Raw genomic sequence first — 72089 nt, 5'->3', positions numbered from 1 at the left:
TGCCCTTGCTAAAGGTGATCTCAGCATGAGCATGGCAATACAGTCAGGGTCCAAGAGCTGAGGGCATCAGTCAACGATTTCCCACAGTAGGAGAGGTTCATGGCCACCAAGCCTCCCTCCCCCATTACAGCCACGCTCCATCACATCCTTTTGTTTCTTCATAGCTCTTATCAATATTTGATACATCCTATTAATGTGTTTATTGTCTCCTCCCTTCCTACAACACCACTGACAAGAGTACAGTTTCAGCTGTCTCATTCATCCTAGTACCCAGAACCTAGTACCCAGAACATTTTCTGGCATGTAGTAGGTACTCAAAAAAGGTATGAAATGAATCTCTAGGTCTTTGGCAAGGGAAAAAGGAAAGAAGGTCTATTCCATATTTCTATTCTTTACTGGTACATTCTAACAGATGAAACTCTTATAAAACCAATCACCTTCATATGCATTAAAAAAGAAACCACCTGAACTATAAGTTTTTTCCTTTCCTGACTGGTACTTAACTAGGTCATCCATTATAACCATACTTTTCCCTGATCTTGTCTATATTTTCCTAGGAGGACATATTCTGTTTAATCCACATTCAAACGAGAAAAGTTATAATAATAAAGCATAGCTGTATGTTAGATTCTTAGTTTATGAAGCACACCCGTATTCCTCATCTCTTTAAATTCTCTTGACAGTCCTACATGGTACTTGTTAATATCCTCATATTCTAGAGGGAAAAACTGAACATAACACAAAGGAAACCAAAAGGAGCAAAGTGGACAGATTAGGATGTCTACATAAATTCTCTCACTAGAAGGAAGCGGTACTACTTCTGGGCCAGGTGGAACTGTTTGATTATTCCTCCAGAGGTCCAGTCTGAGTCAATGTAGCAATTCTTGGTAAGATCAGAAAATGCGTGTGAAAACAAAATCTGTTGATTGAGCCATTTCCTTTGAAGGATTTTTGCTTTCCTGACTCTAGTTGTTTTGTTTTGTTTTTAACTGATGCACAATTCTAACTTTCTGGGCATCCACACTTCTGTGCTAAGAGATTCCTGCCCTGATCTCTAAATAGTATATTCACTAACACTCAGAATCTTGATATCAGCATTTCCTGATGAGACTCCACAAAGTACTCATTTCTGTCTCTCTGTAAGAGAGGAATGTGGATTTTTCTCTTTTATAGACTATAGTATATGTTTTATATGTGTATATATGTGTATGTTTATATAAATACACACACAGATAATTTATTTCCTATGGTATAGCTAGTGATTCATCTACCAGTTGGTCCAATTATTATTTATTGATGAACTACCATGTGTGTATTTCCATACAAGATGCCATGGGCCCTATTAAGGAAAGCTAACTCTGGTCTTGAAGAGATTCATGGAAAGGCTGAGATATGAACTAGATCATGAAATACAGAGATAAAGAAAAATATTTCAAATATAAGAAAGAGGAGACAAGAAAGAATAAGAAAAGGATGAAGATTTGAGCCAGGTGTTAAATTCTATCATGTTTCTCAAAGATACCAAGTTCAGCTAGGCTCTTCTTCAGTTTTGGCCTGAGGACTTTCCAAGTGCTCCAAAGACACACACAACAAACAAAATATTGTAAGCTCTGTATCCAGCCCCACGGGTGTACATGTACCCTCTCAAACAGATGGGTGTCATGTTCAGGTCAGGCTGTGTATGGGCCACATGTGCTATGGCCTAGCTGCATGCCAGGCATAGCTAAGAGATCCCAGCCCTTACAGTTAGACCCTTAGCTTTCTTCACATTGGACAGCCTCTACAATGGACTGGAATCAGTCCTACAGATGAAACCAGCCTTCCAGTCCAAGCCTGGCCCTGCTCAGGACAAAAAGATTCTTAAGTAAATGTTGTCATTTTCCTCTTGTTACATTGATTCAACCCCAAATGACCATTCCAATAATATTTCAGAGTAAAAGTTAAAGTGACTTAAAGTCACATTTATTTGCAATCTCCCTGTACATAACTACCAAAATAATGTCACTAAGATAGCTCACAAGTATACAAACCTCATTTGACTTTTATGAGAGCCACAAGACGTTCCCAGAGTAGATGGCATATGAAAAAATTGAGACCAGAAATGAGTCAAAATGACTCTTAAAAGGTTACACAGTGATTTTCTGGAAACCTAGGTCTCCTTGTTCCTACCATTTCTTACTTTGGTCCCTTGATTAGCTACCAAATAACAAGCTTTTGAATATGTGTGTTCTATGATTTGGGAGATTACAGATTTTCTAAATATTAATCCTGGAATGATTCATGCATGCAATTAGTTTTAGGCATTTTATTTGTGTTCTGGGAAACACTGCTTTGGAAACACTAATCTCATTCAACCTCCTCCCATTTTATTTTATTTTATTTATTTATTTTTTTTTTAAATCTGGCTACTCCGTGTTCAGAAATCGGGCTTCTAGTTATTTATCAGCAAAGACATCTGTATTTGTTTAATCTTATGAATTTTTTTTTAAGATTTTATTTATTTGACAGAGAGAAATCACAAGTAGATGGAGAGGCAGGCAGAGAGAGAGAGGGAAGCAGGCTCTCTGCTGAGCAGAGAGCCCGATGCGGGACTCGATCCCAGGACTCTGAGATCATGACCTGAGCCGAAGGCAGCGGCTTAACCCACTGAGCCACCCAGGCGCCCCGTCCTCTCATTTTATTGATGAGAAAGCTGAGACCCAAGAGGTTATGACTTCTTTCTGATGAAATATACAGAAAGGCAGAATCCTAACTAAAAGTCAGGTCTCTTCATAACTATTCTTCTTTTACGCTTCACTTTTAGGCCTGCTAATAGTGTCTTAAAAAGCTGCATGGGGGTCTAGTAAGACATCTGATGTGGGACTGAACAAAGGGTTAATAATGTAGCCCCTGGGTAAAGCGATTAGAAAATTGGATTCTCAATCTAAAAAAGGCTTTATCACAAATATGTATGAATTTGTTTATAAGCATGGCAGACTCTAGGTTTCCAAAGCCTTCTTCAGAAACTGCAGTATCATTCTGCATCCCATTTTTACAGGTGTGCAGTATAAATTGAAAATAAATTTCAAAGAAGCTCTAAGGGAAAGACTGCAGTAATTTCATCCTAGATGAGTTGAAAAAAAAAAAAAAAACAACAAAAAAAAACAACCACCCACCTCTGAGCCATAAATCCCGACTATTTTATAGCTCCCCCTGTTCTATTCTTACGCTTGCTCAAAAAAAAAAAAAAAATTCAATTTCCTTCATGAAACTGTATTAAAAAAAAAAAGTACAGACTGCAAAGTAGATCTTCAAGTCAGAACTTCTATCAAGACAATGCTCTCTATATGAATAAAAACCCATATGGAGGTTTCTTGAGCTTTTAGATAACCTGCCTGGGAGTATCCCAGGTTGTCATGCAGCATAAAACTCAAGCGAACCTTGAGGTCAGAATTTGCCTAAAGAAAGGCAGTGCTGGATCAGGGAATGGTGGCCTCGGCCCAGGTATTTTGCTCACCGCCATCACATAACGCATACCTCACATCAACCAAGCCTCTTAGAGTGGGTAAGGGAATGATTCAACTAGGGTTCTGATCCACCACTCTGAGGTACAAAGAGATACAAAAGGTCATCCCACTAACAGTAACTGGGGGATTATAGAAATCTAGTCAAGAGATGATAAAAGCATAGATTTAATATTCACTTTCTGTGTATGAGCAAACTCGATGTTTTAAATCTTATAGTACAGGTCTTGCATTTATATGAAACACTGGGCTCGACTTCATTTTGCTTTTTTCCAGTTGCAGAGACTTTTTCCTTTGTTCAGCCATGCATCTAAATCTTCCTGCCTGAATCCCCATCCGGTTATTACCCACACTCAACATCACAGAATTTTCATAAAAGGCCGATGAGTCAAGCCTAAAGCAGGCTGCAAAACTTTCAGTCAGGTGGCCATTGGCCTTCATCCATGTGTCCTTAGACCATTTAGATGCTGCCAAGGACCCTTGTGGAGGTGGTTTTCTGGAGACTTTTGAGCAAATAGAGGCAAAAACCACGACAGTTTGGGTGCAAAATATGTTTTCTTAAAATTGTTTTTATATAATGTCTCATGATATATAAAGCATATTATTTAGCGATTCTCTAGCCAAATTATTTACCAAATTATTTAGCGATTCTCAAGCCTAGATGCACCTTAGAAGCACTTGAAAACACGCCAACTCTGATATCCCACTGCCAGAAGATCTGAATAGAAAGATCTAGATAGAGCAGGGTCCAGGAAGCTGCATTTCTATCAGACACCTGCAGGGGAGCCTGATGGGGTCGATAGACCAGGCTTAGAGAACTCTGATTTACAAAAGCTTGACTATGGCTGGGTCAGCTAATTATTACATTTTGATCATTTTAGAGATTCTAAAGATAAAGAGACTAATCATCAGAGAGATGTAGATATTAGCCTAAGACCTTACATATTATGTGAGAGCTAGATTTCAAAGATCACACGTTTGATCCCAAATCCAAAGTTCATTGTGCATGAATTAAAACATGACTATAAAAGAAAACACTGCTGTATCAGAGATAGCAACTGGTATGGGTGAAATCAAAAGAATAAAGAAATCATTTGTGAGAATGAAGGATGAAAAGGAAGGTTTCTATCCTTATCATCACAATTTCTAGCAGTCCCTCCACAGACTTTTCCCAAGGGGTCACAGTCTCTGTCCCTGCCCTCCTGGCTGTGACCTGGCCAGTCTAGAAATACGGGTCCTCAGTGCCATCAGAATATAGACTGATTCTGGGGCACCTGGGTGGCTCAGTGGGTTAAGCCTCTGCTTTCAGCTCAGGTCATGATCTCAGGGTCCTGGGATCGAGTCCCATATCGGGCTCTCTGCTCAGCAGGGAGCCTGCTTCCCCCTTCTCTCTCTCTGCCTGCCTCTCTGCCTACTTGTGATCTCTGTGTGTCAAATAAATAAATAAAATCTTTAAAAAAATAAGAATATAGACTGATCCTGGGTGAAGAGCAAATGTGGATATTTACTCCATTTTTAACTCTATACCTTCTCTTTCCATTGCTTTCTTCCCAAACTCCTGGCTCCTCTCTTTATTTCACTATAGGATTCCAATTACAAGCAAAAGAGAAAAAAAAATCTTTATTCACTAATCTTTTGAATCATTCATAAACTGGAGTCAGACAGAATGATAATATTAAATCTAAACTCTACTACTAATTTAGTGCGTAATCTTGGGCCAGGTGTTTAACATATCTGGGCCTTGAAGAATAAAGTGGTCCACCAAGATTTCCTCTAAGGGATTTTAGACTTTGAAATGCTGAGATACAAACTCTGTATAGTGAGCACTGACTATGTGTAAGGCTTTGTGTTGGACTCGGGGTAATAATCAGTTATGGGCCCTCAGCATAGAACTCACCACTTAACCAGGCATGAGGAAACAGGTAGGGAATTTAACGAATTATAGGAATAAATATTAAGATGACAAGGGATTCATGAGAGAAAGAGTAAATATGAAGCTGAGGGACAGAGTATTTCTATCATCTCTTGCCTGTTAGCATAAAATCACCTACTCTTGTCCCTTCCAATTTTCCTGTACGCCGCAGTCTGAGTGATCTCAAAGTGCAAATCTGATCACCATCCCAACATCAAACCCTTGAAAGTCCTTCCCTTCAACCTACAATCCAAAGTCCTCCATGCAACCTCAAAGGCAGGGCTCATGCTTGTTTTCTTTGGTCTTGTATCTGCTCCCAGGGCCTACCATAGAGTAGGTAATACTTATTGAAGAAATAAATGAGAGTGAATGAAATGAGTGAAAAATATGACTTGGAACTTGACTGGCTTTTAAGAGAAAACACCTTAGGCTAGAACAGACTGGTAAGGGAGAGGGACAATGTTACCAGATGAAGCAGAGAAGCAGGGTGAGGATTCATCCTTCCTGCAAGACAGGGAAACAGCAGACCAGGTCTGAATGCAGAGAAAATCTTCCCTATTCAACTCTGAAAAGACAACTGAGATGCAGAATTAGAACCTGGAAACATGGGGGTATATCTGTCCTCTTTTTGAGGGGATTAAAATTCTTGGAGCTCTGAGTATGGTTGGCACCAAGAAGGCACCGACTAGTTTAGTCACTGACCCTGATGGACAATGCTGCATTTTCAGAGTCAAGGGACTTGCGTGGAAGACCTAGGAATCAATTCTGTTATTGTGTAGACAGTTTTCACATCAGATGCACACTTCCCCCATTAGATTCCATGCCTTGCTCCTTCTTTTATGTATTTATTCCCTTTACTTTGTCCGTCTGACCACTTAGAGCTGGTATAAGTCTGGGCTTAGGGCTCATTTGAGCAAGAAAATGGAGAAGCAGTACTTCATGTTCACAATGCTTCTCTTATGTGCTGAGATCTCCTAGGAAAAGTGGGGCACGTCAATTCAGGGTTGTCACGAGCCAGTATTAGCCAACTAGACCCACTGTGTACAGCACACCATGCTGGGTGCTCTGCATGCATTATCCACAGGCAATCACAGGCAGGTTGCTGAGAGTGTAGGCGACACATTCAGATGCTGAGGTTTCTCTCCTGGGTCCACCTACCAGCTCAGTGACACTGGGCATGTACATTAACCTCTATGTGCCTCTTTTACTCTGTTTGCAAAATAGAAATAATACCAGTATCTACCTCATAGGCTGGATTACATGAGTTTATATATGCAAAGTCCTTAGAACAGCTCTTGGTTATGATAATAAATAATCACATCATTGTTAGATGTTGCTGCTGCTCTATTTCTCATTTGGTCCTCTTTTTATAAAAAAAAGTGAAACATTTTATTTGTTATGGTCCACAATTAAGTGAAATCATATAATACTTGACTCCCTCTGCTTGACTTATTTCACTCAGCATCATCTCTTCCAGTCCCATCCATGTTGCTACAAAAGTTGGGTATTCATCCTTTCTGATGCAGGCATAATACTCCATAGTGTATATGGACCACATCTTCCTTATCCATTCATCCGTTGAAGGGCATCTTGGTTCTTTCCACAGTTTGGTGACCATGGCCATTGCTGCTATAAACGTTGGGGTACAGATGGCCCTTCTTTTTTTTTAATTTTTAATTTTTATATACATATAATATATTTTTATCCCCAGGGGTACAGGTCTGTGAATCGCCAGGTTTACACACTTCATAGCACTCACCATAGCACATACCCTCCCCAATGTCCATAACCCCACCCCCCTTCTCCCACTCCCCTCCCCCCAGCAACCCTCAGTTTGTTTTGTGAGATTAAGAGTCACTTATGGTTTGTCTCCCTCCCAATCCCATCTTGTTTCATTTATTCTTCTACCCCCTTAACCACCCATGTTGCATCACCACTTCCTCATATCAGGGAGATCATATGATAGTTGTCTTTCTCCACTTGACTTATTTTGCTAAGCATGATACGCTCTAGTTCCATCCACGTTGTCACAAATGGCAAGATTTCATTTCTTTTGATGGCTGCATAGTATTCCATTGTGTATATATACCACATCTTCTTTATCCATTCATCTGTTGATGGACATCTAGGTTCTTTCCATAGTTTGGCTATTGTGGACATTGCTGCTGTAAACATTCGGGTGCACGTGCCCCTTCGGATCACTACGTTTGTATCTTTAGGGTAAATACCCAATAGTGCAATTGCTGGGTCAAAGGGTAGCTCTATTTTCAACATTTTGAGGAACCTCCATGCTGTTTTCCAGAGTGGTTGCACCAGCTTACATTCCCACCAACAGTGTAGGAGGGTTCCCCTTTCTCCGCATCCTTGCCAGCATCTGTCATTTCCTGACTTGTTGATTTTAGCCATTCTGACTGGTGTGAGGTGATATCTCACTGTGGTTTTGATTTATATTTCCCTGATGCCGAGTGATATGGAGCACTTTTTCATGTGTCTGTTGCAGATGGCCCTTCTTCTTACTACATCTGTATCTTTGGGGTAAATACCCAGTGGTGCAGTTGCAGTGTCATAGGGAAGCTCTATTTTAAATTTCTTGAGGAATCTCCACACTGTTCTCCAAAGTGGCTGCACAACTTGCATTCCCACCAATAGTGTAAGAGGGTTCCCCTTTCTCCACGTCCTCTCCAACACACGTTGTTTCCTGTCATGCTAATTGTGGCATTCTAACTGGTATAAGGTGGTGGAGGACATAGGGAGATGGAGAGAAGAAGGGAGTTGAGGGAAATTGGAAGGGGAGGTGAACCATGAGAGACTATGGACTCTGAAAAACAATCCGAGGCTTTTGAAGGGGCAGGGGTGGGAGGTTGGGGGAGCCAGGTATTAAGGGGGTATTAAGGAGGGCACATATTGCGTGGAGCACTCGGTGTGGTGCTAAAACAATGAATGCTGTTACACTGAAAAGAACTTAAAAAAAAAAAAACCCACAAATATCATGGAGGACAAGGGGTGTTAGAGAGGAGAAGGGAATTGGGGGAAATTGGAAGGGGAGGTGAACCATGAGAGACTATGGACTCTGAAAAACAATCTGAGGGGTTTGAAGTGGCGAGGGTGGGAGGTTGGGGTACCAGGTGGTGGGTATTATAGAGGGCATGGATTGCATGGAGCACTGGGTGTGGTGAAAAAATAATGAATACTGTTTTTTCTGAAAATAAATAAATTAATTTTAAAAAAACACAATAAAGTAAAATCTCTCTGAAAAACAAAAAACAAAAATCAAAAACAAAAAGTTAGCCAAGGTAGCACAAATTGTTATAAAGTTTTTAAAAAGTGCATTGCAATAAAAAGATACAAATTTGTTTTTCCTAGAATTCTCAGATTTCAGATAGATAATAAACTGTGTACATCAGGGGGAAAAAAAAGTGAAACATGAATTGGTATTTCTCAGAAAATTAGAGAGTTTAACTGACAAGCCGCAGGCTGCACAGCTTGTAAGTGGCAGAGTGCTTCAGAGCCCAAGGCAGGCCTAGAACCCCAGGCCTACGCTATGGCCAATTTTCTCATGAACCCAAATGTTGAGATGAGTGGAATCAAAATTGTAAAGGAAAACAGGTGCTAAAAGGACGGGTGAGTGAATGAATGAATGAATGACGTCACTGAGGTTGTCCAACTATGTGCAGGTATCAGTTGTACTGCCTCGCCACAGTTTTTAATCTGCAAAACAAGGGCAAGCGCAGTTCATAAACCAAATCAAGACAGTGAACAAACATCTGAACCACCACTCTGAACCAATTGATACTTAGAGAAAATATTGTATAGAGGAACCACACAGCAAAATTATTTTATTGCCAAATGCTAGAAGGGGTAAAAGGTGAGGAAAAAAAAAAAAAAGAATGAGAAATTCTACTAGACTAAGTTCCATGAAGTGAAGGGTTAAATCCTTTGTTCACAAGTACAATGGTTGGTACCCAGAAGGTAATCCATAAAAGCTTTGAATGGAATGAATTAGCACAGTGCCTGGGATACAGATACAAACATTACCAACGAGTTCTAGATTTTATATCTTGTGGGAAATTGGAACATTCAATATATTAGATAATTGAAGGTATATGCTGTGCTACACAGGAGAATTTAGGGTGCTTGTGGATGCATAAAACAGAGGGGACCTGGCCTTGTCTGGGCATGAGGGAAGGTCTTTTCAGGAAAGAGATGTGTGACCTAAAACCTAAAAAATAGGTGGGAGTAACCAGGTTAATGGATGGCAGCAAGACTGAGAAGCAGAGTCTGTGATTTGTAATGGTTGCTTCCAAAAGGTTACACAGTAATAGCATGGGAAAATGAGAACATTTTTTCTTGGCTGATTAAAGAAAAGAACAAAACAAGGAAAAGTTGAGTTGGGGTAAGGAAAAGGCGTTGAAACTCAGAGCTGACCTGAAGGATGTCTGTTGTGATGTCATGTTCAACAAGGTGTTAGAACAAAGGGGGAGAAAGCCCAGTGGCTCTTGTTACAGAGAGGGTGCCTTCATCAGCCTTCATCAAACAAGGATTAAAGGCTACACTCCAGATTCTTTCCAGCCCCGAGCCCCTGTAATTCTAATTAGAATTAGGGTTGCCTTGTTTCCCAGCAGCAATCCCAGCATGAGCTCAAAACCAAACCAGAAAAGGCAAATTAATCTCCATAACCAGCCCTCCTCAGGCTAGGAAAATTGGTATTTCAAGGCATTTCTCTCCTTTTTAATTGGCCACACCTCCCACGTGGCTGTGTCCCTCACACTGTTCTGATTGCTCCTCTGGTGGGGAGAATGAGGAGAGAAACAAATGAACTCAAATTTATCTAATAATGACTCTATTCTTATTCTTCCAGACTTATCTGATGGGGACAGAAGGGCAGAATGGTTAAGAGCGTAATTCTAGAATCAGAGAGATGTGGATTGAATCCCAGTCCCATCAGGAATAAGTCGTGTGATCTTGACCATCGCTTTGAGACTCACTTTCCTATTTGTAATGTGGGAATAATTGTACATATGCTCTGTGGACATACCCCATATGCTTGTCATGAGGGGTAAGTGAGATGATGAGCAGAAAGTGCCGCGTATTTTGCCCTGAAGAGCACAATCCCTCAATCCTAATGCTTAGTACTGCGATGATTTCTAGTCCAAAATTTGTTATTAATGCACAGATAGTCTGAAATCAAGGCACAGAGGCAGTAAGTAATTTGCCCAAAGGCATTCACTTAGAATGTAATGGAGCTTTAATTTGAACACAGGCAATTCTGACATCAGAGTTCAGGCACTTAGGCAATTTCTATTAGTTCCAGCCACACCAGCTGTAAAACAAACCCACTAGCCTCAAAAAAGGCAATATCGTACCGCAGCTGTGTGCGGGGTCAGACCTCCTGGTTCAGATTCCATGTCTTGCACCTACTAGCTCTCTGAGCCATCCTCTACAGTGTATTTAGCCTTATTTAGCCCTGGTTTCCTCATCTGTAAAATGGGAGACATAACAACTGTTCTTGCCTGTTTCATTTTCATGAGAATGAAATCACGTTCTTAGTGGAAGACCTAGCCCATAATAACTGATAATTTTTAAAGTCTAATAAACTTTGAGAGCTAGGAGTGCCCCCCCCCCCAAAAAAATCTCTAATTTCTGATTTTTTTTAAATAAGATAAATCTAGAGATGAAGAAGTAAAGAGACTTGCTCAAAGTCACTAAATCATTAGGAGTTGAGTTAACTCCCACAGAGCTCCTGAGGGGCAGGAAATGACTAACTCATCTTGCCAACTCTCAGGTGCCTAGTGCTTTAGGGGTGCAGGAGGGAATGAAGGAAAGGATGAAGAGAGGGTGTAAAGGAGGGAGAGAAGCTACCCCAGAGGATTCCACGGTCTACTTTGAGCAACTGAGATCACACTGAAGGTCAAGATCTTGCTCTAACCTCAGCATTAATGATTTTCTCTGATAGCTCATGCTGCGTTCCCACTCTTTTCTACTGTCTGCTGCTATCCAGCCTCCAGCCTCCCAGCAGGAGTTTGGAGATGGGGAGAATCTGATGTAGGCAGCTTTAGTTGGGATCTGGCAAACAAGAAAAGTCTACAATTGCAGTCAAAACTACTGCATAGAATACTCTACCTACTTCACTTCACTGCCCCATTCAGCCTTTTCTCACCGCAAGAGCTCTGCACACAGATGCCCTGGGTGCCATCAAGTGTGCAGGGATAACACTGCTAATCAGTCCACGTGCCAAGAGGATAATTTGCATGGTGACACGAAGTCTGCTCTGGCTCTGTGCTCATTCAGAGGAACAGTGATTTTCCATTATCCTTCAATTTCTTAAGCACGGACTGTTGTACGTGATGGCTTTAAAAACATCACCATTGCACTATGGGTAATGTCTCTGACTCTAAGCCTTTTACAGATTTCATTTTCTTTAAATGATCAACCAAGTTAATGCTTCCAGAGAATGAATAATTCTGTTCCACTCACTTTTTCTGTATCCAAATTTCTATCAGATCCTAAATTTTAAGATAAGAATGAGCTAACAGAGAATGAAAAAGATGAATATACACAGTTGCCCTTCTGTGTGTTTCAATCTGTCATACATCACAGCTCTCAAGGCCTTCTCTGCCATGGCAGTCATGTCCCACTACCCACCAGAGACTCACAATATTCACTTCTACCTGGTCAAGAGCTAACTATGGCAGGGGCCAACACGTCTCAATTCAATTGACATTTTAGCATTCAGATTGATGTTACTCATGGTCCAGCTTTTCTGTCTGCATGATTATGACTCAAATGAGCATGGTTAATTGTGCTGAAGCAGAATCTCTTTAAGCCTGCTTTACTCACCTGTGGTCTGGGTGAGTTTTGACTATCTAAATTACTGATTTTCTCCCTATTTTGGGGTTCCAAACTTATCTGCTTCGTCCCCTGAACTTCCGTCTCTTTTGGTGTGTGAAAGAGAGTCTCTTTTGACTCTCTCTGCTTGACTTATGTGGTAATTTCATCTATGCAAGAACGTTCTTCTTTGGTGATCTAAGGATCCTCCAATGCTCTGGATCAGTGCTGCTTTTCGGTGAAGATGAGTTGATTATGTTTGGCTAGAGTGGTTTTATATCTCTATCAAACCAACTTAGTAAGCCAGAATCAGGGCAATGGCTAACATTTACCGAGCATCTTTATAGGCTAAGCACTGTGCAGAGCATTTCACTTGGATTATCCCATAGAAACTTAGAACAAACACAGAAACAACAACCATATGGGGCAGACACTATTATTTTGCCCAGAAAGCTAAAACTGAGAGAGGACGAGTAGATCAGCAAGCGATAGAGCTGGATGTTTAAGACATGAGGATAAAAGCCTCATGATTGAGACTAGTGCCCTTAGAAAAGAGACCCCACAGAGCTCCCTAGCCAGCAGTATGAACTTGGAAGACAGCCTTCACCAGAAACAAACCATACCATGATTTTGGACTTCTAGTCTTCAGAACTGTGAGAAATAAATTTCTGTTGTTTGCAAGTCACCCAGTCTGTGGTACTTTATTATAACAGCCTGAACAGACTTAGTAGCTATCTAGAGAAAACCTAGAGAACAAAGATCTAAAAATGGACAAGAGCCAAAATGCCACCCCCCCCCACCACACACACACACACACACACACACACACACAACAGGCATGGTCTCTTTGGGAGACTGACACCGTCAAAAGCCCCACTGTGTACTTGCCAAATTGTACTTGTGCTTCTGCTTTACTGTTTCAAAATTTCTGAGTAGCAATGAAGGGCATTAACCTAGCAATCCTAAATCATATGCCTGTACTTAGGGAATAGGGAGCAATCCCAACACCTTTAGAAAGGAATGGGTCCTGCTTCTCACCAACAGCCCCCAGTGGGGAATTCTCCCATAACATGAAGAGTATTCAAAGGCTGAGTAGCATAAATGCATGCATAACTACATCAGTTGAGTGTTTGTGTCTTTGAGTGGATTGTGAGACTCATGAGATCATGAAGTCAGGCTATCTTGGTCCCTGAAGGGACCTAACTTCTAGCCTGAAGTTTGTTGCACAACAGGTACCCTATAAATGCATGTTTAATGAACAAATGAAAGAAATGTACACCTAGAAAGAGGTATAATTATCAGGACAGGATAGGGGAAGGCCTTCTGCATAGGGAGAATACTATGAACAGAGAAACAGGGAGGCAGGAACCATCTGACCTCACGAGAGAGAGGATGAAGAAAATGGTCTCAGTGGAGAAGGTTCAGTAATAGATGAGACTAGACAATAAGATGGGGAAAAATTATGAAATGCCTTTTAGGCTTAAAAGCATAGGGAAGGCAATGAAGGTGGGAGCCACCATGTTTTTTTTTTTTTTTTTAACAGCTTATTTGTGGTACAACTGACCTATAGTAAACTCCACAGTTTAAAGTTTGATAAGATTGACACCTATGTATACCTGTAAGTATACACCTATAAAACCATTACTATGATCAACACAATCAAGATAATGAACTTATACATTCCCCTGGAAATTTCCCATTGCCCCTTTGTAATTCCTCTTTTCTGTCTTTCCCCACTGTCTTCCCACCCATCCCCAGGCAACCACTGATCTGTCTCTGGTCATTATAGTTCATATTGTATCAATTTTTATATAAATGGAATATACAGTAAGTGCTTCTTTGGTCTGGTTTGTTCATTCAGCATGATTATGTTGGGATACATTGTTGTTTTGTATAACTATAATTACATTGTTTCTGTTGCCAGTAATATTTCGTGGTGTGAATATACCATAATTTGTCCACTTAACTATTGATAGAAATTTGTTTTTTTTCCAGTGTTTGGTTGTTATAAAGGAACATATTAACATCTTTATAGAGAGCACTATATGGACATATGCTTTGTTCCTCTTGGGTAAACACCTAGGAAAAGCATGGTTTGGTTATGGGGTGGTATGGTATGTTTAGATTTCTAAAAAACTCACGTGGTAATGGTATATTTAGCTTTTTAAGAAACTGTCAAATTCTTTTCTAAAGTGGTTTTACAACTTTCCAATGCCACCCCCAGTGTACTGGGAACTCTACTTGCTCCACATTCTCACCAACACATGCTAAGGTCATTAGTATTGGTGTGGGTTTTATAATTTCAGACATTCTGATAGATGTAGAGTGAGATCTCATTGTGGTTTTGATATGCATTTTCCTAGTAATAATAATGCTGAACATCTTTCACATGCTTGTTTTTCATCAGCATATCTTACTTTATAAAGTGTGTGTTCTAATCCTTTGCCCATTTAATTGGGTTGTTTGATTTTATTACAGTTAAATTTAGAGTTCCAGATTCTGGATTCAAGCCCTTTATCCAGATGTTTATAACATAGTAATAACAACAGCAACAAGGTCTAGCACTTATTTGAGGCTAATAGTGTGCTGCTTACTTCACACACCCTGTCTCAATACTTAAAGCAATCCTATGAACAAAATTCTATAATTATCCCAGTCCTGCAGATAAGAAACCTTACAGGTAAGGCCTACAGAGATTAAGTAGTAGTTTGATTAAGATCTCACTGCTGATAAGAGGTGGAGCTAGAACTTGAACTGCAAAATCCATTCTTTTTTTATGCCTCTATAGCGACGTAGGAAATCAGTCCTCACTAAATAAAGCAAACTGTCCAAAATTTTTTTTTAAATAGAACTATTTTTAGTGTCAGAGAATAAACTATCTTTGTAAAAATATCTTACCATATAGGCACTCACGTAAGAAGTCTTTGAAGAAGTTTTGACTTGAGCTGCATTACACATTTTGGAACAGTGAGTTCTGTCCCAGAACAAAATAAATGGGTAAGGTTAATCATAGCCTAGCCCTGTGTAAGGCTCTCCTCTTGGCTGAGTGGACCAGCTTGAATCCGTCATCAATCAACTGCAATGTGAAAGATATAATCTCAAAAGGAAGTCAGGGTAAGGAATCGTGCTGAGGGCACTTTAACGTTTGTTAAGGGAACAAGAATGGATACCTTAACGTTTCCTAGTAAAAGTGACAGAACCTCATCAGAAGGAATTCATTCCACAGACTTTGGAAATAACTTTTACTTTTCACTCACTGTGCTGGGCAGATGTTCAGATATTCTACCCACCTCATTATATCAAACCTTTAACTCAACACCTATTTCATGTCCCGTTTTCAACTAGCTTGGTATAAAGGCATAGAATAAATACTAATAAAACATAATATTCAGTGTTTATATTAAAAATATTTAACCAGCAGCATGGCATGGGCACCAATCAATCAGAATGCCAGAATGTCATACTGGTATATACCAGAGAAATGTCAGCCCTGTAATAGGTATTAACATACCATTGTATTGTTTTATAGTTTATCAGACATTTTTATAACAAGCATCTCATTTGAATTTCATAGCATTGGCGGCTAGGCATGATTATCCCCACTTCACATATAAAAATGATCAGAAACGTAAATTATTTTTTCCATTGCTTTCAATACCCAGTTAATCGTAGAAATGGGAATTAAAATTAGGTGTTATGACTCATGATCCAATAATGTTCCACCATTCCCCACAGTCTCTGGCTCCAGCGAGCAAATGATCTGGCTGGAATAATGCATGCACATCTATGAAACAAAGATGAGACGCTTAGTGGAAATAGATATTAAACACAGTCGCTTCACATTCAGAAAAGGAACAAGGTCTAATAAAAACAGATCTTCCAAAAATGGTGGCAACGATTAAATATTCCTGGAACAAGGGGGGCTCCAGAGTTCCAAATGTTCTGCATCAAATGCGTATTCGGCACCCTGTCTCCAGCCTCCACTATGATGCTAGTCCAAGCCTACAGAGCCTTACCCCTCAAAGTGTCATCTTTAAATCTGCCCTATCGGCATCACCTTGGAACATCTAGAAATGCAGAACCTTGGGGTGCCCAGGTTGTTCAGTTGGTTAAGGATCCAACTCTTGATGTCTGCTCAGGTCAGGATCTCAGGGCCCTGAGATCAAGCTCCACATTGGGCTCCACCTCAGCGGGAAGTCTGCTTGAGGACAGTCTCCCCACCGCCCCATCCCCCAACTTGCTTGCTCACTCTCTATCTCTCTCTTTAAAATAAATACATCTTTAAAAAATTTTTTAATTAAAAAAAAAATGCAGGGGCACTTGCGTGGCTCAGTGGGGTAAGCCTCTGCCTTCGGCTCAGGTCATGATCAGGGTCCTGGAATTGAGCCCCGCATTGGGCTCTCTGCTCAGCGGGGAGCCTGCTTCCCCCTCCCTCTCTCTGCCTGCCTCTCCGCCTACTTGTAATTTCTGTCAAATAAAATTTTTTAAAAAAGAAATAAAAAGAAATGCAGAACCTCAGCCCTATACCCCCTCCTTCCCACAAGGCCTACTGAACCTGAATATTGACAAGATCCCATGGAGACTTATATATATATATTAAAGTCTGAGAAGCTACTCCAGATCACCTATCATGGCGCAGATGAGCTTTGTGCATCCTCTAATATGATTTCATAGCTATTATTAACCACCACCAAACATCTCAGCTCTTCTGCTGGATACTCTAGAACCCATGGTCTATACCAGAAAAGTCCTCTATATCTTCAAACTTGGTTTTAGCTCCTCTACCACGTGATGAGTTGTGTGTCGATTATGAAACTTGCTTCCTTTGCAGGCCTTTCAAGTGAAGATTGTTTTTACCTTCCACACCCCACATGGCAAAGAACATGTGGATGTAAAGCCAAATGCTCTCCTTGATCCTTGTGATCACATGTAGTCAACCATTTCCTTCTTCTTCCTTCCAAAATCCTGCTGTTTTTGAAGCACGGACCATCAAGCTCTACCACCCTGTTGCTGTTCCCTGCTATTCTCCTTAGTTTCCTTAGTCACTGATGACTTAATTTCAAAATCACTGTCATACTCTTCACCCCTTCTACACTACCATCTCTTGTCCTCCTCTATTCCACAACTATGTGGGCATTCCTGACCACTTCCACACCAATGCCATGGTCACCATCCAACCCTGTGCTTCTCAGCCCTTTACTACCTCAATTTTCTATGCCACCTCACTTCAGCCATCCACCTCCATGGCCATACACTAGACCTTATCATTGCTAATAACTGCATTGCTTGTGAAATATGTTGTGAAACATCTATCTTATTTTTGCCGCTAAGTTAACTTTATAATCTCCCATATATTCCTGTACAATTTCTCTAACTACCATTAGGACGTCCAACACACCAGGCCCATCACTTTTCATTGCCTATTACCTGTCCTGTGCCTTCTGTTCCTCCCTTATGCTTCTTAGATGCCATGGTCAACCTCTATAACCACTCCTTTCACTTATCCCCCTCCCCGCAAACCCTGGATCTTCTTTCCTCCTTCAGTCCAGTTTGGCAAAACCCCAACTATACTTTAACTCAGTCCTCTGCACCTACTGTGCAATGACACTCAAGCACCTGGAAGGGGATGGAGGAAAACTCACTCTAGGGCTACCCTGTGTCTCTTTAACTGTATGAGCACCCTACTCAAGAGGGCCTCTAGTACTACCCAGTAATCTCACTCCATTCCCCCCAAAATTCACTCTTCCATTTCCTGAGGTGAATGTTCACACACCTTCATCTCCTCTAAAACCCTCAACACTCTCTCCTTTCTCTTCACTCTCAGCTCTTAACTTACTTTTTATTTCACTGAGAAAATGACTTGGCTCTTATGACCAGAATCTCTTTCTCCTCTTTTATCACTTTCTCCCTAAATATTGGACCAACCCCAACAGCATACAAATACAGTACAACTTCATCTATATTTTTAAAAGATCTCTCCAGTGGCCTCATGTCTCTTTCCAGCTGTTTCGTTTATCTACTCACTTTCAGAAAAAAAGATTATTGGAAATATGAAGATTTTTTTAGTCTCTCATATTGTGTTCTCTTTTTAACCCACTTTGGGCAGGTTTTTCTCCCACCACCATGTGGAAGCCACTGTTAAGCAGAGTCACTAGCAAACCCCATCCTGCCCAATCAGGGTTAGCTCTCTACTACAATCTGTACTCTGTGCTTCTTCCTTCCTTTTCTGGCCCCTCTTGTGCCCCAGACATGTTGCTGGGTGCTGTTCTGACTAAGAACCTCTTCTCAATTAATCCAGGAAGTATTAACTACTTCCCATTTAACATGCTGCTTATCCTAGAGAGATGTAAACTTAGTAACAGGCTCTTATTAAAAAACAAAAAGAAATAATCAAAAAGCAGCAAGACTCCGAGGAATACAATCCTATAATGGGATTTTAGGTATTATGACAGAAAGCTTCCCCATTTATGAGCTGTGGAGTCATAAAGCAAGTCATGTCATCCCTCAGGGCCTCCATCTCTCATCTGTAAAATGGAGAGCTTAGAGTCAGAAAAAGTCCAAGATAGTTTAATTAGAAATGAGAGAGAAACTGTAAGCATCCCTAGAATGCGATGTATTATTGGTCAGTGGCTGAAGGCAGAACCAGGACTGCGTGAAGACTGAAGAATTAATTCTATCATCGCTGCGAGAGGAGGCACCGTAATTCTCTGATCTGTCAAATATGAGAAAATAGCAACCACCAATGTGGCACTGAATCAGGGCCCAGGGAAAGCATGGTCCAATCTCAGAACTCGGTTGAAATGTGCCTCCTCCCTGCTTCTCAGAGCATGAAATTATTTAATAGGAGGAAACAAGAGCTTTCATTTCACAGTCGGAGATAAGACATATAACTCAGGGATTCAGGAGAGTAGGGGGATGGGAAAGGAGAGCAGAAGAAAAGAGTTAGGATGTCAGGAGAGACATTTCAGGAAAGATGAAGACTGGGGAGATTTGGATCTCCTAAAAATGTCCCTAATGCCCAGTTTGACCGTGCACCCACTCTCTGGCTTGTAGGTTCTGACACACTCATAGTTATTTGTATATAATATGTGGTGATTAATACACAAGAGTTCTTAGATGATTTAGATAAACTAAAATATTACTGTTTATCCTCCCATAATACCAAATTTGCATTCTTCCTATACACTTTAGTATTTCAGAGCAGGAAGGGATTTTAACAACCATAGTCCAAATATCAACTTTTCAGAGGATAACACAAAAGATCGACATACTGGACATAAGGAAAACAAAGAGCGCCTCCCAATCTAGGTTGGAATTCTCCAGTTTTGTACTCAAGTAATAAAAGAAAGTAAAACAGCAGGGAAAGCATACTGACTGCTTTCCAAGAGCCAGGGATATGCTAAGTATTTTACATGATTATTTCATTTAACCGTGTCAGCAACTTATGACTTTGCTTCTGTTATCATGCTTCTCGAATAGACAAGGAGACTCATCTTAGAATGATTCAGTGATTATTGCAAGTCATCTCAAACTCAAGTCTAGGCTTCTGGTTCCATAGCTTGATCTCTTAATCAGAAGACTATATTCCTGTTTTGTTGCTGGACATAGGGCAATGAATACTAAATATTGAATATATGTCAAACATTTCCAAAATTGGCTCTAAGTATGTATATTCCTCACCAGGGCTGAGATGTGTGTAATCTGGAATAAAATGGGAAATTTGAAGGAGTCGTGCTGGGGAAATTCTGGCAGACCTGTGAAATAAGGCAGATGGAGAACAACATGAGGACATAACACTGTTCCCTCCTGTTTTGCCAGCACTCTTGGCTCCCAGTACACTGCAGCCCGCATGCATTGAGGGCATAGAATATTTTGTTCACTGGCAAGATGTTTTGAGACTTGGTTTCTCCTCAGGGATTGTAAATTTTATAGCATAAATATAAATTAATTAATGGACTTCTATTTTTAACCAATATACCCAAACATGAATCCAGATGACCACTGTTGTTTTAAAAGCAATTGCCTTATGAGGCTGCCCAGCTTAACCGATAGAAGGGAAAGAGACAATCTAAGTTAGATAATAGTCCAGATGGAAAAGATCTCTTTGGCTCATCTGTTGCAACCTCCTCATTGTAAACATAGAAGAAATTGAAGTCCAAACACAGGCATCTAAACAGTCCAAGAACATACTGTGAGTAGAATCATTTCTAAGTCTAGAACTCAGATCTGACTTCCAATCCAGTGTTCTCACCACCCTAACTTTTAGGTTAGTAAATTCTACATCTAGCTCAAGCGAGCAGGGAAAAAAAAAAAAAAATGTAAAGAAGAGGAAAAAAAAAGGAGGAAAAAAATGTCTAACACAGACCAGGAAATGATTACCCCAAAAGGAAAGAGTCACATATCCTTTCATATTTGTAGTTTAGAGAATATGTAAAATAGATACTGCTATAGCATATTTTCATTTATTATAAACCAGAAACTCAGAAAGTGACATACCTATTCATACATTTGTTCATGTAGCTAATGTTACCAAGTACCTGCCAGGTGCTGGAAACACAGCCATAAGTAAGTCAAATAGATATGGTCCTCACTTTCATGAAGCTTACATTCCAGAAACGTAGACAAACCATATGAGAGAGATGAAGTAATCACAAAAGAACAGTAATTATTCATCAAGAAAATATTACAAATTGAGATTGCTGTGAAGGTAAAAAACTAAAGACTGTAATAAAAAATAATAGAGTATACTTGCTTAAGGTAGGGTGTTCAGGAAAATTCTCCGAGCATGTGACATTTAAGCTGTGAGAAAGAAGCAGTTTTGCCAAGTCCTAGGAGAAGGAACATTACAGGCTGAAGTAGCTGTGTATGCAAAGGAGGAAAGGAGGGTAAGTCTAGGAACTCAATGAAAGCTTCGGTTGCTGAAATGCAGTGGGTAAGAGTCCGAGTGGAAAAGGGTGAAGCGGAAGTGAGGACTGGTCAAATGGTGTGGGACCTTGCAGAACAGAGTGAAGATATTGAAATTTATTTGAACAGAAGAGGGAAGCTAATGGAGGATTTCAAGTTGGGAAACAACATGATCCTCTTTGCATTTTATGAAGATCACTTCTTCAAGATCAGATGGGCTCCATTAAAACTCAACAAGGACTAAAACTCAGGAATCCCCACCCTGTGGATGGTTATCTTGAGTCTCTCATGTGTACCTCACCTCATCGGTGGGGATACCAAGGAAGTTGGTGAGTATAAAAATCCCTCTGGGGGCACCTGGGTGGCTCAGTTGTTTAAGCATCTGCCTTCACCTCAGGTCATGGTTTCAGGGTCCTGGGATGGAGCCCAGAGTCTGACTCCCTGCCCAACAGAGAGCCTGTTTCTCCCTCTCCTTCCTGAGTCATTGTATCTCTCACTATCTCTGTTGCCATCTCTGTCTCTCTCTCTGTCAAATAAATAAAATCTTAAAAATATAAAATAAATAAAACAAAACACCTCTGTAGTAGCAAGCAGAGTCAAACTAACCCCAAGACTAAGAAATGTCCTGGCACACACAGGTACTCAGTAAAGGCTGAAGTAGGTAACAGCTCTCACCAGTTCTCTGACATTTTCTCTCCTCTTGCTCACAACAATGCCAACAGGATATATAATTCTCAGCCAGATTTATATACAGAAGAACTGAAGCTAAGAGGGGTTAAAATAGTCCTTTTAACTTCTCCATCAATAAGAAGTCAGAATCTGTTTCTAAGACTCTAGGTGTCAAGCCCAAATCTCAATTAATTCTACTTCTTAATAAGTCTCTTCCTCAACAAGAAGCTCTTAAGACCTTCAGCCTTTGACAGTGGATAAAACAGCAGCATAGAAATTTAAGAAAATTTCTACTAAGAAAATTTATAGACATTTCTGCCAAGATTCACCACTATCTCCAAGGAACCCACATGACTTAGTTTAATTTAAAACAAACTCAGTGTCACAATAATCCTCTGATACCATCCTATGATATGATAAGACCCACTGTACATAGTACTTGAGCTCTAGGAAGGACAGACAGAAATATATCAAATGATGCCTCATACTAATGGGTTTGGAGACCAAGAAAGCAAAGACAGTGTAAGATAAGAGGTGGTGCTGATAGCTAGACAGGACATGCGCTAAGAAGTCAGCTCTGAGCACTGATACTGTTTATCTCCTCAAGGCTTTAGGTCCATTCATAATACCCTCCAAAAGTGAGCCAGGCTTTATTAGGAGGTTCAGGTCAGCGGCTTTAAAAGACTAAATAAAGTTTAATATTTGGGGTAGAAAATCTTCTGGATTTATTTTCATTTCCATCAATTTCCTTCTGCTGAGGAAGATAAAGTTTTTGTTTTCTGAAAGCCTTTGGGAGCAGAATATAGCGGAAGAATGTATCAAATGGTTAGGAAAAAAGATGCTTCTCATTCCAGCTCAATCTACTTACCTCTTGCTTACTGAGTCCCCAACAGGGGCTCTCCCATCTCTAGGTCCTGTTTCCTCATCTCTAAGTGGAAAAGTCAGCTTAGATAATTTCTAAGGGTTCTTTCACTCTCATAATCCATAATTTTATATACAAACACCCAAATTAACTATTCTTAATAGGTCACGAGTCTGAGCTTGTCTAGAGACAATAGAGGGTGTGTAGGAAGACAGACATATAATTCCCAGTTGTACCCACTAGCAGCGGAGCATATCTGTACATGTGTGTATACTGTACAGCCTATGACCATACAGAGAAAAAAGCAGACAAGACGGTCAGTTCTTCAACTTGGCTATGTCTTTGCCAAACCTGGGAAGCTTTGTGAATATGTTTATGAGAAACAATATAATTATAATCAAATAAAATATAGCTATGTGAGACCTGCATCCATCCCATTTACTGCTCAGGGCTCATCTCCATGAACTCCAGTATCCCTTCACTGAAGAAACACATACACAGGAAGAAAGGAAATGGGTTTATGACCTGTTACTGCTCCACTGCCTCTAACCTGGGATGAGTTCATGTTAGTCTGTGTTCAGGCCTATATTCTAGCATCACCATAGCAACATTTTCCCATCAGTTAAAAAAATGGCATAGTAATGAAGACAGCTGCTGTATAATGAGCTGGGCCCAAACAAGGGCAGAGCCTTGGAAGGCTAGAGGGGAAGAAACAAGTGTTAGCATACTGGGCCTTATCAAAAGGATTTCCCTGAAAGAAGTAAGCGTATTATACACAGTTCTTTTGTCAAAACTTGGAGTTGAATGTTACAGACATTTTTGAGATAATTTGTGAGATGCTCATCAGGCTTGGTCCCTATGAGCTGCTATAAATAGCATCTAGGCACGGACTCTTTTCATATCCATCTCATCGCCTAAATTCTAACCCTGAGCTCCCACCACCTGGTTAACTCCTGTAACTCCTATACGCCCTCCATTGTCACCACCAACTCAGACTTCTTTACCCTTCCAGACAAGATCAAGTCCCCACACACTGTCTCTAAGCACACACACTGTATTTCTCATTCACCACAATTACTCCAGTTGTGCTAGTGTTTATTTAATCAACTCAAGTGTTTATTTGATTAAATTACTGTCTTGCCATGAGAGTCCACATTCTATGGGGACAGAACTGTACCTAGCACACTATCTTATAACTTAAATATTAATTAATGATAAATAAATTAATAAAGTATTCAATAAATGGTGGTAGAGGTAATAATATTAAGAGCAGAGCCATAACTCTTTCTCTGTAGACAAGCAAATCTATGGAAAGAGAGTACTTTGAACCCAAGCCCAGCCATGTTCTTTTATGTAGCTAATCATGATTCCATTTTTCTGAGTCCTAAATAAATCTATGGCCTTCTCTGGCAAATCAAAGAGAACCACTGAGATAAGGATACAAAGATGTTACCTTCAATTCAGGTAGTGGACCTCTGTTGTTATTACCTGTCTGGTTTCCTCCTCCCTTCTTCTAGTTGGGAGTGGACCTCCTCTGTAAATCACAGCATTAGGCAAGAAATTTAAGCTAAGCCAATCACATTCTTTCTTTAAGGAATTTGACTTTTTTTTTTTCCAGTGTGGGTGGGGGAGAGAGGAAAGAGAGAGGGAGTAGGGGTAGAGGGAGAGGGAAAGTCTAAAGCAGACTCAACATCCAGCACAGAGCCTGACATGGGGCTTGGTCTCACAACCCGGAGATCATGACCTGAGTGGAAATCAAGAGTTGCACGTTGAAATGACTGAGGCAGTCAAGTGCCCCCAAGGAACCTGAGTCTTAAAGAGAGATCCAAAAGTAGGGAATGTAGTAGGAATTAAGCATTAGAGGCTGCTCGTGAGTATTCCGTTTGGCTCTCCAGAGCTAATACAGTTCCTGTCCTGCTTGAGGCCAGCTGTTTATCTCATCCTTTAATTTTTTTAATTATCCAATTTACTACAACTAAACAAGTTGTGTTTACTTATTTGTTTGATTCTACAGTTTTATTAATGTTCTTCATCAAAGAAACTTAACTGATATAGTCTGTAAGATGAAATTAACAGATATAGGTAAGACTACATCCGGCATCAAAAATGTATCTTCTTTTCCAGTTTTCATATAACATTTATAAAAATTAACCATAGATCAGAATAAAAAAATCTCAATATAATCAACACTTTAAGTCAAATGATTAAAAAACCTAAAATTTAATGATGTAAAAGATTAATCCTGAATTTACAGATCACTGTCAACCAAAATGTGATTGAAGACAAAAATCACTCTCACATTTATGGATTCTACTTTACATCATTTATTGAATGCCCACCATGTGCCACCACACCAGCCATTGATTAAAGCTTTTTATTAAATCAACCTCCTTAAATTCCTAGTGAAAGAAAAAAGCATTTATTAAATGCTTGCTGTATGCCAAACACTGTGCCAAACTCTACACCCATTTTTCCATGTAATCCTCACAACAATCCCAATGAGTTAGAACACACTAATCCCACTTTACTGATAAAACTGGTACTTAGGCAAGTCACTTGCCAACTCCATACCATTTCAACCTGCAAAATTAAAGTCAGGTCTGCGTGACCATGACCACAGAAACTTAGTTCTTCTCACTACACCATTAACTGGATTCGTGCCATCACTAAAACGCAAAATCTGTGAAAGAAACATCAGCCCTGGTGACCAGAAAGAGACTGCAGGACACCTGATTCTCACAAACAAGACTAATGTCACATAAGCAACAAACGTGCTGCCTTTCTATTTTTCTCCCCTTCTCCTTCTTTCCTGCACGTATACATACCTACTCATTTGCACAACTCAATTAAGTACTCTTTATGCTTTGTATGCAACAGCACTGTGCTAGCCACACAAGTGGAAGAGTGAATAAGGAAAATAACATCCTGCCTGCCACAATTAATCTGGACATCTTTATTGGGAAGAGTGAGGATCTCAACAAGAAACCACAAACATCTCTTGGAAAATACAAAGTATTATTTGGAACTCAAAATACCCGGTAAGTGAAAAGTGAAACAGGAATAATCCATATTTTTATGCCTAAGACTACTGAAGTATAGACGTATGAAATACCTTGCTCAAGGACCCATTAAACCAAACAGAGTCCTCTTGGATGGTAGAACTGGGCTTTACATATATGTCCTCCAACGGCTGACGTTGGGTCTTCCATCCATGGCTCCTCTATTTTCCCCCATTTTCTTCTCTGACCTAAATCTTGACACTAGTCTTTTTACTGAAATAACCGATGGCAAATCTCAGCTGGAGAGTTGGAGGAAGAACTAATGAGGAGCATACATCACTCTGAAGCATGCTGGCATTCTTGGTGTCTACTCTTTCCAACTCTAACTGCTGCTCATACTGTTCCTCACAGCCTGCTTTCCTACTCCTGGAAAATACTCCTTCTGAGATGCTACTTTTCTCCCTCTCCTTGATTTTGGTGCTTGGCCCTGAGAACAGCTACCAGACTAATTTAAAAGCCGGCTGTTCAAGTTAAGAAGTGCATACAAATGCATGTGCCTGTGTATGTGCGTGTGTGTCTGAGATGGCAAGAGGAGGAGGGGAGAGGCGGACAGAGATAGCAAACTAAGGAAAGAGAAAATCTGGTTAAAAATTAAAGTATAAAAAAGTTATCCATTTTTATTTTAACCTGAGGCAAGTCACTGCAGTCATAATTCCTGGGTTTCTTCTAGCTCAGAGAGTCGATGGCTCAAAATTCACTCTGTATGAAGCAATGCCTACTTCTGCCGGTGTTACCCCAGGTACTGCTGTGAACTTGACATAGGAATGGCTGGAGTAGTTGGAAAAACCTTAAGAGTCTTGCCAACTCATCCAGCATCTCCCCCCAGGGTCCTCACACCATACCCAGTTCCCTCTACTTGGTGATTCCCTCTAGACTTGCAGGATTATTGATTGAGAGAGAACTAGAGAGGACAGTTAGTCCAGTGATTTTCATACTTTAATGTACAAACAAATCTCCTGGGAGTCCTCCTAAAATGCAGACTTAACCCAGGAGGCCTGGGTTGGGCCCTAAATTCTGCATTTCTAATAAGCTCCCACATAACATCGATGCTACTGGTCTCTGGGGAACACTGAGTAGTGAAAAGTTCATTCATCTTTGTCTGACTTATAATGCTTTCTAGCAACTCTGAAAGGTCTCCAGTCTCCCTAAATATCTTCCCTGTGAAGGGGTTCCTACCTCTCACAGAGCTTCCTTTATTTTTCTTCAGAGAATTCAAAAAACCATTAGAAATCTCATTATTTTAGGGGTACCTGGGTGGCTCAGTGGGTTAAGCATCTGCCTTCAGCTTAGGTCATGATCTCAAGGTCCTGGGATGGAGCCCCGCATCGGGCTCTCTGCTCAGCAGGGAGACTGCTTCTCCCTCTCCCTCTGCCTGCCTCTCTGCCTACTTGTGATCTCTCCCTCTCTGTCAAATAAATAAATAAATAAATAAAATCTTTTAAAAAAAGAGAAATCTCATTATTTTAACTCAATATTCACTGTTTGTAGCATCTTTACCTGGCTCAAAGAAGCTACATGGGAAATATTTAATCCATCTTCCACATGACAGTCTCTTAGAGATGTGCAAACTGCCCTACCAAAGCACTTGCTCCCCAAAGCCAAATCTTTCCTGGGGTTTTGCGCTACCACATTTATGATTTCTAATCTCCTTACTATTTGGTTGCCTTCATCGGACTTTTCACAAAATTCCAACAATTTACTAGGGTGTCATCCTTTAGTGTCTGTTTCTGTGGTATTTGCAAAAGTCTAGTTCGCTGTTTCTTATTTAATTAAGCAAACTGTATGAAAAGGCATTTCAAAGAAAAAAATGGAAATGGCCATTAAACATTAAAAGTGTCATCTATCTTAAACCCAAATAAAACAATACTGTACCCCAAAAGGGAATCTTTGCTAATGTCTAGTGTTGGCAAGGTTTTGGGGGCACCCATATGCTCTGTCACCACAGAGGAACTCTGAGTTTAAATAGCCTTTTTCAGAAAACTAGAAAGTGAAAGATGTGTTTAATTTTTTTATGTCTCTAACACAGGTTTAAAAAGGGGAGTTACTGGAGTGCCTGGGTGGCTCAATGGGTTAAAGCATCTGCCTTTGGCTCAGATCATGATCTCAGGGTTCTGGGATCGAGCCCCACATTGGGCTCTCTGCTCAGCAGGGAGCCTGCTTCTCCCCGGCCTCTCTCTGCCTGTCTCTCTGCCTACTTGCGATCTCCATCTCTCTCTCTCAATGTGTTAAATAAATAAATTAAATCTTTTTAAAAAATCTTTAAAAAAAGGGGACTTACCAAAAAATATATTTAGGGTTAATTCTTTTTAATCATTTCTCTTTGACCCAGGATCTCTACTTATATGAATCTAGTATTGGAAATATTTTCATTTTAGTCATTTATCCTTTATCCTACATTTGATAGCACTACCATAACTACTATGAGGACTCCTTCCATTAGGAATACTAATAATAGCTATCTCTAAGTGAGCACTTCCATATGCCAGACAAACAGGTGAACTCATAGATCCTTTTGGTAAATACTGCTATTGTTTCAGTTTTTACGGAGGTAGAAATTATGACTCAGGAAAGTCCAGAATTTCTCAAGGTCACATAGTCAGGAAGTAACAGGCCTGGGCGCTCAGTAGTCCTGTTGACCATATCTCCTACCTCTATCTCCTCCCACCACCTCCACTGCCACCATCTGAACCCAGGTGACCGTCACCTCTTACTTGGATTAATGAAACAGCCTGTATCCCCTCATCTTCTCTACCTCCAACCATTTCTTCACTGTAGCCAAAAAGGATCTTCCTGAGGATTCTGTCCTGTTTAGAATGTATATTTCATTGGCTTTTTTTAATAGCAAAAGGAACAAACAAAGCCCTCAGTGTGGCCTACAGGTCCCTGCATGGTCTCCTTCTCACAATATGCCCCACACGCCTCCTACTCATGGGTACTAGACTCCCCCTCATAGTGGACTCACCCCATCACCACAGGATATTTGCACATGTTTTTCGCTTTGTCTGGAATGTTCTTCTCCCAACCTCCATCCCTAAAACCTCATAGTAGTTTCTTCTTATCTCTCAGATCTTAGAACCAGATCACATCTTGTAGCTTTATTTATAAAGTATCTCTTTTGTGTAACCATGCTATGATCTTGTATTATTTATTAGTGAATTAGTCTGTCTCTCCAAATGGACCACAAAAAAACCTCTGATTATTTTTAATCACAACACCTTCTACAGTGGCTGGCATGCTGAATGGTGCCATCTACAAGTAACCCTTTATATAAATAGCACTAAATGTGGCAAACTGCCACTTACTTTATTCTGTGAACTAATTTATAAGAGAACAATATGGATGTGCTTCTATGTAAAAGCATTTTGACAGGTTCTATTGACTTGGATGCATAAAATTTTATTTTTTAACTTAAATAAGGAGTCCCCTAAAACACGATTCCCAGAATTGAGTGCATGCCTGTCAGCTATGAACTGACCTTTGGGTGAATATATTGTGTCCACAGGAACACTCTATTTGGAAGTAGATAGCCCTGAAATACAAGGCCCAGTAATTCATATAAGAATAAAATGGAAATTGTTACATGGTAATTCTGAATCATGATTTGGGGCAAAGTCCTTGCACTGAAATAGCAAAGGGTCAAGTCTGCTTGGATCCAAATAAGTTCCAAACCATCCAAACAGGATAGTCTGTTTCCCGGAATTGATAATAATTAACTATGTGAATTTGTGAGGCATCTAACCTTTCTAAATCCTGTATTTTCTCATCAGTGAAAGAATAATAATAAAAATACCTCCCCAATGGGTTTTTTCAAGGATTGTATTAGATAATTCAAATAAAGTGCTATTGGAAGAGGTTGTCAAGAGGATGTGATCACCAGTTGACCCATGAGCTGGAACCCAGGTAATTAGAGGCTCCTTACCCCCTCTCCTGTCCTCAGAATATATGTTCTGCCCACCATCTCCACACTGACAGCTGTTCTAAGAGCACAGCACTGAGAGATGAAGGCATTTCTGAGACATCTAGACAGTATACGTGACTGAACCCAGTGAAAGCCCCTCTATAAACTTCTAAGATTCTGGCAGGCAAGGGCAGAAATCTATTTGTCTTGTAGGCACCCATGACAAGACTTGCACATACATGCCACCTACCAATCTGGAATGTTCTGCCTCATTCTTCAGTCTCTCCTTGCTCTCCATGTATGGAAACCAGTGTACAAATCAACAAGCACTTAGATGATTCCTGGCACACACTTAACACTCAATCATGGAAGTTGGCACTGCTACCACTGCTAATGATGACAAAGATGATGATATTTTGCCCTCAGAAAGGAGAGAAGCTTAAAGGAGTGACATTTTAAACATTATTGGGGCAGGACTTTTAGCCAATGGGGACTTTCATCTCCCTTGAAAACATGCTGTATTGTCAGGTGCTGACTTTCCCTGAGTCACATTCTGATCTGCAGAGAAAATTGTCTATTCTGGATGCTGCTCAGGTATCTATGTTCATAAAGATGTAATTACTAAAGGCTCCATCTGCTGGTGGTTTAAGCACCCAAGTCATTCTTTGTTTCCAGTAAATATAAGTCATTGAGACAGAAGTGTAGACTTCATTCTATTTCCATCAAAGAGCTTTGAAAGAAATCAACAGCCACCATGATTCTCTTCCTAAATACATGACCTCTCCTGCCACAGAAGACCCCACTGACTTTCTGGGAAATTGTGAATCCAGAGAAGTGTCTGTGAAAATTAGTCTGATCAAGGATCTCTTCTCCTTCCTCTTTTATAAATCAGCCAACGTGCACACCGTTGGGCATGTTGCAAAGATGCAAAGATGAAAAGAGATCCCACCTCACAAGATTATTGTAAAGATTACATATCCTAATACATGTAAGATGCTTCAAGTATAATTGGGAAGAAAAAATGATCAACAAATGTCAGCTATGGTATATCTTTTATTTTTATTTTTTATTTTATTTATTTCAGGTGTTCCAAAATTCAGTGTTTATGCACCATATCCAGTGCTCCATGCAATACGTGCCCTCCTTAATACCCACCACCAGGCCCACTCACCCCTCTCCCCTCCAAAACCCTCAGTTTGTTTCTCAGAGTCCACAGTGTCTCCTGGTTTGTCTCCCCCTCCAATTTCCTGATGCTACTGGTACCCTCACACCACATCCCCTAAGCCCACCTGATTTAAGCCGCAGCTACCAAGAGTAGCCCTATGCATGTTCAGACTTCACCTCTGCTGGTAGAGCTGCTCCATAAGTTCATGCTACATTTTTGTTTTCCTATCCCATAACCTTCTCTGACAACATGGGAGTTTGTTCAGCTCTCAGTTTAGAGATGGAGGGGGGTTACTGTCCCCAGGAGCAACCTTCAAATAATAGGACAGGAACCGGTGGATAAATCCTAAGCTTCTTTTCACTCAGGTGAAAGGTTTTCTGTTTGATTATCGGGAAATTCCAGGGGAATTCTCCCCCCTATTGTGGCTTCCTTGGGTTTTCTACACATGAGCTTCCCCCTCTCTCCTTAGATGTCATCCAAACATATTGTCAGATATTTGACAGTGACCCTCATATCCCACTTTACTCTTCTGAGTTTTCTTCAGGCAAAACATTCCCAACCTTCATCCTGTCTTCATGATACTGAACCCCTGATCCATCTCACTGGCTTCACATAGCTAAACAGTGCAGATCCAGACCCAGGTGATCTGGGGAATAGACGTGCATATACTTTCTTATCAGCTACTTTGACTTGCTCTCCTGTACTATTGGTTCATTAAAACTGAGAAGTCAGGGCACCTGGGTGGCTCAGTCATTAAGCTTCTGCCTTCAGCCCAGGTCATGATCCCAGGATCCTGAGATCCAGCCCCGCATAGGGCTCTCTGTTCAGCGGGAAGCCTGCTTCTCCCTCTCCTATTCTCCCTGCTCGGGTACCCTCTCTCACTATGTCTCTTGCTGTCGAATAAATAAAATCTTTAAAAAACAACAACAACAACAACTGAGAAGTCTTTTTCACATAAACACTCCCAATCATATCTCCAGATTTTAAATCTGTCAAGTCTTTTTGACCCTAATAAAAATATACTTCTATTATTAAATTATTATTTTACTACCTATCTTACTATTAAATCCTTATCTAAAATGCTATTCTATTTTAAATAATATGTCTTGAACATTTCATCAGAAGCTATTTCACTCTACTAACAATCCTGTAAGGCAGTATTGCTAATTTATTCATTTGCTGATGGGATAACTGAGACTCACGGAGGCTAAATAAGTTCCTCATGGTTACTCAGCGAAAAGAAGTCATGCTCAGGATGTGGACCCCAAGCCTGCACTATCCCCTCTATCCCCTCTACATCATCTCCCCGCACCAATCTCTTACGCATCCCTTACTAGACACCGTTCTATTTGATTAAACCTCCGTCACAATAGAGAGATGCCTTTGACTCTTTAATTTGTTGTCCCATATATTGTGTATTTTCCCCAGCGTGGATCCTAGAGTGAGTACAGCACGGGAAGATCCTCCAGCTGGCCAATGATAAATCTGTAGTGTGAGTGAGAAATAAATCTTTACTGTTTTAAACCACAGAGATATCATCTCTTAGAGCAGCATAAACTGCCCCATTTTGACCAAGAGATTATTTTTGGACTTGACCTCTTGACCTCTTTAGTCTTAGTTTTATCATTCAATTTAAAAATAAAAGGGGAAATAACATTTGGTGAACATCTCTTAAGTATAAGATGGTTTAATATAACTACTCTCATTTAATCTTCTCAATAACTATATATGGTACCATACCTTGTAAAAATAATCCCACACTCAGATATCTCCCAAATCTACTGTTACCATAGTAATCCAAGCCATTATTATTTCTTTGACTATTACACCAGCCTCCTGCCTGTTAAAACTTCACCTTTCTTAATTCTGCTCAGAACTTTCCAAAGATTTCTTTCTGCAGTCTGAATCAGACTGAAACTCTATATTGTCCTAGAAAAACTTACATGATCTGGTCCCCACCAGTCACTTCAAGCTAATCACTCATATCCTCCTGTCCACTCATTAAGTCCCATCTACATTTGTCTTCCTGATGTTTCTGAAATGCATCAGGCTTGTGACTGCCTCAGGACTTTTGCACTGGCTATTACTTTTGCTGTGAATGCACTTCCCTTAGCTCCATTATGACTGACTTTTCATCATTCAGACCTCAGTAAAAACATCTCCTGATGTAAGATTTCTTTGACCACCTTTGATAAAAGAACACCTCCAGCCTTACCTTTGTATCATCCCATACCTTTTCCCCTCACAACACAAATTATTATCTTTAATCATATTATGAATTTACTAGTTTGCTTGTATATTTTAAGAATTCCCTATTGTAAGAAAAATACCAAGTGACGGAGATTTTTGTCTGGCTTGTTCACTGATGCTTCTACAAAGCCTAGAACATTGCCCGATACATGGTAAATCCTCAAGAACCATTTGTTGAATGAAATAGAGTGAATGAATCTATAATTCACAGATAAGGAAATGAGGCTGGCAGAGTTTGAGTGACATTCCCAGTGTCTTACAGGATTTCTACGAATGGGACTGATTTTAAACCCCAGGGCCTGTTAGGATAGCAAGGCACTACCCAAAGACTCTGAAGTGACAGACAGCAGGCAGGGCTAGATGATGTGCATGTGTTTGTTCAGGCTTTGGATTCTATTGTGGCTAGAGTCGAACTGAAAAAGTCACATTGATCATGCTTTCCCCAGTAAGCCCTGAATTTCCAACGGAACAAGATAACTCGAGAAATCTATTGATCTCCCTTTTTTGTCATGCTGTGCAGGTGACAAGGATCAATGGAAACTTGTACTCTCCTGCCCAAGACCCTGCAACTTTAATTTGCATTTCCACCCAGATTCCCAGGACTCTGCAAAATGCACTGCTCAAAATGCCCACAGCTTATTCAAGGTAGAGTATCCCTGTTTGTGTCAGCTGTTTTCCCTGCTCCTTCCAATTCAGAGAAATGTCTCCCTCTCCTCTCCAGCTCTCTGCTTCCAAGCCAGCTCACAGACCCAGCCTTCCTCTTGCTAAGCATCTGACACACTCATTGGGCCACAGCTTGTGGAGGGGCGGGGTCTCTGGCTCTTCAAAAGGGATCCAGGTCTGAACAGCCCAACCTTACTGAAGTGCTCACGCTCTCCCATCCTCTTTCCCCAGAGTCTGTGCTTTCCTGCCTGCTTTCTCTTTCTTTTCTGGCTCAGCCTGGGACACACGCTGATTATCAGAGGAGTCTCAGGTCTTGCATTTTAGTGTCAGTGATGGAAAAACACAAGAATGATTTCTGGATCCACCAGCAGGAACTGGAAGACCCATCCGAGAAATACCTGAACAGCAGCGAGGACTATCTGGCCTTCCTCTACGGGCCTCCCCGCAGCCAATTCTTCTTCCCAGTGACTGCAGTGTATGCCCTGATTTTTATAGTGGGGGTCGTTGGCAATTTCCTTGTGTGCCTGGTGATTATTCGGCACCAGACTATGAAGACACCCACCAACTACTACCTCTTCAGCCTGGCTGTCTCCGACCTCTTGGTCCTGCTCCTTGGGATGCCCCTGGAAGTCTACGAGATGTGGCGCAACTACCCCTTCCTGCTTGGGCTCGTGGGCTGCTACTTCAGGACGGCCCTCTTTGAGACGGTGTGCTTTGCCTCCATCCTCAGCGTCACCACCGTGAGCGTGGAGCGCTATGTGGCCATCCTCCACCCATTCCGCGCCAAGATGAAGTGCACCCGGCGGCGGGCTCTCAGGATCCTCGGCATCGTCTGGGGCTTCTCTGTTCTCTTCTCTCTGCCCAACACCAGCATTCACGGCATCAAGGTCCACTACTTCCCCAATGGGTCCTTGGTCCCAGGCTCTGCCACCTGTGCAGTCATCAAGCCCATATGGATCTACAATTTCATCATCCAGGTCACTTCCTTCCTCTTCTACATCCTCCCCATGATTGTCATCAGTGTCCTCTACTACCTCATGGGGCTCAAAGTGAGTATCCAAGCTCGCTGGCTTAGGGCAGCATCCCTTCTCTCATGATTCAAAGTTCAGAGGAAAAATTGAGAACTGGAAAAATTCAGAATTGGAAGTATAGAGAAAAATAGAATGAGCTTAGAGGGGAAGCAGAAGTTAAAGAACTAGCCTCAAAATTAGGCGAATCCTACCACAACTATAAACCATTTCCTTTAAGTCACCTTGCATTACTCTTCCTTTATGCCTGCGGCTTTCAAACCTAGGAGTTCCTACCAGTCACCTAGAAATCTTACCCTGGGATTCAAAGTGCAGACCCCTCCCCCTGGGAAATTCTGATTCAGTAGGTCTGAGGTGGAGCCTCATTTTAAACAGTGCAAGGTGGCCACTCCTGGAGGGAACATTCCACAGCTTGTTGTCTCCAGCCCCCATCTACTGCCTGTATTGAATTTTCCTCTGGACCAACTTGGTCAGAGTATAACATTAGCCATCTCTGCCTGTCTTCTACTCCAAGACAGACTTACAGTTTTAAAGTCAGACTGTCCCTTATGGTTGCTTTGACACTTTGGTTGAACTATCAGGCTAAAATGCAAAAATATGGCTTAAGGGGGACCAACCTGGATTTCTCTTGACCGGGTGGAAATTGAGGGACAGGATGTGAACAGACACATTAGAGCAGAAGAAAATGGGAATAAATGACAGCTGAGATGAATGAAAAACTATCACTTAGTTTGCAATATACCTAATAATTAGAGGTTCCTGTACTCAGGATGGTAAACTGATCCCCCCCCCCCTTTTAGGATCTAAATTAGCTGAGAGAAACTACTTTTGGTGAGGTAGTAGTACATCTATATAATTCCTGTCCTGGTATAGTCTGCATCCAAATTCATAGAGATGAAATCTAACTGTGACAGCTTTATGCCCATTTAAGGAGGCAGCTTGTGTAGGAAACAGTCTTGGGACCATTTAGAGTCCCAGGTCGAAAGCTCACATAAAATACACTTTCAGGCAAGCCACACAATTCTCTCCTGGAGTTACTTTTCACATTTATAAAATGAAAAGGTCACATTAGATTATACCTAAGGCTCCTGATAGCTCTAACAGTCTGTGATAACTTAAAAAAAGGAATAAAATATCTGTGAGCAGGAGCAACGTGGATTATAAATGAAGGGAAAACAAAGCAAATATCACATTCACATCATCTGCTTCAAGATGGCTCTGCTACCATGTATTCTCTGACAATTAATGTACTCCCACCTCAGAAAAAGGCGAATGTCAGAAATGAGTGCCCCACAATGGTCCTTTTCCATATCTGCTGTGCCTAAGGTGAGCAGCAGAATCCAAGTAGGAAGAACAAGTTCCAAGAACCGCAGATGTCTGGACAAAGGAGTAAATTTAATCAGGCAGAGAGTTTTGCCAATCTCCTCTTGGAGGGCTGGTCCCTCTACATTGAGAGACACATGCCACCCCAGACTAGCTTGCAGTATCTTAGAATGTCCTGTGTATATCACTGGAGGAAAAGGACTTCTGCATGATTCCAAATATCAACAGCCCTATGAGAAATCTCTACCCAAACTGACCAATACCATTTTGTCCAACACCAAACAATCATTAATCTTGGGTTAATTTGGAAGAAGCATTTAACTTGGAGTAGGAAACATGCATCCCCTACCCCCAACCAATTACTTTGTGTTTCACTTTGTTTTATTGTCATGAACCTATAGCCACCTTTTATTAGGAGCTAAGGAACAACTCAGAAAACAGCTTAGAAACTACCTAGTTTGCTTTATGTGTATAGTGCAACATATAAAATTCCTGTTCTCAGGAAGGATAAACTGTTACCCAGAGGACATCAGGGAAGGAATTATCTGCTTAGTAAGTCACTGCTAGAAGAATCTAAAGATCTGTAGACTAAAAGTCAGGAGAAATAGGTCCTAGTCTATGGCATTGGCCTCGGGGTCTTTGCACATGTTGTAACTTTTGCTATACCATTGCCTGAATTGTTCCTACTGCTGACCATCACAATCCCTTTTGCTTTTCTAACTCTAACTTATCCTTTCAATCATACTTCATCCACACTTTCTTTGTGAAGCTCTGCCTGACTCTCTAGCTGCATCTGGTCCCTGTGTATGTGCTATGATTCCTGGTGATTTTCCTCACCACATTTCTTACAACTTAAAATTCTATATTTGTGTGTTCCTTAATTTGTTTTCTCCAAATAGACTGTAAGCTGAATGAATGAATGAGTGAATGAAGTTAAATTATTTCTTTTATTGCTAGACTCCAGCTTTTCAACCTTCGAAAGAGAATTAGAAACATTATTTTAGAGAGCTTTTTGATCTAAGAGATTTAAAAGAGGCTAAGCAAATCTGATGATTATTAAGTTATTGGCTCCCTTGGCAAATCTAAAGTTATGATTGACTTTGACTTTGGTACTCACTGCCTTCAGAAGGCAAAAAAAAAAAAAGAAAGAAAGAAAAAAGAAAAAAAAAAAGGAAAGAAAAGGAAAAACAACAACAAAAAACTAAGCCTGATGAAACCACAAGAAGAAGGGGGGGGCATATATGTGCTCAAAGCTGAGCATTCAGGACATGAGTAGCCACTGAGATGCTCTCTACGTTTAGAACATGTTAGAGATAGCAAACAGACAACCCCAGAATTTCCTTCTCTCTGAGAGGAAGTTCTTTTGGAGCTCTCATCTAGTAGTTGTAATTCTGCATGCAGCCTTAACACTTGAACTGAGGAAGATGGATTATGAATTGCTGCAAAATCCAGCCATGCCAGACAGAGATGCACTCATTTTTTTTCCCAAATAAACAGATTTCATTCAGATTGTAGACATATTTACACAACAGCTAGGATTATATTTTGGTATTCTGAAGCTTAGTCTCCACACACCACATAAACGAAAATCTGCTGGAATGATTATCATCATATGAGCAACTGATCAGCATAATATATCAACCTGAGTCAGACCCATTGACCTCGCCCCTCACCTTTTATCTTACACAACTAAGGAGCGTGGGATAGGAAGGCCTCTGAGCCTCCTATACAGTAACCACAATTTTTCACTCGTTTTGTATCTTCACTTTTTTAAAAAAGATTTTATTTACTTATTTGACAGAGAGAGAGAGATCACAAGTAGGCAGAGAGAGAGGGGGAAGCAGGCTCCCCACTAAGCAGAGAGCCCAATTCGGGGCTTGATCCCAGGACCCTGAGATCATCACCTGAGCTGAATGCAGAGGTTAACTCACTGAGCCACCCAGGTGCCCCATATCTTCACTTTTAAAATGAAAATTCAGAAGTGGGTAGAATACTTAGTGAATATCTATTTTGCTAAACATCTGAAGGGAAATAAAAGTGTCCAAACTTAAGCAGTATTAAATGTTGGTTAGACAAATTGTTTGGATTCTATTCTACTACATTGCCTCCTTCAGATTCTGTTGAAATAATGTATATGATGCATAAATACTCAGTTTTTCACTCTTTCCCTCTGGCTAGTTGTATCACTAAAACCTACAGAAGCTGAAAAGTAAGCAATGATTAACACATTTATAATTTTCTTTTCATTGCAAACTACACTGTACAGAAAGCCTGTTCGTGAAAGAACTGTATGAACTGTTCACTTTATGTTTGATTTAAGGAAATTGTTTCTTGAAGTAGAGAAATTACCAAAGAATACTGTTAAACCCACCCACAGAAGGGACTAAGAGGTCCCAGTAGTTTCTCATTGTTCTTAATTTTGGACTGAAATCAAATACTGGGATAAGTATCTTGTGACAATGACAAATTTTTAAAAATGGTATGAAACAATTGGAACCTTCAGTAGATTTAATTGATGATGAGTTAGTAAGATTTGCACTTTGATTTATTACTCTTACCTTAACAACAAGGCAGGGATTTTTGGTTTTGTTTTGTTTGTTTGTTTGTTTGTTTGTTTATCTCTGCTTCTGGCTGCTTCTTTGTCTCAAACAAGTGCTACTTATGGGTGAGCAGTGCCAAGAGGAGAATTTCTGTAAGGGACTCAGTAATCCATGACTGGACACACAGACATAAATAAATAACCCTGTTTCATCAAAATTCAGTTTTTATGATGTCTTTCAAGTAAGAGAACAAAAACCAGGATAACAATAGTAATATATAACTTACTGAGTATCACGTGCCACACACTAAAATCTACCCGTATTATTGTTTCACCATTAAGTTTATAACCTCTTATCTTCAGTTTCCTCCCATCTCTTCCTAATAACTGCACAGTATTTTCCCTTCTTTCTTTCCAAGTTCTAGGTGACCTCTGAAGGGTCAAATCTCACAGGAAATTTAATCCCTCACTTTGTGAAGACACAGGTGTATGTTGAGAGCATCAATATATTCAGAGACAGAGGGTCAGCTTTGTTAATCATCCAAGTGGATGCTTTAGGACCACACGAGTCCTGAAGCATGTAGAACCATGCACGATCTGATTTTTAGGACCCTATGTGTTTGTTAGAGACAGGATATTTTTTTGTTGAGCTTTGGAGGCAACTTTTAATGAGCCTCCAGTCCAAGTCTTATTTGATTTTAAATACTTTCTCTAAAGCATCCTGTAAAAATGCCTCCAGCCCAGGAAGCTCACTGATTAGAGAAGTTTGTTCTACTGCTGCACATAACCACACCAATCTCTCTCTCTCTCTCTTTTTTTTAATCTTGAATTGGAATATATCTTCCAATAAACTGATCCTAATCTACCCAAGATTATATAGAGTAAGTTGAACTTTCCTTCCACCTAATGCCCTTGATCAGTGTTTCAGAACTTTCTACAGTATTAAGGAAGGAACCCCAACTCAATCTGGCAACATGTGATAGGAAGTATACACCTGAAAAGCTAAGAGGTAGAGCTGGCTTTTGATGAAGATTAATTCCATAAAACACACAATGTTCTCAAAGACCTAGCTTTATTTCTGTTTCTTTGCTCTTCTTTCTATACTGTTGATTTCAACCTCAAGATCGTCACAGTAGGCTATTGGTGGCTCCAAGCACTTTCCTCATGGTGGGGGAAAAAATAGCTCTTGTATTCCAGAACTCACATGCTGAAAACAAGAAGGCTCTCAATGAAAGAGAATCAAAAGTTCCATTCCTAGAAGTACAAGCAAGCATCTGAAATATCTTTGATTCCAATTATGCAGTCACTGTGACTGAAGGTTAGTAGTTACATTATTCAAGGACTGAATCTGGAGCTGGAGATGGGATCATTTCCATCTAAATTAACGACTAACAATGCAGAAGGACTAAATTCTCTAAAGGAAAATCAGGATACCATTAATAGGAGAAGAAGAGAATAAATGTTAGAGAATCAGTCACAACTATATACTATACTACCTTCTAGATATTTGATAGTAATTTATCATGAGTCCTTAAAGCTTCCTTTCTCTGGCTGTATATCCCCCCAAACTAAAATTATGTGAATTAAAGAGAAAAAAATTCTACAGCTAAGTGAATGATGCAGATCTTCAGTGCTATGGGAGTTCAGAGGAAGGAGAGGAAAATGAGCTCCAGTGGCCACCAGAGTCTTCTAGAGTAGATGGGACTTGAACAGGGTAGGGAAAATTGCATGCACAGGTAGTGTTAATATTTGAAATTTTAGAAACTTCTCTAAGGATCACCACATCTTACAACAGGATGAGTATTCTTTAACATCTAAACTCAGAAACATAGGCACTCTTATCAGTAATATTAGTAACACAGATATTCCCAAATTGTGCTCCTCAAGATGTACTAGGTATTCCACTGAAAAGGACTGGGTCAGAGGGAATATTGTTGAGGCAAAGAAGCACTGTCTCCCTTGAAGCTGGAAGGGTGAGGAGATAAATGGGGTGTGGAAGGTGGGGATGGGGAAGGCTGATACACAAACCCCCATGAAGATGTTCATAGTGTCCATCAAGCGCATTAAAGGATCTGAGAGGACCCATAATAAAAACTATAAACTTTATGAAACAGAAAAAATATCCATTTTTGTTTTCTACTGTCTACCTACTCTATAGCAGAGGGTTCCATTCTAATAATCATTGAATGAATAAATGAAAAAGGCTACCTAACATTTTCAACTTTAGATGTCATACTTTTTATGGAATACCTATTAATATGCTACATAAGTAAGGTTTTATAGAATAGCATGTGATACATGGTAGCTTTATAATGTAGCCACAACCATCGGTCCAGTTGAGTTAGATGACTTGAATCCAACTTCACCTCCAACTTATTAAACGTTTGGCAAATTCTTATAGTTCTTTAAGTCCCAGATTTTTGTCTGCAAAATAAGTGTTAGAGTTAACACTTCCAGGATTTGGTCAGAAGGAAACAATGTTTCCTTCTCTTGGTATCTTTTTCCACTTCCCTTGCAGCTAAAGAAAGACCACCTCCTTGGGGCAGATGAAGCAGCTGCAAATATTCAAAGACCTGCCAGAAAATCCGTCACCAAAATGCTGTGTAAGTCTTCCACTTTTTTCGGGGCTTGGTTGGTTGGTTTGTGAAAGCAAAGGACATGGATTTTGTACTGAGAAAGTGCTGTTGGGATCAGAATCAAAATACTCCTGAACCACAACATCGAAACCTTGGTTTTCTCAAGCTTCTAGGACCTGTCTGTCTTGTTTCTATTTTAGTTTTTAACCCTCAAACAATACAAAAAATTGCATCACTGGAATACACTCTGTGGGGTATTCAGTAAATCTCACTCTGTAAATCTTGCTCTCTGCGGTTGCGAGCATTTCTTTTCCTCTCTAAAATGAGCAGGTGCGGGGGGCGGGGCTAGGTGGATCAGTCAGTTTAGAGTCAGACACTTGGTTTTGGCTCTGGTCCTAAGATTGAGCCCTAGTTGGCTCTGTGCTCAGAAAGGATTCTCTCTCTCTCTCTGCCCCTTTGCCCCTCCCCTGCCTCTCTCTCTAAAATAAATAAGCCTTAAAAATAAAATAAAATGAGTAGGTGATTTTTAACCTATTTTGAGTTACGAGTTTGTTTTTTTTTTTTTAAACTATGATGAAAGCTATGAACTCTACACTTAGAAAATGTGCAAATACACATACACAAAATATTTTGCATCTATTTCAGGGGATCCTGTGCCTCCTGACACCCATCCTTGGACTCCCTGGGATCCCTTAATTCCACACTTAAGAACATCTGGCCAAGAGTAGCTCTAAACCATCAGCCTGCCTATAACATTGTATCATTTTACACAAACAGTACACTCTTTTTTTGCATAGAGATGTTTTAAAACCCAGGAACTGATCAACAGTCTCCCAAAAGAATGTTATAAATATATGATCCTACACTAGGGTATGAGAGATATTGATGAAAAAGGAGATTTATAATAAATTTCCCAAGTCGAAACCTAAGGTTTGGAAGAAACAAATCCTTCAGGCTAATATTCATATAAATCACTCACTATAACTATGTGGGGTTTATGAACAACAACAAAAAAAAAAACTGCAAAGTCACTAAAATTTGTCTAATAGTCATCTTCCTGGAAATTATTTAGCCCCTGTTGGCATTTGACTTTCCCTATTGAGAAATCTCATGTCTTCATTATCTCCCCCTCCCCTTTTTCCTTGACCCAAATCTGCTCTTACAAAAAGACTTGAAGTGCACTCACAGGGGCGCCTGGGTGGCTCAGTGGGTTGAGGCCTCTGCCTTCGGCTCGGGTCATGATCTCGGGGTCCTGGGATAGAGCCCCACATCCGGCTCTCTGCTCAGCGGGGAGCTTGCTTCCCTCTCTCTCTCTGCCTGCCTGTCTACTTGTGATCTCTCTCTGTCAAATAAATAAATAAAATCTTGAAAAAAAAAAAAAAAGAAGTGCACTCACATTCAAGTCACAGTGATAAAATATACAGTAAAGAATTTATTTGTCTTTGGGGGATGGAGTGTTCAATTTTAACAGTAACTACATTTTTTAAAAAAGATTTATTTAGGGGCGCCTCAGTGGCTCAGGGGGTTAAAGCCCCTGCCTTCGGCTCGGGTCATGATCCCGGGGTCCTGGGATCGAGTCCCGCATTGGGCTCTCTCCTTGGTGGGGAGCCTGCTTCCTCCTCTCTCTCTCTGCCTGCCTCTCTGCCTACTTGTGATCTCTCTCTGTCAAATAAATAAATAAAATCTTAAAAAAAAAAAAAAGATTTATTTATTTATTCAAGAGAGAGAAAGAGAGCATGGTGGGGGGGCGGAGGGAGGAGAGAGAGAAATAATCCAGAACAGACCCTGCTGAGCAATGAGGGGTTCAATCTCCTGACCCCAAGATCACGAGTTCACAACCTGAGCTGAAATCAAGAGCTGGACACTTAACCTGCTGACCCCACTGAGGGCCAACACTAATTAAATTTTTAACTAAAGGGAATAGTAGGCAGTATACTATTATTCCCTTAGGTAAAAATTTAATTAGTGTTTTTAGTTAAAATAGATTAGGGACTTTTCCCCGGGGGGTAAATTCAGAAGATCTTTCAGATATTCTTGGAACTATACCACACAGACAGACCACTTACTCTGAATATGTTACTGCCAACAGAAAATATATGTACCATTTACTATGGAAACTTCAATTGTACTCACAAATTCAGAGAATTGTAAAATAAACACCCATGTATGTACCCATCACTCAGCTTCAATCATTATCAACTCATAGCTAATCTTGTTTCATCTATATTCCTATCTCTCCCTTAGCCCCTACAAAGTTGTTCTGAGGCAAATTTCAAGCATCATGTCTTGGGAAATAAAAGTATTTTATAACTTCAGAAGAGAAAAAAATTTATTTATATTGGTGAAGACTGAATGCCCCAAAGAGAAACTAATATCTGCCTGGGGAGCTGAAAATAAAAAAACTGGGCAGTAGTATATTTCTGTGTATCTATAATTATTTAAAAAGAAAAAAGAAGAAATTAGAAGGAAACCTGTACTCTAAAAAGTTATAATATAATAGATATATCCCCATCCCAATGAAAAGATGCTTGTAAAGCAATATTATGCTCATGATTCTTCCCTTTCTTTCTGTCCCTCCCACCCCTTACAGAATGACTGAACTCACAGAAGTTTCTAATTATTTCCAGAGGAACAATACAAAACCATACAACGTTTTACCACATCCTACATTAATAGTTTGTTGTTAATCTATGACTTTAAAAAATGCCAACTGCTTGAACCCAATCACTATATTTTTATCACCAGTTTACATGGTTCCAACAATCTTCTTGTAACATATTTTCCACAATATAATGTTTTCAGAACTTCGAATAAAGGCAATACTATTTTAAGTGTTCCAAGTTAAACTTAAATTATACAAGAAATCTTGTACATAAATCCTATATAACTCATTCCCATGTGCAAATATTCTATGTAAAGGCTCCTTAAGATCTAGATGGTCAATTATAATGATAGCTTAAGAAAGATGGCAGGGGGGCACCTGGGTGGCTTAGTGGGTTAAAGCCTCTGCCTTCAGCTCAGGTCATGATCTCAGGGTCCTGGGATGGAGCCCCGCATTGGGCTCTCTGTTTGGCAGGGACCCTGCCTCCCCCTCTCTCTCTGCCTGCCTCTCTGCCTACCTGTGATCTCTGTCAAATAAATAAAATCTTAAAAAAAAATAAAAGATTTATTAAAAAAAAAAAAAAAAGATGGGGGGGAGGAATGTTAGAAGGAATGGATGGACTCAGAGTGGGCATTGCACACCTATCCTTGCTTTGACTGTCTTTTGCTCTCTCATTCATCATCCTTTTCCAGTTGTCTTGGTCTTAGTGTTTGCTCTCTGTTGGGCCCCATTCCACATTGACCGGCTCTTCTTCAGCTTTGTGGAGGAGTGGACTGAACCCCTGGCTGCTGCGTTCAATCTCATCCACGTGGTGTCAGGTAACACTTTGGCTTGCTTGGTTACATCAGAAATGTCCTGGTAATTACATCTGCTTCATCTTGCTTAGAGCACTTGGTTCCACTGCATATACTGTGATTATGGGGACCCATCATACAACAAAGAACACACTTGATTTTTATTTCATTCACATATTGGTGAGGTATGTTATAAATCCAAAAGAAATATACCAGATCAGTATTTTAGATGCTACTTTATTGAAGACCTCAACTCTAAGCATGATGATTACAGCAGGAAAGTGGTCTAAGAGGTGATTCCTTTGTTTTGCTTCCAATGACCACATAATTGAAATGATTCTTATTAGTTAAACATCCATGTTTAATCCCTGCAATCTCATATTATCTTCAGCAAGTGTTAGATCCTCACGGAAACCAACCAAATGTTATTCACGAGGCATCAAGGTCTGTTTTTAGGCTACTGTAATGCTGCTTGGGAATGATACCACGGAATTTGGTGGAAAGAATGGTAGAAAGGTCATTAGGTCAGAGGACCTGGATTTGCATCTCATTCCCATCAGAGTGATCTGAAGAAAGAGGCCTCCTTCATGTCAAAGTTACCTCAACTATAAAATGGCAGTAATGCCTGCTCTGTACAATCCATGGGCTGATGATGTAAGAAGTAAATGAAGTTGCATGATACTACATTATCTTTCTATAATTATCACAACAAGTAGATGTTATCATCACCATTTTACAGCTGAAAGTTCCACAAAAAAGAACTGCTTTGCCCAAAGTCACTTGGCAGCAAACAGTAAAAACAGCATTCCAACCCAAGTCATCCAACTTCAAGTTCAGGGTTCTATACTCCAAAGTGGAGAAGAGAATGGTCACCCACATCCTTCCTTCTCAGTTAGTGTGACTATTAGGCAGACCACCTTGCTCCTCTACCTCAATGAGTCACTGGCTGGTTCTGTGGGCTCTTTAGATTACCAAAGACATCACCAGAGAGGAGAAAGAAGAGAAACTTGTGCATGGGACACTCCATGTGTGCATAAAGCAAAGACCACAGTGTTCATAGGAGTATTGAATGCCATGTACATTATCTGTTTTCAATCACCGTCTCTTTTGTACTCAGTAGACCTTGTGAACTGAACTGTTTATACCTGGACATTAGTACTTTCCTCCATGTTAAATTTAATTGTGAATTCTGAGTGAAATCTCAAAAACATTTATAGCCCTTAGCTTATCTTTGTGGTTAAGATGAGAAAAATGGAAGTGACAAAATAAATTGGAAAACTCCACGAGATCACATGGCACTTAACTAGTTGGCTCTCCATCTCCAGATGCATCAAGACAACCATTTTAAGATTTCCAAATTATAGCATTTACATTAACATTTTCCTGCTAAAATATCAACTCTCTCTTCCCCATATTGCCAACCAGATGAAATCTAAACCTCTTAAATGCTACTAAAAAAGTGCCTACAACTTGCCTTTTAATCAAGTTATGTATTTCCATTCATAAATCACACATTTGTCAATCTAGTTAATTCGAGAATTCTTCACATTTTGTATTATTCCTGCATAATATAACCATTTCTGCCTCTGCACATTTGCACAGGCTGTGCCTTCTACCACAGAACTCTCTCCTCTCTTCCCCAATTATCTACTGCCTGCTTCAGGGCTGGTTAGTATTCAGTCAGTAGCCACTATTAAATCCTTCATGACCATCATAGTCCTTGTGCTTATGCTATCATGTAAATTTCCATAGGATGACTGTTAGTATCAGATATTTTGCTCTTAACAGATAGAGTTTGGTATTGTTCTTTTGTCAGCAGCTAAAGTTAGGCATAGATTTTGCCTCTATAATACCGTTGTAAGTCCTGGGAGAACAAAGTTTAAATCTACTACCTACTAACGAGCCTCAAAGTTTCTGGAACAAAATAAGAATTTATTGAATGAATTAACAGTCCACAGCAATACACTTCTTCCATATTCCTCCCTGTCCAGTTCTGTGCATAGGGCATATGGCATTCTGTAGGTCCTGAAGTACATAAATGAGGACAACCATGACTATGTTGATGATAGTGCCTATTGCTTATTTTATATTCTTAGCCATTCTCAGTCCCTCTGTGGATAGCATCTCAACTTGAGCTTCACAGTAATTCAGGGAGGTGGGTAAGGATGGTTTTCCCATTCCCATTTCATGGAGAAAAGAACTGTAGTCTTCTAAGGTCACAGAATAAGCAAGAGCCAAGATCAGAAACACAGTCCTCTACTTCTCAACCTTAGGCCTATCTTGGGCCTTGGGGGAACAAAAATAGGATACAGCAAAAAGAGAAGTGTGTATACCAAGGAGGAAAATGTCAGTGTACAAAGCATTTGGTGGAGAAAACAAATGGCAATATAGAATTATTTAATAGTAAAGTTGGAAGATGGGAAGAGCCATCAAGGGGAAAGGCTAGGTAGGAAAGGGTCATTGGGGCATGCTTTTTTGAAGAGACAGTTAGCATTATAAGAAATATCAGCAGGGACTGTGCCTTAACTGATTTACCATTCCTCTCTTACTTGCAGTTTCAAATTATAGATTTAAGCAAAGCTCCAATGAGATAAAAAAAAAAACATCTCCCTTTCCTCTGATACTTAAGCATCTCTCGTTAATACTTTGAGAGCATGTTCTTTAATTAAACAAGTGGGGATCAAAGGAAATTGCCAAGCATCTCAGAGAGATCTCATGCCAGCCTAAATTTTTCCAAGACTCTTTAATCTTTCTGTGTTTGATTCCTAAATACACAGGTGGTAGATCCATTCAGAGCATTTTGTATTCTCAATTAGAGTCCTGTATATATTAATACTTCCCAAAGAGAATTACTTCACAGGGATTCAAAGCTTTTGTTAAATATTTATGCTTTGCTCTATCATGCCTCTCACTCAGTTTCTCCTCAGTGTGCCTCTTTTTTTAATCTCCTGTGTTCCAGGTGTCTTCTTCTACCTGAGCTCAGCTGTCAACCCCATTATCTATAACCTACTCTCTCGCCGTTTCCGGACAGCATTCTGGAACGTGATCTCTCCTTGCAAACAGGGGCACTCCCAGCACCACGCTCAGGGGCCACCTGCTCAGCGGAACATCTTCCTGACAGAATGTCCCCTTGTGGACCTGACTGAAGATGCAGGTCCCCAGTTCCCTTGTCAGTTGTCAATCAGTAGCTCTCACCTCCCTACAACCCTCTGTACTGGACAGGTACCATAAAAGGAATGCTCAAAGAGTTGACATTCTTCTATGCTGCCTTACCGTAGGGAAGGACATCTGTAATTTATGGCTCCTGTTGTGATAATAGGGAGGTTAAATGAGTCTTAGAATTTACATACCCATTTCTAACTTGGATGGGTTCTCTTTTTTAAACAAACTTCTACTAAAACTGGATCTAAAACCTAGAACCTCCTGATTTTTAGTGACCTTTCCATTATCCCAACTGACTCATGCCCCTTCACTAGTTCATGGAAAGAAAAAATATATATATATTATGACCAGTAAAGTGTGATACCTATACTTTGAGTGATTTTTATTTTGGGAAATAATTAATCCTGATTCATCTGCACTTGGAGTTAAGCTGTTAACTCTCACAACCGATGGCCCCTGTGGAACATAAAAGGGAGACCTATAGATGCTATGCTATTTTACATATTTGAGGGATCCATGTCAATGTTCTTCCACAGCAAAGTATTATCCTACTGCCTCACATTTTGTCATTATAATGTAATTCACCAGTATTTTGAAGCCTGTTACTTGAAGAGTCCTGGTAATATGGGGATGCCTCTTAGAACTATTATTCCCACCTTCCTGATTCTCAAGTCATTCTCAGTCATTCCTCACCAGGAATGAGATAAGATCCAAGTTCTACTTAGAGAAGAAAGGAAAGAGGGAGAGGGCCATGAGGAGGGTCAAAAGTGGCATAAAATGATCCAAACACAAACTTAGCTGTTTTCATAATTTGCTTGAGACATGGATTTCTAAAGTCTTACTCCATAAGCAGATAGAGGTATGGTCTACAATCTTGGGGAAAAACCCAGGTCAGATAATAACTACTGGTCTCAAACCCATGATTTTACTTACAGAATCTTTCATTAACTGTATAACAGTCTTCACGCATATGAGAAAAATAAATTTTCCAGACTCATCTCCTGTTATATCAGCACATGTAATGTATATTCTATTTAAAATGGATTACTTGCTCTTCTAATGAAAATACGACCCAGTTGTCCCAGCTGCACATATTTGCTTAGAAAATGCCCTCTTCATCTCCAGGCTCCATCTGTGGCTCTCTCGCCCATCCTTCAATGTCCATCTCAGTGTGGTACCACCATAAAGCCATGCTTGATTTATTCAAATAGATGTGGTATCTGACCTCGCTGTCAGTCTCTCTCTTAAGCTTTTTCCTCACTCTGCTTTGTAGTTCAGGGATTTATATTCTTGTTTTGTCAGAATGTAAATTTGTCAAAGGCATGAAATATCTTGTGTTCATTTTTGCTGTTGCTGGAATCCTGGCAATATATCTGTCACAATGGTAGATGTTCAATAAATATGTGGTAAGTGAGTTGACTTCACATTCCAATGTACTAAGCCAAAGAACAGCTCCAGGTGGAACCATGTCAAGAGCCAAAAGACTAAGATTCTGTTTCTGAGGGGGATATTTGACCTTCAGTTGGCCATTTAGCTGATTGTGATGATAATAGCATGTCTGCAGTGCCTGTGGTACAAGAGGTTCTTCTCAATCCCAGAATCTTACTGATGCTGAAACATTCAAGTTCCAGCTTTTAATCTCTGAATTTTTCCTAAATTGAATGAACCATCCAACTGATAAATGGGGGTATTGGTCCCTGAAATCATTATTTCCTAACTAAACAATCATCCTTAAAGTGATATTCTTTCTATGTATATATGTATAATATATATATAATATATAATTAAACATTATTTTATTTTTTAATATATTATTATAATTCATTAAAATTAAATATATAAATATATATAATATATAGTTAAATATTCTCATTCATTCAAGTTGGCTTATAATTAGCAAAGAGATTTATAAATATATATAAGAGATTTTACATATATATATTTATAAATCTCTTTGCTATATATTTATATTAAATCTCATATATATATATCTTTGCTAATTATAAGCCAACTTGAATGAATCAGAATCCTCCAGTGATATATATATTTATATATATAAATATGTATATTTATATATGTGTGTGTGTATATATGTATGTGTGTGTGTGTGTGTGTGTGTGTGTGTGTGTACCTTTGCTAATTATAAGCCAACTTGAATGAATCAGAATCCTCCAGTGGTAGTTTATGTTGATGAGCAGAATCCTCAGGTCATTTGAGAATTAAGTTGAAAAGACTCAGCAAAACAAAACCTCAGAAATGGAGGAGAAATGAATTTCTTTCTCACCTTTTAAAGGCATCCTTGAATGAAGATCTACTAAGGTCATCAGCCTTACCATCAACTCCTAGCGATCAGAATTAAATATGTTGCTATTGTAGGTAGATGGATAGACAAAGAAAAAACACTAAAATTGAAGCTAGTAATTTTGCTTCATTATAATTTTGCTTTAATTATAACTTTGATCTCTTTTTTTGTTTTCTCCTTATTTACCTTTTTTCTCTTCAAAATGTATATAAAAATTATCATTTACTCATTAATTATTTCTTTCAACCAATCACTTAGTACCCATTAGGCAAGGTGCATTATGCCAGATTATGAATTTTCTGGCCTTGAGAGTTTACATCTAATAGCAGAAAAAAAATTTTTTTTTTGTGAAGTGTGCTACAAAATAAAAATACAAGTGCTATAAAACTATATAAAAAAGGTGTTTGGTCAAGTCATGGGCAATAAACTTAATTAATCTTAGCATTTAAAAAGGGGGGAGAAAAAGAATGAGTGTTGAGATTGTGGCTATATACATATCCATACACACAGGTACACACACACACACACACACACACACACACATATATAACTTACATTTCAAAATGAAAATCGAAATGTCCCAAGTCTTAGAGTTACCTGATAAAAGGATTCACACACAACTAGTAGGACAAAGGGAGGAACCAAAACTAAATTGCTTAGTGCTACTCGGTAATTGACCTCATCATGTCCTTGTGAATTCCTTATGATCCCTGCATTTTGGAATAATGACAGAAAAGGACAGGTAGTAAACATGACTAATAAAATACTGGTAATTTAACTCTTTTCCAATTAAACAGTGACTTTTGAGCTCTCTGATAATTCATAAATTTAGTGAACTGAAGGGATGAGGTTCAGAATGCTGCTTGCCAAATTAATTGTCTAGCCCATAAAGAGAACAGAGATTCTTAATCTAAGAGCCATGAACAAGTGTAAGAAAGTCCAAGAATCCAAGTCCAATTACGAATTGCATTCGTAATTCTTTTCTTAAGGATTTTTAAAATTTATTTATTTGACATAAAGGAAGACAGAGAGCAAGCACAAGCAGGAGGATTGGCAAAGAGAGAGGGAGAAACAACTGTGACCTAGCAGAGGGCCACATATAGGGCTTGATCCCAGGACCCTGGGATTATGACCTGAGCCAAAGGCAGATGCTAAACCAACTGAGCCACGAGGTTCCTCTGTATTCATAATTCTCAGTATGTACTTTTTTGTAGAGAAGGTTTATAGCTTTGATTAGTTCCTCAAAGTAGCCTATAACTTAAATTATTATAATTACTATTACAAAGTACCCTTAACAGTCTTACATAAAGACACTCTCTTAATGAATGAGTTATAGTTGAATGAAGGCATTGTAAGAGAATTTTAAAATTTCATTATTCCAACAGAAGAATCTAGTGTTTGTAAGTATTGGTGGCTCAGTGGTGTGCTGGTGCTAGCTCAGACTGGCTTGCAAAAGTTTATTATTACATATTTAGGAATTTTGAGAGCCTGGTGTTATATGATCAGTAACCTGAAATCAGCCACAGTGGGAATATTTACACCATAGAAATTGGCAAACATATTACCTCGGGGCTCTTTTTCCCCCCCAGAGAGCCATCTTATCAGCATACTACTAACCATCAATATACTGGCCATCTGCCATCTTGCTGTCATATACATGATTTGTTTGTAGAATAGATGCCCAATAACACCATTATAATTATAGACCACTTAAAGTTGTGGTTAACTCATTGAAAAAAAAATTGTCAATTGTCAGATTTTGACCCAGAGGTGTGAGATAAAATAAGCTAAAGCATGCTAATTATAACATGAAAGCCTCATCAGCATTTTATAATTAACCTAGAATGGAGGAATTATCCTTGGATGCTGTCCATTAATATCAGTGCAGAAAACAGCAACAGCTCTCTCTACATGTTATCCTCCCTATACATCTGTTTTTAAGTATCCCATAGGCCTCACTGTAAAAAGATGCAAGATTTCCAAATTCTCTCTACTTGACTAAGGACCTCTTTTTTTTTTTTTTTTTGAGAACATATGCAAGTAAGTGAAGCCACATCAGCTGGGGAGGGGGAAGGGCAGCTAGAGGGGCAGAGGGAGAGAGAGAATCTTAAGCAGGCTCTATACTGAACACACAGCCCCACGCAGGCAACCTCACAACACTTAGACCATGATCTGAGCTGAAATCAAAAGTTGGACACTTAACCAACTGAGCCACCCAGGGGCCCCCACCTCATTTTTTAAAATATGTAGAAGTGTATCATGTTAACATTATAAGGGAGCTTGAAGTCATACTAATTTATGTAAGCCAAACAAATCTGAACAATCTATTCCTTCCCTTTATTCATCCCCTTTAAATCATTAAATCACATTTGAACTCTACATTGGACACATGTATATGGTATACTTTGGAAACATTGTCTAGGTAATGGTAATATTTGGAAGCTTCAACTAATCTCTACATGGCCTAGAAGTTGTTATGTATACTTAAATGATACCATTGCCAGTGATATATATACATTGTGAAAAATGTATACTGTGAACTTAGTAGGCTAGAATGGTTAGACTGAGCTGGTAAACAAAATACTATTTAAAAAGAAAAGCAATTCATTATTCTCAAAGACAAAAAATAATGAATGTTAAGGAGCCTATGTTAATGCATAAGTAAGAATGATTTGTAAGTATATAGGTATTTTGAAATTAGGTCTTAATCAGGCTTGAGCAAAACGTTTTTTTCAATGTTCACACCAACAGAAGGAATATATATATATATTTTTATTTTTTTTCAATGTAATAGTATTCATTGTTTTTGCACCCTACCCAGTGCTCCATGCAATCTGTGCCCTCCCTAATATCCACCACCTGGTTCCCCCAACCTCCGACCCCCCACCCCTTCAAAACCCTCATATTGTTTTTCAGAGTCCATAGTCTCTCATGGTTCACCTCCCCTTCCAATTTCCCTCAATTCCCTTCTCCTCTCCATCTCCCCTTGTCCTCCATGTTATTTGTTATGCTCCACAAATAAGTGAAACAATATGATGATAATTGACTCTCTCTGCTTGACTTATTTCACTCAGCATAATCTCTTCTAGTCCTGTCCGTGTTGCTACAGAAGTTGGGTATTCATCCTTTCTGATGGAGGCATAATACTCCATAGTGTATATGGACCACATCTTCCTTATCCATTCATCTGTTGAAGAGCATCTTGGTTCTTTCCACAGTTTGGTGACTGTGGCCATTGCTGCTATAAACATTGGGGTACAGATGGCCCTTCTTTTCACTACATCTGTATCTTTGGGGTAAATACCCAGTAGTGCAATTGCAGGGTCATAGGGAAGCTCTATTTTTAATTTCTTGAGGAATCTCCACACTGTTCTCCAAAGTGGCTGCACCAACTTTCATTCCTACCAACAGTGTAAGAGGGTTCCCCTTTCTCCACATCGTCTCCAACATATGTTGTTTCCTGTCTTGCTAATTTTGGCCGTTCTAACTGGTGTAAGGTGGTATCTCAATGTGGTTTTAATTTGAATCTCCCTGATGGCTAGTGATGATGAACATTTTTTCATGTGTCTGATAACCGTTTGTATGTCTTCATTGGAGAAGTGTCTGTTCATATCAGAAGGAATATCTTACCAAAATTCCATGCTTTCTTTCGTAAATTCTAAAAATTAAAAATTTTAATATTGATCCTAATAGCATCACCAATTCTTTAACAATAGAAACTCCAGGTTTTAGCTCGTGTGCACTATTATCTCACTAAGTTCTCACAGCTTCACTAGAGGGAATTAGCAACTCCCCGCTTTACAGCTGACAAAATAAGACCCGTCCTGTTTCACACTTGGGGAAATGGACAAGCAAGCTCAAAGTCTGAGTGAGACTCCGAATAGTATTTACATCTTATTGGTATATCTGCAGATTAGCTGGGGCAAGTCCACACTGCTCAGACTGGAAAATTCACAGGAAACACTGGGGCCACCTGCAGTATGTGTTCCCTGTGCTAAGCAAGTCACATGGCCAATCCCACAGCTGGAAGACCTGGAAGTACACTCCACTTACCATGACCCCACAGCCTGACTGAAGGTGAGATGTGTAATACTACCGGAGGTAATAGAGTATTGAGAATAAAGACACACAGCTAATGAATGGTGCAGTGAGTTGGAAGCTGGAACTATCTGACTCCAAAGTCCGAGCTCCTCCATTTTACTACATGGATTCTACATGGGTCTCTATCTCACTGACATCGCTTAACAAGCCTTCTGGTTTAATGCCATCCCCCAATATTACGTCTTCACTTACTGCCCACTAAATCATTAATACAGATTGGAGAGCAAACACACTAAAAGTACAAGGACATTAGAGCCAGATGGCCAGGTTCAAATCCTGGCTATACCATAATTAACTGTGTGACCTTGGACAAGTTACCTAACCTCTCTGTTGTTCCATTTTACCATCCATGTAACGGACAACATGGCAGTATGTATCTGTATCAGAGTGGTTACATGAGGATCAAATAAGTGAATGTACCATTTGTAACACTCTAGGGAGTGCAATACTAAGTGTTTGTGGGAAAATGATAAATATGGATGGAGGAATTTATCACTTCACAAAGATCTATATTTTTTGATACCATTTCACTTTGTTGACAGTTTTTAGAGAATGTTACTCTCTCTGGCAGCATTCAAACATAAGATGATTGCAATGAGTTCTGTACCAAGAAATGTGTCAGGAGTTTTCTTGTACTCTTTTCCACCAGATAAACAAGCTGCCCAAGATTCCATTGCCAACTGGTAGGATTTCATAAATAATGAAGGCAGGAATATGTATTAAAGATTGTTTTTCTGTTCCATGAAAGATTAATCAATATTATGATAGGGCAGTCAGCAAAGCCACAGGCTCCCAGGCTGCCAAGGACGCCCAAGCATATTAATTGTTTTAAAAGGCCTTTGGCATGTTTTCGTCTGGGGAATTAAATGTCTGATTTGGGGCTCTCAGAATCAGGAGACAGAGGCTAAGGATCCAAGTAATGGGATCATTCTAGCATAGACATCAGGCTCAGAGAGGAACAAGGAGACGAGTCTCAGGGGTACTGGCAGTTACACTGTCTCTAGCACATGTAGAGATCAATGTTTAGCTATTTCCTGTGCCTGAAACTGAATATCAAATTTAGATCGTATATGACTATTTACTAAACATTTAAGACCGTGCGCCATGTGCTTGACATTTTCATCAAGTAAAGCTTGTAACAATCCCCATTTGACAAATGAGATCATTGAAGCTTGAGGAAATAACTGAGATGCCATTTATACAAATAAATACCTGAGAGGACTAGAGGTCAAGGCATGAAGTCTAACCTGGAACCTGTTCTTAATTGTTCCACGTGCTATATTCTGTCCACCTTCCCAGCAAATACCGTGTGTGTGTGTGTGTGTGTGTGTGTGTGTGTGTGTACACCAAGTGGCAGACATTGATCTAGATCTAAAAACACAGACAATAACAAGTATGTCCCTATTCTCAGTCTGTTGAATCCATGGATATTCAGATTCACCAGCTAAAAGGAAACTCATATTCATTCTTTCATTATGTATTCTTAACTCTGGCCCTGACTGAGTAGAGATGTGCAGCCTATTTTGAACGCCTATGTAAGTTAACAAAATTTATAGGAATTTAGAAAATGAAGAAGCCTTCAAGATCACCTAGCTAATGTGTCTTTCAGCTATCAATAATTACTGAGACTTTTTCAGCTATTGTACTAAGAATTTTACATTTATCATCTGATTTAACCTTCCCAAGAACTTTCCCAAAGATGGGCACTGTTATAATCCTCAATCCATAGAAGACAAATACATTGAAACAGGAAAGTTAAGTAACTTGCCCAAGGTCACACAGCTAAGAAATGTTGAAGATGAGGTTTAACTTAGTTCTAAGTTTAGACCTCCAGCTCTTAGCTACAAATCTATATCACCAGCTTAAAGCACAAAAAGGAAAGGCGGCTTGTCCAAGATAAAACCATGAGTGGCAGGGTTGATAATTGGACTGATTTCTCCTGACTCCCATAGTGCTTCCTACATGTTGCTTCCTACTCCGTATCTCACTACATCTGAATGAATACAGAGAACTGACAATCTGAATAATTCAGATAATGAAGCATAATCTAAAAACAGTGTAATTCGGGAAGCCTGGGTGGCTCGGTTGGTTAAGCATCTGCCTTCCTCTCAGGTCAGAATCCCAAGGTTCTGGGACTGAGTCCCGCATTAGGCTCCTTGCTTGGCAGGGAGCCTGCTTCTCCCTCTGCCTGCCGCTTCCCCTGTTTGTGCTTGCTTTCTCTCTCTCTATCTCTCTCTCTCTGATAAATAAATAAAGTATTAAAAGAATAAAAACAGCATAATTCCTAAATGCATAATATTGGCCTTTGGGCCTCACTAAAGAGGACTTCATCAATAATAGGTTTCTATCTACTTGATTAGCTATAAAATTAATTTACATTTCCTACATACAGACCAATTCTAGACAGGAAGATATAGTTTTTTTTTTTTTTTTCAGGAAGATATAGTTTTAAAACATATCAAGGTTGGGGCATCTGGGTGGCTCAGCTGGTTAAGTGTCCGACTCCTGATTTTCAGCTGAGATCATGATTTCAGTGTCATGAGATCGAGCCCCACATGATGCTCCATGCTCAGTGGAGAGTCTGCTTGAGATTCTCTCTCTCTTCCCCTCCCCCAACTTGTGCTCTCTCTGGAAAATAAATAAAATCTTAAAAGAAAATACCTAGATAAGTATTACATGGTTCATGCTGAGTAGAAAAAGAATTTTAAATCAAACTTTGACTAAAATTGAAGAAATGTCTAAGAATCTAGTCTTAATCTGTCCCCTGTGATTTTTATTTACTGAATCTGTCCCTGCACTGAGGTATAAAATAAAACAATAATTGCACCAGACACTAGTTTAAAATGGTGAGGAAGCCTTTACGCAAGACCCTTGTAATAAGGGATACACTATTGCAATAGGGAAGGGAGATTGAACTCAACTCTAATAGAACAGGACCCAGAGGGGATTTATGGCCAGTGGTCAGGGTGAGGGCATGGATGCAAAATTCCTGAGAGGAACCTGGTTAGGTATCAAGAATCAGGGAGAGAACAGAACTTGATTGCATAAAGGACATAGGAAAATAACTTGATTGGATGTCAGTGGGAAGGGGGATGTTCTATAAATTGGTTTGGCAGGATACTTTGTTAAAATTAGAGTTGAACAGGCCTAAGAGGGGGGCCAAGGAGAGCCCTTATCACAAAGAAGACCCAAAGGAGCCCGGCTAAAGTTTGGTCAAGGAGAGACCCCCTCGTCAACGGTGCTTAGGAGTCAAGAATGGCAATAGGAGGAACCTGTGGCAAAAAGAGAAACTTCCCAAGCATTACATAGTACTGGGTCCTGGAATATGATGCTTAGGGATGTTGTGACTTGTCTGAAATTCTTGCTTCCATCCTCTTTTCCAGTCTTTTTTCCCAGAAGTCCTCCCCTGACCATCTTTTCTCTTATTATAAATTTCTCAGGACTTTTATGAGTCAGGATTTTCCAGGGAAATAGAACGAGTAAGATGGGGACACCTGGGTGGCTCAGTTGGTTGAGCTGCTGCCTTCGGCTCAGGTCATGATCCTGGGGTCCTGGGATCGAGTCCCACATCAGGCTCCTTGCTCGGCAGGGAGCCTGCTTCGCTCGCTGCCTCTGCCTGCCTCTCTGCCTGCTTGTGTGTACTCTCTCTCTCTGGCAAATAAATAAAATCTTAAAAAAAACAAAAAAAAAGAACGAGTAAGATGGACACAGACACACACTCACCCACGCACAGATTGAGAGAGAGAGATTTAACATAAGGAATTGCTTATGGAATTATGAAGACTGAGAAGACTAAGGCTCTGTGGTAAGCAAGGTGGAGACCCAAGAGAGCTGGTAGTGAGTTCCAGTCTGAGTCTGAAGGCCTGAGAACAAGGAGAAGAAAGCCACAGCATAATATCCAGTCCAAGGGCTGAAGACCAGTGACCCAGCTCAGTGAAGCAGGCAAAATTCCCTCTTACTCAGCCTTTTTGGTCTATTCACATCTTCAGTTGATGGGATGATGCCAATGCCCATTAGAGAGGGCAATTTGCTTTCCTCACTGCATTCATTCAAATGGATCCCAAGGCTAATCTTATCCAGAAATACCCTCATAGACATACCCAGAATAATGTTTGGCCAGACGTTTGGGTTACTGCATGGCCAGTCAATTTGACAATGTAAATTTAGCCATCACAGGACTCATGAGCACTTCCACACAATCATCTCTGTGGTTCCTGGAAATTATTCTGTAGCAGTTTCATTTTTTCTGTAGAATAAGTATGATTCATGCTTAGCCTAATAGTGTCCTCCCTCTGCCCCCCACTGACACTTTTCCCTTTTAAGTGGAAACACCTTATCTCTAGATCTTAAATTTCTACCTCAAAAGATCACTTTTCTTTTAAATTACAAATACTTATAAGTTATTAATACCTGTATATTTGTTAATTTATGTATTTTTTTTCTTGAGGGAAAAAATCAAAGATATTACAGAAAAGGAAATAACTTTTGTATGTTAAACTACAGCTCTGCTTCGATCTGTGGCCCTCAAAGTCAGAGACACCTTTTATTGTCACAAACAGGGAGCTGTTCCTGCCATCTAGTGAGTAGAAGCCAGGGGTGATGTTGAACATCCTAGAATGTTCAAGACAGCTTCCTCCCAACAACAAAGAATTCCCAGACCCAAGATGTCAAGGGTGCTGAAGTTGAGAAACTCTTGTCTAAAGAAAAAAGGGACTTGGACCCCCTTAGAACAGAATTTGATTATTTTCTGGGAAACAATGTCCAAATGAGAAGGGATCTTAAAGGGTGTACTCACACTGCCTCTTTCTGTTGACAAGGAAACCACGATTTGGGATTTAAATGCCTCAGGTGCTACAGCTGGTCTGCACACAAGAAGGACTAGAACCCTATCTAGTGACATGAGGGTAAGACAGATGCAGGTCATGCCACCCATAAAATAGAAGCCTGATGAACTACTGCATGCTGTTGAGTCATTTTTCAAAAGAGAAATAATTTAAAATGTGACCTCTACCCGTGTGTTAGGCAGCCTATAAAACGGACCTCTACCATGATCCCTATCTTTTGGTCCTCATGTCCTATGTATCCCACTCCTTTTGAGTGTGGGCTGAACTATACTGACTTGCTTCTAACAAAGAGATTATGACAGAAATGACTGGATGTCACTTCCAAGGGGAGGTTACAAAAAGACTCTGCCTCCTCTGTTGGGTGTGCCCTTCTTCCTCTCTCTTTGGATAGCTCTCTCTGGAGAAGCCAGCTGCCAGTGAGTTTGGAAGCAGATCCTATCCCAATCAAGCCTTGAAGGGACTGTAGGCCTATGGACACCCCGACTGCAGCCTCATGAGAAATTCTGAGCCAGGGGTGTCCCGCTGAGCTGTACCTCAGATTCTTGACCCACAGAAACTGGGAGGTAATAAAGATGCATTATTTTGATACACTAAGTTTTGTAATAAATTGTTACATTACTCTTATTACAGTAACAATGTAAAAATCTTGAAATTGTTTAAAAGGAGGAGAATAATTCAAGTGTTAGGGTATCTTTATAACCCAGGAATTTTCAAATTTTGGTTTGAAAGTGAATTGAATTGAATTGAATTGAACCACCATTATAGAATTAACTCAAATGTCATTCAGTTTCTGGGCATATTTGTTGCTGATAAAACAATTTTAATCTGTATAATCTCTCAATATTACAGGAAAAAAGGAAATAAAATCTGTGTTTGCTCATAATTTCTATTGTGTATGTTTATATAGTAGAAGACACTGTCACAACATAAAAGACATAAAACAACATCTAGTTGGTACTGTTTTCACTACATCTTGTGTATTTGCAGAGGAAATACTGAAGACTCCCTGGAGATACTGAAAAAAATACTTTACTACCCCCAAGTGGACACATATGTTATTTTTACAGAAATAAAATAGAAAATTGCCATGTTTTCCAACAACAACCAAAAAACCCTGCATGCGATGATTATACATGAGACTCAGCATCTCAGAATTTATGGGGGCTTTAAAATTTATAATTTTGAAGTTTAAAAGCTTAGAACTGCTGAGATATTTGAATTCCCTCCACAACCTATCTTCCACTTGTACACTTTAGTTATGTAAGTTTGCTGCCTGCCAAGGCAGCTCATTCTCTTTGCAGACAGCTCCATTTTCGTTGTTCTAGGAAATCTTCATTTCCTTTATAAACAGTCTGAAAACCAAGTGAGCTCTCTCATGCTGTCTACACTAATTGAATGTTCTTAATAATTTCCAGAAAAGGAGATGCTATAACTTTCCAGAAAGCATATTCAAAGAACCCAGAGAACTGTATTTTAGGCTTTCTGAGTTGTTACCCTCAAAACTCCTCCTAATATTTTTCTTTTTTATTTTTTTTAATGAAAATGACTCAACTGTTTCTAACATACAGAGAACCACTATAGCTTTTAAGGCTTTCAAATTTTCCTAGGTCCAATTTGTTAGTCATATCTCTGAGAGTTCAGTTTGCCCAACCTTCAAACTACAAGTCTAGACCTACTGTCTACCTATGTCAGAACTTTCCCAATAAAATACTTGATTTTGGAGTAAAATTCAAGCTTAGTACCCCAGCCTTGAGTTTTACTCCAATCCTCTCTGCTGAGTTGGAGAGAGCTAGATATCAGCTTAGGGACTTTCCTTTTGCACCCACTAAAAAAAGTAAAAGAGAAATATAATTGCTATGCTTTAAAAAAAAAAAAAGATAAAATGGATCATATAAAATACTCAATTAAAATCACAAAAGACAAATAAAAAGAAAAAAAAAGAATGGAAGCCAAACAGGAGCAAAGGACAAAGACAAGAAATAGAAAACCATAGGAATATGGTAGATATCAACCCAACTGTACAGGGAGATTCAAGTCAAAAGCACATTGAGATACTACCTTATACCAGTTAGAATGACCAAAGTTAACAAGACAGTAAACAACATGTGTTGGAGAGGATGTGGAGAAAGGGGAACCCTCTTATACTGTTGGTGGGAATGCAAGTTGGTGCAGCCACTTTGGAAAACAGTGTGGGGATTCCTTAAGAAATTAAAAATAGAGCTTCCCTATGATCCTGCAATTGCACTACTGGGTATTTACCCCAAAGATACAGATGTAGTGAAAAGAAGGGCCATCTGTACCCCAATGTTTATAGTAGCAATGGCCACGGTCGCCAAACTGTGGAAAGAACCAAGATGCCCTTCAATGGACAAATGGATAAGGAAGATGTGGCCCATATATACAATGGAGTATTATGCTTCCATCAGAAAGGATGAATACCCAAATTTTGTTATCAGCATGGATGGGACTGGAGGAGATTATGTTGAGTGAAATAAGTGAAGCAGAGAGAGTCAATTATCATATGCTTTCACTTATTTGTGGAGCATAACAAATAACACAGAGGACATGGGGAGATGAAGAGAAGTGAGTTGGGGGAATTGGAGGTGGAGACGAACCATGAGAGACTGTGGACTCTGAGAAACAAACTGAAGGTTTTGGAGGGGAGTGGGGTCGGGGGGGTGGGTGAGCCTGGTGGTGTGTATTATGGAAGACATGTGTTGCATGGAGCACTGGATGTGGTGCAGAAACAATGAATTCTGGAACACTGAAAAGAAATTAAAAAAATAATAATCACATTAATGTCAATCCTCTAAATGCAATTAAAAGACAGAGATTGTCAGAGTGTATGAAAAAACTTGACCCTACTGTATGTTTTCTACAAGAAACCCATGCTAAATGTAAAGACACATGTAAATTAAAAGAAAATGGATGGAGAAAAATATACCATGCTAACACCAATCAAATGAAAACAAAAATAACCATATTAATTTCAGACAGAACATACTTCAAGGTAAGGAAAATTATCAGGGATAAGGAAGGGGGAAGTATACTTGGGTTAATTATAAATTATATTGCAAATTATAGGGAAGCCACCTAAAAACTAATAAAGTTTAAAAAAAAAGACCTCTTTTGTTTCTCTAGCCAATGTCAAGACAGTTGTTCCTCAAAATATGGAAGGAAAAATAAGAAAAAAACAGTGAGGGAGGCAAACCATAAGAGACTTTATTTTTTTTCCCTTCTCAAACTTTTATTTGCTTTACTTTTTTTTTTACTTTTTCTTTTAACTTAAATTCAATTAATTAACATATGGTGTATTACTGGTTTCAGAGGTAGAGGTCAGTGATTCATCAGTCTTACAATACCTAGTGTTCATTATATCACGTGCCCTCCTTAATGTCCATCACCCAGTTACCCTATCTTCCCACCTCCCCTCCCTACAAGCAATCCTCAGTTGTTCCCTACAGTTAATTAAGAATCTCCAAGAATTCTTTTTTTTTTTTAAGATTTTATTTATACATTTGACACAGAGAGAGAGATCACAAGTAGCAGAGAGGCAGAGAGAGAGAGGGAAGCAGGCTCCCCCGCTGAGCAGAGAGCCCAATGCCGATGTCGGGCTCGAACCCTGAGATCATGACCAGAGCCGAAGGCAGAGGCTTAACCCACTGAGCCACCCAGGTGCGCCGTTGAATCTCCAAGAATTCTTATACCTACTAAAGTCTGAGGACTACTGGCTCAGGCCAACTTTCCTAGAACAATGGTCTATGAATTCTGCAAAATGCAAAAAGTATAAAAGAAAAGTTAGGGAAAATCAACAAATAACAGAAAGAGGACACACTAGAGCATCCTCTCATCATGCCAAGGCACTTTTCATTGTCCCCCCACCCCCGCCCCCAATGGCAAAGAAGGAAGAGTTACATGTAGGAAGGGATTACATATCAAATGACTCAGAGTTCTGGAATATTGACTGGACCATTGTTATTATTGGACATAAACACTGTGCCTTAAAAGCATAAACATACAAACAAGATTCCACTCCTTCTTCTACACTTCCATTTAAAAACTGGTGCTTCTGGGCAGGCATAGCTGTGATCATACTCTCTTCATTCCACCTCTTCCAAGCACATGAGTTAGGCTAGGTGCTGATCTGCAGACCCATCATATTGTTCCCCATCAATCCCCTTCAAGACCCTTTATCCATGAGCCTGACATGACATGGTAATGTCCCAAGATTTAAATCAGGGGAAGGAAGCACTTTATGTACCTTAAGCTGTAAACTGTTTCATCATGACCATTACAGGAGGCCCTGCATTGAGGTAGGACACTTGAGCAGCTACACTTTTCTGTGTAGATATTACAAAAAAGACACTCAATTTTTTCCTTGTAGATATTACTTGTCCAGGGACCGTATGTAAAGAAGTATCTTTCAGGCCAAAATTTGGGCATTTTTAGAAATCAAAACCATTACAACATCTTAATTCTCTTGAGATTTTATTCTTAAACCTACAAGGCACATTTTCTCCTTTAGAGACACACATTCATGTTGAAATATTAAAGGCTCTATAAAGTCCTGCTGTGAAGAGACTAACGTAGCATTGTTCTGTTTAGGGTTACCATGCCTGTTGGTTCACTATATTCCACTGAGGTAATGTCACTGAAGGCACATTTTGAGAAATGTTAGTATAGATCAGAGGATGAGCAATCTTTTTCTGAAAAAAAAGGGCCACATGGTAAATATTTTAGGTTTTTGAACTAAAAAAAAAAATAGTTTAAACTCTTTTTCCCAACACTGTCATTCTAGCACTGAAGCAACCATTGACAATATGTAAATGGATTTGCTTGCCTGTGATCCAATAAAACTTTACTTACAAAAACAGTAAGCCAGATTTGGCCCTTGAGTCATTGTTTGCTGACCCCCAGTAAAGTCTAAAAGCAGTCAAAGGATTTATTATCATTATTATTATTATTATTGGCATCTTCTCCTAGGTCCACAACCTGACACTGGTTTTTTAAGGTGTTACTTCTTTCCTGAGGAGAAATATTAGAGGGAAAAAAATTTATTTTTCATCTTAAACTAAATTAATTAGAGTTGTTTTTTTGATTCCTGTGCCACCACCACCCCCACCCCAGGGTCACAGCCAATGCTGCTAAGACAACGTTTATTGGTTTACAGCTCTTTTAGATGATTCAAGCACAATTCACCTTGATCATTGCATATACAATTCAATAGAGCAATCAACATAATAAGCTATCAGTAAATAAGTTTTCTCCTTCAGCACTGTTAGACTACATTGCATCAAATCAACTAGCTTAAGGTCCAATCTGCATTTCTAGGCCTGCTCCCTGCTATGTGGCTTGTGCACTTCTGCAAGCTGCACTGCGCTGGGTAGGGCTGGTCTCTGACCTGGCCTTAGGACTGCAAGGACCCTGTCAGCTTGCCATCTGGTTACCACACTAACTAAAACATGAAAACATCACCATGTTTCCTTCTTTCTTCATATAATAATATATTTAAATAAGAAGAAAAGCTTATGTTGTATCCTAAGGTAGTTAATTTAATACTTGGGAGGCCTACAGTGACTATTTCTCTTTAATTTCTGATTCTTGGATAAGGATTTTGCCAAATCTATACTATATTAAGAATTAAGAATTTTAAACATTAAAACTTCATGGCCTGTATTCTGTGGAGTGTGAAAACATGCAATATTTTTCATCATGACAGTTTTAAGGTATACTTATCATATTAACTTTCTTTTTTTAAAATTTTATTTCTCAGTGTTCCAAAATTCATTGTTTCTGCACCACTCCCAGTGCTCCATGCAATACGTGCCCTCCTTAATACCCACCACCAGGCTCACCCAACCCCTCACACCCCTCCCCTCCAAAACCCTCAGTTTGTTTCTCAGAGTCCACAGTCTCTCATAGTTCATCTCCTCCTCTGATTTCCCCCAACTCACTTCTCCTCTGGTTTTAACTCTCTCTCTCTCTCTCTCTCCTACCCTCTTTCCTTCCCTCTCTTTTTCTCTCCCTCTCTCTCTCTTTCTTACTATCTATCTTCCTTTATTTTTCTTCAGTTAAGTGTTCTTGCCAGGACAACTGGCTTTCTGGAAAGTAAAACTCAAAAACACTGGGCAGAAACTCAAAAAGAAAGAGTATCATGGCCAAGATAGGATGGCATAAGAAGGAACATTTCTACAAGGGACAAGAAAGCCTTTGCCTAGGACATAGCTGCAGTTTTCCCTTTATGCTTTCCTCTAGAACCTTTTCCATTAGCAAGATGGACAGGCTGGTCCTTAGGGTCCCTTTCACCTCTGACCTATAGGAGATGTCTTTCTTCTTCCCAGGGACAGAGAGAGGAGGCAGAGAGAGAAGATGGTAGAGAGGAAAGGTCTTCTTAAATGGAAGACTTCAAGCTTCAACTTAAGATTAGAGTGAGTGACCAATAATTAAAATAAATCCATTCCCTTCTCTCTTTCCTTCTGAGAGTTGGTTTTGAATTTTGATGCATTAAATAATCATTTTTATGCAATGAGTACACTTCTCCTCCATTTATCTGCTCCACTTTTATAGTAAAATTCCATCACAGTGTATTCTCTGCCTCCACTTCTCATCTTCTATCTCTTCTTGCAATCACTCTGGTCAGGATTTTCTCTGCACTACTCCAGGCAAACCACATTTTTTAAACTCTCCAATGACTCTGGTTGTTGATTATCAAGCGCCTTTTGCTTGACCTTTCCAAAGCATTGATTTATTTGGTCCTGCACCTTACGAAGCACTTTCTTCACTTGGCTCCCTGGATGCTATACTCACCCTCCAGCCATTTACCAAACATTTCTTCACTATCACTCTAATCCACGCCATATTCCTTTATCTGATCTACCAAACAGCTTCTTGACCAGTTTTCCTGGTTCCACTTTCCATCCCCAGAGACCATTCTCTACATAGAAGATGGAGTGATAGTTGATTAGATGCTTTAAAAAAGTCTTGATCTGTTCAGAATCTACTAACCCATGCCAACACCCTTAGAACAAAACCCAAATGACTACCCCAGCCTACCAGAAGCCCTGCAAGAAATGTGGTCCTAATCCCACTCCACCTGCATCAGGACAGTCTTCTAGCTCACTCCCATCTCATGGCCTTTGTGCTTGTGGTCCTCTCTGCCTATAGCATACTTCTCTCAGATGCTTTGATGGCTTCCACCTTCAATTCATGCAGTTCTCTATTCAAATATCACATTTCAGAAAAGCTTTCCCCGACCAACACTCCTTCTTTGTTGTCTATCTCCCTTATTCTGCCTTAATATTCTTCAAAATGCTTATCACATCTTAATAATGTCACGTATCTATTTGTTGGCTGGTCTGTCTGTCCCAGTAGAAAGTAAGTCTCATGAGGGCAGGGACTCTTTGTTACTTACTACTCCATCCCCAGAACATAGAACACTGCCCAGAACATTCAGTACATACGCGTTAAATGGGCTGGGCATTGGGATAGCAACCACTTATAAGACCCAATACTTAGCTTTAATAAGGTTCTAAAATCTAATTCAAAGTACGGAAGAGGAAATAATGGAGAGTCAGGCACATGATTGCAGATATAAGTCAGGGTATGTGCTATTTAAAAAAAGAAAGAAGTAACATTTTTTGAGAGCATGGTTAAGTTAGAAATTACCTCTGAGTAGGCAAAGGCTTTACAGAGCACATGCCATTAAGCTGAACATTAGAGAATGCATAGTATTTTGTTCAAAAGAAGAAGGAAGAACAGCATGAAAAATGCTAGGGAGGTGTCAAAAAAAAAGCATGTTCATTCATTCACTTAATAAACATGTATTGATTTTCTATTATGAGCCTGCTAGGCATTGTTCTAAAAGCTAGAGATGCAGTAATGAATGAAACAGAAAGAATACAAATTATAGCCTCCAAAAGTTTATGTTGTGGTGGGAAGAGTTAGTCAATAGTCAAATAGGCAAAGAAATATACCAAACAATTTCAGACCATAAAATAAGCAATGTCATAACACTTTGGGGGATGGGATAAAGGGCTTAAGAGGATTGTGCAAGAGGTAGAGGCACTGCTGGGAATGAACATCTTGCAGAAGTTCTCTCAGGGAAGTCCTGGGAACTAAAGAATGAGAAGAAGACAGCTCTGCATAATACTCCATAGTGTTTATGGACCACATCTTCAACTTTTGTAGCAACATGGACAGGACTGGAAGAGATTATGCTGAGTGAAATAAGTCAAGCAGAGAGAGTCAATTATCATATGGTTTCACTTATTTGTGGAGCATAACAAATAGCATGGAGGACATGGGGAGTTAGAGAGGAGAAAAGAGTTGGGGGAAATTGGAAGGGGAGGTGAACCATGACAAACTATGGACTCTAAAAAACAATCTGTGGGGTTTGAATTGGCGGGTGGGTGGGAGGTTGGGGTACCAGGTGGTGGGTATTATAGAGGGCATGGATTGCATGGAGCGCTGGGTGTGGTGCAAAAAATAATGAGTACTGTTATGCCGAAAATAAATTTTAAAAAATTTTAAAAAATTAAAAAAATAATAAGAAGAAGAAGACAGCTCTGCACAGAGATGAAGAAAAGCCATACCAACCCAAGGGCCCATTGGTATGCTTGTTGACCATTTTTGGTTCTCCACTTCCCAGGATTGTACTCCTTTGTTCTTATGTTAGGTGGGGACTTGTGATTCATTCTAATCTCTAAATTGTGAGAGAGATAATGTGTATCACTTAATTACTGACAGAAGGTGTGCTAGAGTTATGTTTTCCCTGTAGAACAACTAACAATTGTTGGTAGGAAGGGTCATTGCTTTGTTATTCTGTCCTTAAGTGGACAGCAAGAAGTAGAGCCCCTCTGCTGATCCACAATGAACAGATAATAACATTTATATACTTTTTTTTGTGTAGACATATGTTTTCATTTCTCTTGGGTAGATATCTAGGAATAGAACTGCTCAGTCATATGGTAGCTCAATGTTTAACATTTTAAGAACCTTCCAAACTTTTCCAAAGTGACTATATCACTTTATGTTCCCACCAGCAGTGGGTAACAATTTCACTTGTTATTGTCTGTCTTATTCATACTCACTGGAATGGGTATGCAGTGGTATGTCATTGTGGCTTTGACTTGCATATCCTTAATGACTAATGACCACATGATTTAACTGGCCCTGGGCAGGAATGTATGCAAGAAGACTATTGAAGAGCCTCCTTCAAAAGTCCAGATGATAAATGATGGACAAGGTGGTAATAATGAAGAGGGTATGAACTGTAAACAGCCATATGGCACAAAAAAACAAACACTGCGCTAAGAAACTTGACTAAACTTCAGTCTATTCCAGGCCACATCTCTAAAGGTGACCCTAGCCATAGCGCTGAGTCTTTGCTTAAAAAAAAAAAAAAAAAAAAAAAATGCTGCCAAACCACAAAATGTGCATTGGTCCAAATCACACTGCCAAATCATTTTGGGTAATTCTCCACTTACACCTTTCTGTAATTTTCCATTACCCCAGCCCCCAGTCCCTTTTTGTTCCCTCCTTTTCACGTCCTCATAGTCCCTTGTTGTTCCCTCTCTGCCTTCCCTTTAAAAAATCTGTTACCTTTGTGGTGCCTGGGTGGCTCAGTGGGTTGAGCTGCTGCCTTCGGCTCAGGTCATGGTCTCAGAGTCCTGGGATTGAGCCCCGCAATGGGCTCTCTGCTCAGCAGGGAGCCTGCTTCCTCCTCTCTCTCTGCCTGCCTCTCCATCTACTTGTGATCTCTCTCTGTCGAATAAATAAATAAAATTTAAAAAAAAATCTGTTACCTTTGTCTTAATTGGAGTTGGGCTCAGTTTACACTAGAGTCTCGGTCCCTTACTGAATAAAACCTGAGTGAAATCTGTCTTGCCACCTTTAGAAAGTTTTTGGTGCTGTTGCTCTTTGACCAGAGAAAGAAGGTATTTTTCAGAAACATGATGAAGGATAGTAAGTCAGGAATAAAAGGAAGGAACAGATCAAGGCTGACTCCTGGGGTTGGGGCCTGAGTGGGCTCTGAGTGGGCTTGGGTGGGTGAGGATGTCTTATAATGATACGAGAAAGTCCTGGAGGGGCATGGAAAGAGAGGAAGGAAAAATTCAAAAACTCCGTTTTGAAAATACTAATTTGACATGCCTATCACACACTCAATTATAAATAGTAAAGAGTCAGATGGATATATAAATCTGGACCACAGAAAAGAATACAGAATGCAGATAAAGATTTGGGAGTCATCTTCATCCATTTGATGCTGAAAGCCGTGGAGTGGATAAGTTCACTGTAGGAGAATGTGTAGACAGAGAATGATCCAGGACCAATCGGTAGAGAACTCTTAACAATTAAAGGTAGAATTGAAACATAAACAAATAAATAAATAAAGGAGAATATATAAAGGGTCAAGAAAAATATTATGAGAGCGTGATATCCTAGACACCAAGAGAAGAGTTTCATGAAGGGGAGACTGGCTACAGTAAATGGTGAATAAGAAGTTCAGAGAAGCTTCCATTAGTTTTGGCAACATGGTCATCATAGACAAGAATGGTAAAAGCCAGATTAGAGTGGATGAAGAAATCATGTCAAAGAAGGACTCAGATCCAGTGAGTACAAACCAATTTTTCAAGATTTACTGATAAAGAAGAGAGAGAGATGATGGTGGAAGAAATAGAATTTGGATCATGAGAGGGTAATGTGAAATGTGAGAAACTAGTGTATGTGTATGCAATGTGAGTGATATTGGAAAAAGGAAGAAACTGTGATGCAGGGATGGGTAACTACCTAAGAAATGTGTTTGAGGGAGTTGGAGGAGCTGGGACAGAGAGCACAGGAGACTGGCCCTTGGACAAAAGCAGTGAAAGGACAGAAGATAGAGAATTGCGATCCAGAGAAAGCTATGTTCTGGATTTGATATGAGAGTTCCCTCCGTTTCTATTTTTCAGGCAAAGTTGTTAGATAAGAATGAGAGCACAGGTGTGGTAAGATGCCTGAAGGAGTGAAATATAAAAGGATTTTCTCAGAGAGGAGAAAACAGAGTCATCAGGATGGATGCCTGGATGCCAAGATGCCTAGAATTCTAGGCAGTGTGATTGCCCTTTGAAATTTGTAGTCTTAAATTTTTAAACTGCAATGGATCCGTCACTATACTGTGCTCTTTTCCATTTAGGTGCAGATGTTTATCAGTTTAGGTACAGATACAGACAAGGTAAATAATTAGATTCAATATGCATTGGGTTTAGCCACGCAAACACATTGCAGGGGTTGGTGAGGCAAGGTTACTGAGGGTTTTTACAAGGCAATGATTACCACGACGGACAAGAAAATCTGAACTGGGTAAAGAGACAAATAGCATTAGAGCATAAGAGACAAAATGATGTCAAATTGGAGACCCAGGTGGTGTCTGGATATTGCCGGGAGAATCAGATGATATGTCAGAAGCACAAAATCTGGTGATTAGAAAGATATTTGGAATGACAATTTCAGAAGTGGTACAGCTACAGATGATAACAAGGTCTAGGATGAAGTGAGACAGAAGACAAGAACACTTGTGGAGATCAAGGTGACCAATGGGTTATCTTCTTAGACATTAAAGTCCCCAGATATTCTGATAGGCAGATAATTTTTGCAATTTCTTCCCACTGAATTTAAATGTGGGAGGCTCTTAGTCTAGAAACATTCATTATTAAAGGCCAAAATCTTGGGTTACAGGTATTATCAAAATCTGAAAAAAGCTGCCCCAAACATTATTGAAATCTATGAGAATGGCACTCTGGAATTGCTACTGTACGAGTCGTGAAGCTGTATACAACAGCCCTGTAGACACACTTAGCCTGACGAATGGTCTAGTCCAGTTGTTGTTAACCTGGGATGATTTTTCCCCTTTTCTCCCCCAGGAGACAGTTGGCAATGTTTAGAGACATTTTTCCTTGTGCCATAACTTGGTGTGTATGTGCAGGGGAGAATGGCTACTGGCATTTAGTAGGTAGAGGCCAAGAATGCTGCTACGCATCCTATGGACAGGGCCGCTCCCTAAAACAAAGAGTTATCAGGCCCCAACGTTGAGAAACACTGGTCTAGTTCTGGAAGCTATTTCGGGGCATTACCTGGATTTTGCTTCTACTGGTCAGACAAATACATTGCTCAGATAGATATAAAAGACAACAGTGTGTGGGGGGGTTTATAACATCATGGGGTCCATGCAGATTCTTATCAAGTGGGCCATGCTCTGACCCCTCTTTCTACCCCCACCTGTATTTCTGATGCAACTTGTTTTCATTCCTCACTGGAGCTAGAGAAAACATCTGTAATCACTAAGTCATTCAATTAATTACCTGATGCATAAAATTAAGGTAATTAAAAAGGAAGAATTAGGTCAATCCTTCTCAATTGGCTACACTCTACTTATCCTATAAGCTGTTAGTCTAATTGCAGAGCCTCCACGGACTCTGAGAAATGCCCCAGAGGTATTTCTTGTCTTCTCTCAGACATTTGCAATTTGCCAAAGGGCTTGCAATGGGAGTTCTATGTTAAGTATCCAATACCTAGGGGGCAAGTTCTGAATAATGTGCTACTTGTCCTAAAATCTTTACTTGAAGTTTTGTGCCACAGTAGGTATTTATTTCAGAGACCAGTTATCCATCCCAGCTTTGCCACTAAATTCACAGTATTATCCTGGAGAGGTCACTTTCTTTCTCTGGATTCAATTCACTGCCTGTAGCTTAAAGAAAAGAGAGAAATTGGGTTCTGCCCAAAGCGCAGTATTAAGAATCTCAGATTCATTTTGAAAGGTGCCAAGGGATTTAACAATGAAACTAACAGGTCTGATATGGTTTATGGTCCCTTGGGACATAATCATCAGTAAGGGAAAGACGGATACTAAACATATAACAATAAAATATGATGCGTGCATACAGCAGAAAGGCCTACTGTCACGGTCTTGGTACTCCAAGTGTGGTTCTTGGACTAGCTTTATTACCATCCCCTGAAAAACTTGTTAGGCAAGAACCAAGGTCCCCACCACAGACTTATTGAATCAGAATCTGCATTAGAGAAAGATCCCCCCCAAGTGACTCATAGGCACATTCAAGTTTGAGAAGGGCTG

The 72089-nt window shown here is 39.7% G+C and overlaps 1 protein-coding gene across 1 annotated transcript; it reads left to right on the top strand.

Annotated features, from left to right (window-relative positions):
• Window positions 1-33921: 33921 nt before the first annotated feature.
• Window positions 33922-49228, top strand: NMUR2 (neuromedin U receptor 2). Its single transcript, XM_004738110.3, has 4 exons — window positions 33922-34759; window positions 41119-41203; window positions 44471-44596; window positions 47532-49228. The coding sequence occupies exons 1-4, from the start codon at window positions 34043-34045 to the stop codon at window positions 47801-47803; spliced, it is 1200 nt and encodes a 399-aa protein (XP_004738167.1). The 5' UTR covers window positions 33922-34042; the 3' UTR covers window positions 47804-49228.
• The last annotated feature ends 22861 nt before the right edge of the window (window positions 49229-72089 follow it).

The sequence above is a fragment of the Mustela putorius genome, unplaced genomic scaffold (assembly GCF_011764305.1).
Source record: "Mustela putorius furo isolate JIRA1106 unplaced genomic scaffold, ASM1176430v1.1 tig00000407_pilon_pilon_pilon, whole genome shotgun sequence".
NCBI lineage: Eukaryota > Metazoa > Chordata > Mammalia > Carnivora > Mustelidae > Mustela > Mustela putorius.
This window is presented reverse-complemented; position numbering and strand designations above follow the sequence as displayed.

What these genes read in the sequence shown, in the direction of transcription:
- NMUR2 (XM_004738110.3), top strand. Translation starts at nt 34,043, where the DNA reads ATGGAAAAACACAAGAATGATTTCTGGATCCACCAGCAGGAACTGGAA. An exon ending in ACTACCTCATGGGGCTCAAA is followed by an intron (nt 34,760 to 41,118) that starts GTGAGTATCCAA and finishes CTTCCCTTGCAG; the next exon opens with CTAAAGAAAGACCACCTCCT. An exon ending in TCTCATCCACGTGGTGTCAG is followed by an intron (nt 44,597 to 47,531) that starts GTAACACTTTGG and finishes CCTGTGTTCCAG; the next exon opens with GTGTCTTCTTCTACCTGAGC.